The sequence below is a fragment of the Eptesicus fuscus genome, chromosome 4 (assembly GCF_027574615.1).
Source record: "Eptesicus fuscus isolate TK198812 chromosome 4, DD_ASM_mEF_20220401, whole genome shotgun sequence".
NCBI lineage: Eukaryota > Metazoa > Chordata > Mammalia > Chiroptera > Vespertilionidae > Eptesicus > Eptesicus fuscus.
In genome coordinates this window covers 7,627,604-7,695,714 of record NC_072476.1, presented here as the reverse complement: position 1 = coordinate 7,695,714, position 68,111 = coordinate 7,627,604, and the positions used below count along the sequence as shown (strand labels likewise).

The following is a 68,111-nucleotide window of genomic DNA, read 5'->3' as shown; positions in this document are numbered from 1 at the left end:
GGCTGGGTCCCAGGCCCGGGTGAGACCACGCGCCCCTTGGGTAGGGGTGAGGCCACGTGCCCCTTAGTCTGGGTGACGCCGTGCCCCTGGGTTCGGCCGAGACCAAACCAGAGGGAGTCGGACCTCCATTACCACCATTTGTCCACCATCCAGAGCTGAGGGGTCAGTGCTGACATGTACACATAAGGAACTACTGGACATTGAAATTGGGTCTCAAAAGAACTGTTGGTCCAGGGGGAAGCTCGCTACAGATTGATTCATTTGCCTGTCAGCATAACTATTATTGCTCGTCTCACATTCAGTTCTTATTAGTATATATCTAGTGACATATGATCTCGCTCATCTAGGGGAAATGATGAACAACATAGACTGAGGAACAAGAACAGAACCAGAAGCAAGGAGGCATCGATCGGACTATCGGGCCTCAGAGGGAGGATAGGGGAGGGTAGGGGGAGGGTGGGGGGAGGGGGAGAGTTCAACCAAAGGACCTGTATGCATGCATATAAGCCTATCCAACGGTTAAGTTCAACAGGGGATTGGGGCATGCATGGGGAGAGGGGTGGGATGGGAATGGGGGGAAGAGGACAAATATGTGACACCTTAATCAATAAAGAAATTAAAAAAAAATAATAAAAAAAAAAATAAATATCCTACAATGCACAGCCCCCACAACAAAGAATTATCCAGCCCCAAATGCCACCAGTGCCAAAGCTGAGAAACTCTGCCAGAGAGTAATTATCAAAATTAAGAAATCAACATGGGGGGTGGCAGCAGTGTGGAAGGGGTTAATGGGGGAATAAAAAGGGCATCTGTAATACTTTCAACAATAAAGATACATTAAAAAAAAGAAAAAAGAAAAAAAAAATAAAATAAAATATATATATATGTATAGCTTGGGGAGTTCCCTCTGGCAAAGCGGGGACACTGTATGCATCAAAATGAGTATGGGCGGTGCTCACTGAAGGAAGGACGGACCCACGAGCTCACACCAGTTCTGGAAATACTAGAGCTGCAGAGCGAAGGACGAGGGGAGCCGAAGGGAGGAAGGTGAGCAGGGAAGGTCTTTTGCAGTAGGAAAGCCAACTAATCATTAAAGAAGGAATGTAGAGTTTAAAGCGACCAAGTTACAGCAACCGTGATATTGATTCAGGTAAGGACGGGTGTTAAACCATTGGGTGAAATTGGGGGGCAAGGGGTGTTGCATACAGGGTAGTATTAGCCCTAAAGTATCTCCTCACAAGATACGTGTTCACTACCGAGGAAGAGAATCAACTTCAGGTGGAGAAATCGTAACCAGGGGACAAAGCTAACATCACCAGGAATGAGGCCAACCAGCAGGCGGCGGCTCCAGATGTGAGGGGGAGGGCAGCGCGCCTCTGTGGTAGCCCCAGCAAAAACGCATAACCCGAGCCTAATTGTGAGGAAATATCAAGCCGCCCTGGCCGGCTCAGTTGGTTAAGACTGTCATCCGGCCCTGGCTGGTGTGGCTCAGTGGATAGAGCATGGCCTGTGGGCTGAAGGGTCCCAGGTTCGGTTCTGGTCAGGGGCACGTGCACAGGTTGCAGGCTCGATCCCTAGTGTGGGGTGTGCAAGAGGCAGCCGGTCAATGATTCTCTCTCATCATTGATGTTTCTCTCTCTCTCCCTCTCCCTTCCTCTCTGAAATCAATAAAATATATTTTTTTAAAAAAAGAAAGAATGGCATCTGGTACACCAAGGGTCAGGGCACATACAAGGACCAACCAATGAATGCACAGCTAAGTGGAACAACAAAACAATGCCTCTCTCTCTCCTTCTCTCTCTCAAAATCAATCAATCAATCAATCAATCAATTTAAAAGAAATATCAAGCCAATCCAAATTATGGGTTATTTTAGAAAATAACCGCCCTGTACTCTTCAAAAACGTCAGTGTCAGGAAGAAAAAGAAACCCTGAGACGGTCTCCCAGACCTTAAAGAGGAGAGCTGTGTGACACCAAGTGCCGCGTGGCGTCCGAAACAGAGCTGGGCTGGGGGAGGGGCAGAATGCATGGGGATAACGGCAAAATCCGAGTGCAGGCTAAAGTAGACAAGAGTGTGAATCAGCATTAACGTTCCTTATTTAACCAGCATGTTATGGTTATGGAAAAGCATGTCCCAGTTCACAGGAAATGTGTATTTGAAGGATGTAGGAGTGAAGGTGCACCATGCGGCAACTTGCTCTTAAATAGTCCCACAAAATCGTAATAACAACAACACAAATAATAATACCGGAGGGAAAGCAGAGCCCTGTGGCAAACGTTAGCAGGCGGTGCGGGAGCTCCTGCTGGTGACCGGTGGCGATGTGGGGAGGGTGGCGCCCTCGGAGAGGGGCGCTCTGCACCCTGTCCCCGTGCCCTGCCCTACGAATCTCTCCCAACGGGCTGTCGCTGAGTTCTTCCCTTTGATAGCAAACGGGTCATCCCACATCTCCTAACACTTTCCTGAGCCGCCGTCCGGAGCCTCCAGGTCGGACCCAGGGCTACAGGTTTGGCGTTTGTTTCAAAGCCTGGGCCCTTTCTCCCACCCACCACCCTCTCCAGAGAGAGGACCGGCAAGGCCAATGTATTCGCTGAACATCATTATTTCTTAACTTTTGTCAAAGTGACGCATATGATAAGCACAAGGGTTTATCGTGAATGGTAACACTCTTCCCCTTCCCCTCCCAAGCCGTGGTCCTGGAAAGAAACCGCGTTTTAAAATCCTTTTGACCTATTCTAGCCAGGACCGGTTTGGCTCAGTGGATAGAGCGTCAGCCTGCGGACTGAAAGGTCCCAGGTTCGATTCTGGTCAAGGGCATGTGCCTTGGTTGCGGGCACATCCCCGGTGGAGGGGTGCAGGAGGCAGCTGGTCGATGTTTCTCTCTCGTTGATGTTTCTAACTCTCTATCCCTCTACCTTCCTCTCTGTAAAAAATCAATAAAATATATAAAATCCTTTTAACCTATTCTAGTCTCAGTTCTCCTGGAGCATCCATATGCTTAAACCAGAATATGCTTGTTCTGCTGTTTCTTTTCTTTTCTTTTTTAAATCCTCATCCAAGGATATGCTTATTAGTATTTAGAGAGAGAGAGAGAGAAACATCGATCGGTTGCCCCCTGGACACTACCAGGGATCAAACCTGCAACCTAGGTATGTGCCATGACTGGGGACTCAACCCTGCAACTCTTTGGACGATGCTCCGACCAACTGAGCCACCCAGCCAACGCTGCTATTTCTTGATAGATCCATTTTGCCTGCCATCGCCTACTGGATCCCAGCTCAATCGATGAGCATTTGACTCACTGACACCAACCCACCGTCCAGGTCAGCTACATCCCTCTCTTTAGGCCCTTGGTAACGAAAGTGCTTTTGTTGCTTTAAAATCACAGCCCTCGATGGTCATTTTCCGAATCCGCCGTCAGGCACAGCAGTGGTCGAGCGGGTAGACGCTGGAGCCAGACTTCCTGGTCCAGACAAGGCTCAGCCACTGACTGGGTGACCCTGGGCCACAGCGTGAGCGTTGCCTCAGGTTGCTCATTCTCGAGGACAGGTTAACTAACAGTCCCTGCCCAGCAGCCTTGCTCTGAGGTTTAATGAGCTGGGACATGCCAGCTCTCGGGACAGTGCGGCATCCCAGCCCCGCAAAGGTGGCTCTTACAAATTCGTGGTTGTCTCCTTGTGGCTCCCCTTCCTCTATCTCCCTTGTGCCCGCTTTCTGCTATGTGCACACTGACCCTTCTGACGCTCAGGGTAGGTGGTACTGCATTCTCTGTCGCCTAGAGGTGCACTGTCCCGTACAGCAGCCACCCACCACCTGGGGCTCCTTTAATTTAAATGAGCTGAAATTAAGTAAGATTTGACATTCATTTCCTCCGCTACAACCAGCCAGCCACGTTTCAAGTGCTCAAAAGCCACGGGTGGCCAGTGGCTGCCGCACTGGACAGCACAGAATTGCATCAGCTCAGAAATTCAAGATGAGCGCTGTTTGGTCAGATGGAAAAAGACAAGAAGCAAAGATGTCATTCCCGTGTGGGGTATAAAACGAGAAAACAACAAACAGGCAAACAAACCCATAACTACAGACAACAGGACTGAGGTTACGGAGGGGAAGTGTGGGAGGATGAAGAAGGGAAAGATACATGGTGGTGGAAGGAGACTAGACTGGGTAGTGAACACACAACAGAGTAAGGAGATGTTGTGCGATAAGGTTGTAGACCTGAAATTTATGTTATTAACTAGTATTACCCCTGATGAATTTAATTTTAAAAAAGGATAAAATATCTAGGAATAAATTTAACAAAGGAGGTGAAAGACCTATTCACTGAAAACTATGAGATATTGATGACACAAATTGAACATAACACAAATAAATGGGAAGATATTCCAAAAATTAATGTTGTTAAAATGTCCATACTACTCAATGCAATCTACAGATTCAATTTAAAAATCCAGTGTTTATAGCATAGTCCTGTGCACTAAAGGGTCACGGGTTCTATTCTGGTCAGGACACATACACAGGTTGTGGGTTCGATTCCCAGGTGACCCCCTGTGGAGGAGCATACTGGAGGCAACTGATCAATGTTTCTCTTTCACATTGATGTTTCCCCCTCTCTCTCTCACTTGCACTTGCTCTCTTTCTGAAATAAATAAAAAATATATCATTGGGTGACGATTTTTAAAAAAGCCTATGATATTTTTCATAGAAATAGAACAAGCAATCCTAAAAGTATATGGTAGTATAAGAGATCCCAAATAGCCAAAATAATCTTCCAAAAGAACAAGGATGAAGCCATCATGCTTCCTGATTTTAAACTATATTACAAAGCTGTAGTAATCAAAGCAGTATAGTATAGACATAAAGTCAGACACTAGAACAATGGAACAGCAGAGAGAGCCTAGAAGTAAACCCACACATAAACAGTCTATTAACTTATGACAAAGAAGCCAGAATATACAAATGGGTAAATGATAGTCTCTTCAATGAATGATTCTGTGAAAACTAAAGAGTCACATGAAAAAGAATGAAAACAGACCTCTATCTTACACCATACACAAAACCAACTCAATATGGATAAAATACTTAAATATAAAAATCTTAGAAGAAAACATAGGGGTAAGCTCTTTGACATCAGTCTTGGTGGTTTTCAGATTTAGCACCAAAAGCAAAGGCAACAACCCTGGCCAGTTTGGCTCTGTGGTTAGAGGGTCGGCCCATGGATGGAAGGGTCTTGGGTTCGATTCCCGGTCAAGGAGGTCAAGGACATGTACCTCAATTGCAGGTTCCCCAGCTCCAGTTGGTTGTGGAAAACAACCAATCAATGTGTCTCTCTCAAGTGATGTTTCTCTCTCTCTCTCTCTCTCTCTCTCTCTCTCTCTCTCTCTCTCTCTCTTCCCCCCTCTAGAAATCAGTGGAAAAAATATCCTTGTTTGAGTATTAACAACAATAAAAAAAAAAAAAAGCAAAGGCAACAAAACCAAAAATAAACAAATGGAACTACATCAAACTAAAAAGCTTCTGCATGGCAAAGGAAGCAATCAAAATGAAAAAGCAACCTAAAAAATGTAAGAAAAAAATTCAATCATTTATCTGATAAGGGGTTAATACCCAAAATACATGAACAACTCCTACAACTTAATAACAAAGAAACAAACAATTTCAAAATGGGCACAGGATCTGAATAGATATTTTCCCAAAGAAGACATACAGATAACCAACAGATACATGAAAAAAAAGTGCTCAATATCACTAATCATCAGGGAAATACAAATCAAAACCATCATAAGATATCACCTGACACGTATTGGAATGGCTATTATCAAAAGGACAAGAAATAACAAGTGTTGGTGAGGATGTGAGGAAAATGAAACCCTTGTGCCCTGTTCGTGGGAATGTAAATTGGTGCAACCTTTATGAAAAGCAGGACGGAAGTTCCTCAAAATTTAAAAACTACCATCTGATTCAGCACTTCTACTTCTGGGTATTTATCTAAAGGAACTGAAAACACTAATTCAAAAAGATACCCGTACCCTACGTTTATTGCAGCATTGTTTACAATAGGCAAGATATGAGAGCAACAAAGGTGTCTATCAATGGATCAACGAATAAAGAAAACGTGGTGCGTATGTGTACAATGAATATTATTTGGCCAAATAAAGGAAGGCAGTCTTGTCTTCACAACATCATGGATGGACTTGAGGGCGTTACGCTAAGTGATATATGTCAGACAGAGAGAGACACATACTGTCTGATCTCACTTATATGTGGCATCCAAAAAGCAAACAAAACGAAAAACCAACCGCAGATACAGAGAACAGATTGGTGGTTGCCAAAGGGGGGGTGGACGAAATGGGCGAAGGGGGTCAAAGGGTACAAACTTCTAGTTATAAAATAAACAAGTCCTGGTGATGTAATGCACAGCATGCTGACTATAGTTAACAATACTGTATTGTATATTTATTTGAAAGTTGCTAAGAGTGTAGATCCTAAAATTTCTCATCACAAGAAAAAAAATTGTAACTGTGTGGCAATGGATGTTAACTAGATGTATGTGGTGATCATTTCACAATATATGCAAACATCAAATCATTATGTTGTGCAAATGAAACTAATATACTGTTATATGTCAACTAGAGGCCCAGTGCATGAAATCGTGCACGGGTGAGGTCCGGCCAGCCCGCCCCAATCGGGGAGGATCAGGCCGTGCTGGCGGGGGGGGGGGGGGGATAGAAGGGGAGAAAGAGGGTCCGCTGGAGGTTGGCCAGTCAGCCCCACCCCTGATCGGGGTGGTGGGTGATTGGGGATGGGGCCAACTGGGGGGAGGGGCCGGGGTGGTTGGCGAGCTGGCCCTGCCCCCTGGTCAAACTCCCAGTCGAGCTCCTGGTCAAGGGGACAATTTGCATAATTAGCCTTATATTATATAGGATTATATCTCAATTAAAAATGACACAAAGAACAGCCTTGGCCAGGTAGCTCACTTGGTTAGAGCATCGTCCTGATACGCCAATCAACCAATGAATGCATAAATAAATGCAACAACAAATTGATGTTTCTCTCTTTCTCTCTCAAATCAATCAGTCAATTAAAAAATTTTAATTAAAAATGTAGACTATCCTATCTAATAAAAGGGTAATATGCAAATTGACCATACCTCCACCACTATACCCTCAAGCCATGCCCACCAGCCAATCAGGAGCGAGTATGCAAATTAACCCAACCAAGATGATGCGGCCACAGAGAGAGCAGGAGGGAGGCTTGGGTTTCCCCGGCAATGGAGGAAGCCAAGCTTCCTGCACACCCTGGCCGGCCGAGGCCTCCACTCCAGGCTACAAAGTTTCAATTATAGAAGATAAATAAATCCCAACAGAAATGGCTGCCACCACAGAGCGAGCAGAAGGCTTGACTCCGCTCCAGGCTACAAAGTTTCAATTGTAGAAGATAAATAAATCCCAGATACTAGGGCCTCTGCTTGGGTCGCCGGGGGACATGCCTGGCCTTCAAATCACCACAGGCCCCTCACCCAGGCCACCCCACGCCCCGAGGGAACCCCCACCCTGATCCAGGACACCCTTCAGGGCAAACCAGCTGGCCCCCACGCATGCACCAGGCCTCTATCCTATCTAATAAAAGAGTAATATGCAGATTGACCATCACTCCAACACACAAGATGGCTGCCCCCATGTGGTCAAAGATCCTGCCCCCATGTGGACACAAGATGGCCACCATAAGATGGCCAGCAGGGGAGGGCCGTTGGGAGGGACCAGGCCTGCAAGGGAGGGCAGTTGTGGGAGATCAGGCCAGCAGGGGAGGGCAATTAGGGGTGACCAGGCTGGTAGGGGAGGGCAGTTAGGGGCAAACAGGCTGGCAGGGGAGCAGTTAGGCATCAATCAGACTGGCAGGGGAGAGGTTAGGGGGTGATCAGGCTGGCAGGCAGAAGCGGTTAGGGGCAATCAGGAAGGCAGGCAGGCAAGCAGTTGGGAGCCAGCAGTCCTGGATTGTGAGAGGGGTCCCAGATTGGAGAGGGTTCAGGCTGGGCTGAAGGACACACACACCCCATGCACGAATTTCGTGCACTGGGCCTCTAGTAAGTTTAATAAAAATGAGAGAGAAAAAATCAAGTGGAAGAAAGGGCTAATAGAGTGACCAACTTCACATTTGGCTGAGCTTCCTGGGTTAACCACAATTTGCATGATGAGTTCTCTTGGTCAAAAAGGAGTCAGCGTTCTCTTGGCACTCACTTCTAAAATTGATTTTTATATAAGAACAGACTTTATACCACTTGATGTCATGTATGTAATGGCCAATGGGCAAGGCATCAGTCATGAGCAAGAGCCTGGGCCTTGGAGTCTGACCGGCTAGCCTGACCGTGACTCTACCAGTCCTTACCTGTGTGCACTTGGGCACCTTTCTGGGTCTCAGTTTTCCTGACCTGAGTGGTTCGGTTGGTTGGGCATCATCCAGTGCACCAAAAGGTTGCCAGTTCAATTCCCGGTCAAGGCACATGCCTGGGTTTCCAGGTCAATCCCTGGTGGGGGGCATGCAGGAGGTAGCCAATCAATGTACCACTCTCACATCCATGTTTCTCTCTCTCTCTCTCTCTCTCTCTCTCTCTCTCTCTCCCTTCTTCTTTCTATAAAAATATTTTAAAAAGTGAAATAAAATGAGAATAACAGATTTACCTCACAATGTTATTTAACTTGTTCATTTATTCCACAAAATTTGTTGAGCACTATGTGTCAGGCATATGACACAGAATGAAGCAAATAAAATGCCAGTCATCTGTCCTCCTGCAGGTGACCGTCTCTCAAGAGGAGACGGAGACTCTGCACAAATAGGTAATGTTAAGTGTGATGGAGGAACATAGCGCAGAAGCCTGAGCATTACATAGGAGGACAAAGCCAGGTCAAAGGCCCTAAAATCAGATCATGCCTGGCATGTTCTAGAAACCCCCAAGGAGGCCCTGGGGCTGGAACAGGGCACAGGACCGGGAGAAGATGGGAAAAGGAGGCCACAGCCGAAACAGAACCAGCTTCGTTGAGGTGATCCTGAGGACCTTTGCTCTGAGGCCAGGGGAGCTGTTGGAGGGCTTTGCCTTTGAAAAGGTCCCTTCTGGATGCTGCAGGTAAGACAGACTGTGGGGACGAAGGAGGGGCAGAGAGACCAGTGAGGAGGCTCCTGCGCAGGCCCTGCTGAGGGATGATGGGGTCTGAACCAGGATGATAAGAGCTGTGGAGAGAAGTGGTCGGTTGCCGAATACTTTTGAGGTAGAACCAACAGGTTTTTTTTTAACATATGGGAGAGAGAGATTAAGAGACAACACCAAGGTCTTTGGTTTGACCAACTGTGAGGAAAGAACTGTTGTTTTCTAACATGGGAAGGCCGGGGCGGACCGGGTTTGGGGGAGAAGATAAAGAGTTCATCGGGGGACATGCTAAGTTTGAGATGCCTATTAGACACTCAAGAGATTTTGAAATGTAAATTTGGGGGACATCGGCCTTTGGACGGTGTTTAAAGCCATGCATCCAGGGGGGTTCACCTCAAGAGTGAGTGCTGATTAAGACAAGAGGACCACACGGATGTGGGTGCTACTCCAATCACACAGCGAGCCCTGGTGGCTCGGGGACTTTACGTGACTTACCTAAGATCGCCCAGCTGGTGAGAGGCAGCGTCAGGAATCAAAGCCAGGCCCCAGGGTGCTCTCCTCGGAGCATGCCTTCGCCTTCCCCTTCTTCCTTCATAGGCCGGCATCTCCTAAACTCTAAGGGTTCCCACGAGACTTGCAACCAGGGGAGCCGTGGGCAGGGGCAGCTCCGCCCAGGCTACCCCCTGCCCCTGCCCCCAAGGCCTCCTTTTCTCTGACTCTCCACTGAGCGGGCGGCAGCTGCGTTGGCTCGCTTCTTTTTTGCAGCATTTCTGGAGCCAAAGCAGCCCCACCGAGTCCCTCTCCTGCTGCTCCTTCTGCCCTAAGCCCTTCCTTGCTGCAGTATGCCTGGCTTTAATGAACTACTCTCAAAATAAAATCCTATCTAATAATAGAGTAACATGTAAATTACCATCACTCCGCTATGCCCACGATTGGGCAGCGGGAGGCTGAGGGGCGGGACTCGGGGTGGCCTATCCAGCCTTTGAGAGGCACGGATCCGCTGCCACTGAGGGGGGCTACTCTGCTGTTGAGTGGCGCAGGGGGCGGGACTCTGCCCCCTGTGCCTCTCAATGGCCAGATCCGCAGCCGCTGAGGGGGCCTACCATGGACACCCAGCTGCGTCTCTCAACGGCAGGGTAGCCAGGTGTCCGCGGCAGCCCCCCTCCGCGGCCGCGGACCATCAAAAGTGGGGGAGCTGGGTGCCTGTCTGCTCCGGCACCAGGCCTTTCAGAAGCCTCTGCCGAGCCGGAGGCTTCTGAAAGGCCTGGTGCACCAGCGGACTTGCACCCAGCTCCACCGTGAAAAGCGAAAACATGTAGGGGACCCTGCACGTGCATGATTCAATCATGCACTGGGCCTCTAGTAAAAATATAAAATAAAGTAAAAACCAGGTCCTAGTCCAGATCCCGTACTCCTCCACAGTGGTCCAGGTGGCTTCTGTCAGTCTAATTGGACCCATGGCTACAATCTGGACTACTGAGAGGATTTAACTGCAGATCTGAAAACTGCAGTCATTACTGAAGGATCTGTTGGACAGCACTGCCCTGGAGCCACCTGAGTGGGATTCTGTTTCTTGCTGGAATTAACTGGCACATACCCACACCCATCAGAGCCAAGGCGCTTCCATCTGGTTTACATGTTTGGGAATCCAGTTTAAACTGTCATTGGCCCTCACCTATTCTAACGGGCATTCAAGACACCGTGTTTAGGAAGTGGCCTGGGAGCTGCCCCTGCAGGCTTTCTGTGGTCGGAGGAAAGGGATCCAGAGCCCCTGGGAGGATGGTGCGGATCTTGGCCAATGGGCAAATCAAGCAGGACAATGACCTCGCATGAGGACCCCTACCCTGCCGCGGAGTAGCATTCCTCAACAGAGCTTTCTCAATAGGGGCCATTGTGCCCCTGGGGGTCCTGGCCTTTTGAAGCTGGGAGGTGGGGGGGCCAGGCTGGGTGCTGCTTAGTTCCCCTTTAATGACCTCAACCGGCAACTGGTGAACATGGGCTTTCCCCAGTGGCATCTTGGCAACCACACCATGGAGCCGGTGACCCCTCCTGCTCCTCTTCCTGCTCGTGATGCTCAGTGTGCGTGGACTTCCGCTGGTCGGCTCATCTACCTGAGTCAGCAGCGATCGCTGATGTGTGTTTAGGGGGGGCAGGCAGAGGGGAGAGGGAGCTGCTAGGCCTTGGTGTGAGCAGGCGCATGGGGAGGGGACCCTAGCAGTGCCTTGAAGGTGTGCTCAGAGAACTTGGTTTCCACGTTGTGTTAACAGGATGCAGAGCGAGTCTCTAGTCCAGCATTCCCAAAGTATCAGGTGGCTACCCTCATTCTCTTGAGATGTTTTTAGGTAGTACGGGCCTGCATTAAGCACAAAGTAAATAGGGATTCCCTTTCCATTCTCAGCGTGGTGCCAGGATGTTCTCACGCCTCTGGGACACGTGCTGATCTCCTGCTTCTAGGGAGCAGGCCTTGGGCTTCGGGCAGGTGGACAAAGTTCCCAGACTTTCAAAGGTGTACTTTTATCAGCTTCCTTTTACTTATGACAGGTGGCACTGGTACTCTATCGTGGTGGTGCTTTCAATAAATAAATTTAAATTTTTAAATATATTTTATTGATTTTTTACAAAGAGGAAGGGAGAGGGATAAGAGTTAGAAACATCGATGAGAGCGAAACATCTGATCAGCTGCCTCCTGCACACCCTCTACTGGGGATGAGCCCGCAACCAAGTACATGCCCTGACCGTAATCGAACCTGGGACCCTTCAGTCCACAGGCCGACGCTGTATCCACTGAGCCAAACCGATCAGAGCTAAATTTAAATTTTTTAAAAAACACCTTGTTCACTGTGAATTGAAACAGGTAATGGTGCAGCCACTTTGGAGAAGTTTGCAGTTCCTCAAAATACTAAATGTTTTTAATCATATGGGCATAACCACATGACCCAACAATTCTACTCTTAGGTATATACTCAAAATAAATGAAAACTTATACACAGACCAGATCCAAGATGGCGGCCAGCAGGAGGCTGATGAAGGAGCTTGAAGAAACCTGAGAATTTGGAATGAAAACCTTCCGTAACATCCAGGTTGATGAAGCTAATTTGTTGTCTTGGCAAAGGCTTATTGTTCCTGACAACCTCCGTGCGATTAGGGGGGCTTCAGAATGGAAATCAACTTTCCAGCAGAATACCCATTCAACCACCGAAGACCACGTTTAAAACAAAGATCCATCAGCCCAACATCGATGAAAAGGGACAGGTCTGTCTGCCAGGAATTAGTGCTCAAAACTGGAAGCCAGCAACGAGACCCGACCAGGTAAGTAAGCCAGTCTCTCACAGCGCTGGGGAACTACCCCGAGCCTGAGCACCCGCTTCGGGCTGACCTCGCTGAAGAATACTCACTCCAAGGACCTTACAAACTTCTGTAGGAATGCTGGAGTTTACAAAGAAATATGGGGGAAAGCGACCCGTGGATCAAAACCTGCCGCTATGGATTCCAGCGAGTGTTGAGCAGAGACACTGAGCAGTGCACTCAGACACCCGCAAAGCAGGGCTCTGGGAAATCGACACCGGCCACCGCCTGGCGTTTGCTTGTGGCAGTTACTAGCTTTCTACAGTTTTCTTTCTTTTTTTCCTTTTTTAAAGATACTCTTTCTTTTTTTTTTTTTTTTTTTTTTTTTTTTTAATTTCTTTATTGATTAAGGTGTCACATATTTGTCCTCATCCCCCCATTCCCATCCCACCCCTCTCCCCACGCATGCCCCAATCCCCTGTTGAACTTAACCGTTGGATAGGCTTATATGCATGCATACAGGTCCTTTGGTTGAACTCTCCCCCTCCCCCCCACCCTCCCCCTCCCCTCCCCTCTCCTCCCTCTGAGGCCCGATAGTCCGATCGATGCCTCCTTGCTTCTGGTTCTGTTCTTGTTCCTCAGTCTATGTTGATCATCATTTCCCCTAGATGAGCGAGATCATATGTCACTAGATATATACTAATAAGAACTGAATGTGAGACGAGCAATAATAGTTATGCTGACAGGCAAATGAATCAATCTGTAGCGAGCTTCCCCCTGGACCAACAGTTCTTTTGAGACCCAATTTCAATGTCCAGTAGTTCCTTATGTGTACATGTCAGCACTGACCCCTCAGCTCTGGATGGTGGACAAATGGTGGTAATGGAGGTCCGACTCCCTCTGGTTTGGTCTCGGCCGAACCCAGGGGCACGGCGTCACCCAGACTAAGGGGCACGTGGCCTCACCCTTACCCAAGGGGCGCGTGGTCACACCCGGGCCTGGGACCCAGCCTCACCTGGATGGATCCAGGGGCGCACGGCCTCACCCGGACCCAGGATCTGGCTTCACCCGTACCCAGGGACGCTTGGCCTCTCCCAGACCCAGGGCCACTTGGGCTCACCCGGGCCTAGGTGCACGCGGCCTCACCCGGATCCAGGGACACATGGTCTCACCCGGACCCAGGGACGCTTGGCCTCTCCCAGACCCAGGGCCACTTGGGCTCACCCGGGCCTAGGTTCACGAGGCCTCACCCGGATCCAGGGACACATGGTCTCACCCGGACCGAGGGACGCTTGGCCTCTCCCAGACCCAGGGCCACTTGGGCTCACCCGGGCCTAGGTGCACGAGGCCTCATCCGGATCCAGGGACACATGGTCGCACCCGGACCCAGGGACGCTTGGCCTCTCCCAGACCCAGGGCCACTTGGGCTCACCCGGGCCTAGGTGCACGAGGCCTCACCCGGATCCAGGGACACATGGTCGCACCCGGACCCAGGGACGCTTGGCCTCTCCCAGACCCAGGGCCACTTGGGCTCACCCGGGCCTAGGTGCACGAGGCCTCATCCGGATCCAGGGACACATGGTCGCACCCGGACCCAGGGACGCTTGGCCTCTCCCAGACCCAGGGCCACTTGGGCTCACCCGGGCCTAGGTGCACGCGGCCTCACCCGGATCCAGGGACACATGGTCTCACCCGGACCCAGGGACGCTTGGCCTCTCCCAGACCCAGGGCCACTTGGGCTCACCCGGGCCTAGGTGCACGAGGCCTCACCCGGATCCAGGGACACATGGTCGCACCCGGACCCAGGGACGCTTGGCCTCTCCCAGACCCAGGGCCACTTGGGCTCACCCGGGCCTAGGTGCACGAGGCCTCATCCGGATCCAGGGACACATGGTCGCACCCGGACCCAGGGACGCTTGGCCTCTCCCAGACCCAGGGCCACTTGGGCTCACCCGGGCCTAGGTGCACGAGGCCTCATCCGGATCCAGGGACACATGGTCGCACCCGGACCCAGGGACGCTTGGCCTCTCCCAGACCCAGGGCCACTTGGGCTCACCCGGGCCTAGGTGCACGAGGCCTCACCCGGATCCAGGGACACATGGTCGCACCCGGACCCAGGGACGCTTGGCCTCTCCCAGACCCAGGGCCACTTGGGCTCACCCGGGCCTAGGTGCACGAGGCCTCACCCGGATCCAGGGACACATGGTCGCACCCGGACCCAGGGACGCTTGGCCTCTCCCAGACCCAGGGCCACTTGGGCTCACCCGGGCCTAGGTGCACGCGGCCTCACCCGGATCCAGGGACACATGGTCTCACCCGGACCGAGGGACGCTTGGCCTCTCCCAGACCCAGGGCCACTTGGGCTCACCCGGGCCTAGGTGCACGAGGCCTCACCCGGATCCAGGGACACATGGTCTTACCCGGACCGAGGGACGCTTGGCCTCTCCCAGACCCAGGGCCACTTGGGCTCACCCGGGCCTAGGTGCACGAGGCCTCATCCGGATCCAGGGACACATGGTCGCACCCGGACCCAGGGACGCTTGGCCTCTCCCAGACCCAGGGCCACTTGGGCTCACCCGGGCCTAGGTGCACGAGGCCTCACCCGGATCCAGGGACACATGGTCTCACCCGGACCCAGGGACGCTTGGCCTCTCCCAGACCCAGGGCCACTTGGGCTCACCCGGGCCTAGGTGCACGAGGCCTCACCCGGATCCAGGGACACATGGTCTCACCCGGACCGAGGGATGCTTGGCCTCTCCCAGACCCAGGGCCACTTGGGCTCACCCGGGCCTAGGTGCACGAGGCCTCATCCGGATCCAGGGACACATGGTCGCACCCGGACCCAGGGACGCTTGGCCTCTCCCAGACCCAGGGCCACTTGGGCTCACCCGGGCCTAGGTGCACACGGCCTCACCCAGATCCAGGGACACATGGTCTCACCCGGACCCAGGGACGCTTGGCCTCTCCCAGACCCAGGGCCACTTGGGCTCACCCGGGCCTAGGTGCACGAGGCCTCACCCGGATCCAGGGACACATGGTCGCACCCGGACCCAGGGACGCTTGGCCTCTCCCAGACCCAGGGCCACTTGGGCTCACCCGGGCCTAGGTGCACGAGGCCTCATCCGGATCCAGGGACACATGGTCGCACCCGGACCCAGGGACGCTTGGCCTCTCCCAGACCCAGGGCCACTTGGGCTCACCCGGGCCTAGGTGCACGCGGCCTCACCCGGATCCAGGGACACATGGTCTCACCCGGACCCAGGGATGCTTGGCCTCTCCCAGACCCAGGGCCACTTGGGCTCACCCGGGCCTAGGTGCACGAGGCCTCACCCGGATCCAGGGACACATGGTCTTACCCGGACCGAGGGACGCTTGGCCTCTCCCAGACCCAGGGCCACTTGGGCTCACCCGGGCCTAGGTGCACGAGGCCTCATCCGGATCCTGGGACACATGGTCTCACCCGGACCCAGGGACGCTTGGCCTCTCCCAGACCCAGGGCCACTTGGGCTCACCCGGGCCTAGGTGCATGCGGCCTCACCCGGATCCAGGGACACATGGTCGCACCCGGACCCAGGGACGCTTGGCCTCTCAGACCCCGGGGCACGTGACCTCACCCATGCCTAGGTGCACGAGGTCTCACCCGGATCCAGGGACACACGGTCTCACCCGGACCCAGGGACACCTGGCCTCCCCCAGACCCAGGGGCACGTGGCCTCACCCGGGCCTAGGCGCACGAGGCCTCACCCGGATCCAGGGACACACGGTCTCACCCGGACCCAGGGACACCTGGCCTCCCCCAGATCCAGGGGCACGCGGCCCCACGCGGACCTAGGTGCACGAGGCCCCACCCGGATCCAGGGACACATGGTCTCGCCCGGACCTAGGGGAGCGTGGCCTCTCTCAGACCCAGGGGCACGTGGCCTCACCTGGACCTAGGTGCACGAAGCCACCCGGACCCAGGGGCGCGTTACCTCTCTCAGACCCCTGGTCGCGTGGTCTCACCCGGATCCAGGGGCTCACGGCCTCACCTGTACTCGGGACCCAGCCTTACCCGGATCCAGGGGCCCACGGCCTCACCCGGACCCAGGGTTCAGATTCGCCCGGACCCAGGGGCACATGGCCTCACCCGAACCCGGAATCCAGCTTCACCTGGACCCAGGGGCGCGTGGCCTCACCCAAACCCAGGGGCGTGAGGCCTCACCTAGACCCAGAGGCGTGTGACCACATCTGAGCCCAGAGGCTCGCAGGTTCGCCTGGACTCGGGTCTCAGCGGGGTTTCGTCTTCTTGATCCCAATTCCTGTTGGTTAATTCCCTCTCAGCAATTCCTTCGGTCATTTTCTCAGAGCTCCAGGGCGGCTGCCGCAGAACTCGTTGGGCGGCGGGCTCGGCAAGGCTCCAGTGTGCCCGGTGCCCGGCGGTAGGCTGGTCCGGTGTCGCTGCGTCGGCCCTTGGGTCTGCTACGGTGGCCATTCGCTGAGCGTGCACACCTGGCCACTTCGGGGCATTGAGATTCTTGAAGGACTCGGAGGTCAGCAAGCACGGAGTCTCCCACCCCATGTCTCCCAGGGGCTCGTCTGTCCGTGCTCGGCAGCGAGTGGAGCCGTCCCCTCAGCCGGAGACCGCCGGGGGAACTGCACCGAGCACGTTCCTGGCCGCCATTGTGTCGCCTGAGCCATAGTTCTTAAAGTGTGGACTTTGGGTCACCGGCATCAGCATCATCCTGCGTACCCCTCTCTTTTATTCTAGTTGTAGAGCATCTGCTCAGCCAGCCCCCCGGTCTTTCTGGCTGGTGTCTGCTCTGCTCTCCCGTCGTAGTCTCAATATTGTTGTGGTAGGCAACGATCAGGCTGCCGCCCTATGTCTCCATCTTGGTCCTCCTTTGTACAGTTAAGTCTTGATTGTTGTTGGTGTCACTGGGAGGAATTGTCCTCCAGGCCAATTGGCCGTGAGGACCCTCTTTGTCCATATAGGAAGAGTTGCTGTGCAGGAGACATGTTTGTGGGCCGGGTCTTGATGCAGCAATGCCTTGGCGCTCACTGAGTCTGCCTCTAGAATGCCTCCCTTATGCAAGTGATTGAAATCTGGTGTCATCTCCCACCAACCACTAGATGCCCTCGTTTCTGGGTCTCCAATGCAGTGTGGGTCAGCCACTACCTGAGGCACTCAGCAGGAAAAAGCTTCTGCTCAGCTTGGCTGGGGCGGAGCTACAGGGTGGAGCCTACAACCTTGGCTTCCTGTCAGCCCCGCCCTATGAGGCTCCTGTGTCTGTGTCCCTCTGTATTCCTTGCAAACACCTCTGAGAGAAACGCGCCCTGGAGTTTCGCCCACTGCCAAACAGTCCAGTCCCTCCCCTAATGAATCTGGACTCCCAGATTCTCGCCTGGAACTGGGCTTCAGTGCAGTTGGAACTGGGTCTCAGCACAGTCTGGCGTCCCTGTCTCCTTCCCAGCAGGGCACCCAGTGGCGCAGGCAAAAGTTCGTCCTCTGCGCACCTTCCAGTGCGCGCGTCTGGAGCCGCCGCTTCTCTGTGCCTCCGCCACCACAGCCCAAATTCATTCCCCCAGCGTGCGCCTGGCTTCCCAGGGATTCGCCCGGAACTGGGGTTCAGTGCAGTCGGAACTGGGGTTCAGCACGGTCCTGAGCTTATGTCTCCTTCCCGCTAGGGCAGTTCAGTGGCGCAGGCAACAGTCCGTCCTTTGCGCCCCTTCCCGTGCGCGCCTCTGGAGCTCTGCCTTCCCCCGCTCCTCTGTGCCTGCGCCCCACAGCCCAGATTCATTCCCCCAGCCTGCGCCTGGCTTCCCAGGGTTTCGCCCGGAACTGGCGCTCAGTGCAGTCGGAGCCGGCGCTTAGCACACTCCAGATCCTTTATCTCCTTCCTGCCAGTGAACGCCGGCCAGGCCGTCAGCCGCCCCTTCCTCTCCGGCTCCATCCTCCCCGCAGGCGCGCGTGCTCGTGTCTCCGCCAGTTTCTCCATACCTCAGGCTTTTACGGCTCCCCCGATTGTCCCCGTGGCCTTCTCCTTCCCCCCAGCTGTGGGCATTTCAGTCCGCCAGCTCTCCTGTGGTTCTGGATGATGTCCGTTCTGACCTCTAGTTGTGCCTTTGAAATTGTTGTGCCCGGCTGCAGGTTAGGTGTTTCACCTATGCCGCCATCTTGGTTTCTCTCAAGATACTCTTTCTTTTTTAAAAAAATATATTTTATTGATTTCAGAGAGGAAGGGAAGGGATAGAGAGATAAAAGCATCAATGATGAGAATCATTGATCGTCTGACTCCTGCACGGCCCCCACTGGAGATCGAGCCCACAACCCAGGCATGTGCCCTTGACCAGAATTGAACTCGGGACTCTTTAGTCCACAGGCCAATGCTCTATACACTGAGCAAAACCGGCTAGGGCTAGACTTTAAGGTTTAAAATAAAAGGTTGTGGCTCTAACCAGTTTGGCTCAGTGGATAGAGTGTTAGCCTGTGGACTGAAGGGTCCCAGGTTCAATTCAGGTCAAGGGCATGTACCTTGGTTGCAGGCACATCTCCATTGGGGGGAGGGGGAGTGTGCAGGAGGCAGCTGATCGATGTTTCTCTCTCATCGATGTTTCTAACTCTCTATCCCTCTCCCTTCCTCTCTGTAAAAAATCAATAAAATGTATTTTTAAAAATAAAATAAAAAATGAAAGATTGTGGCTCCCTTTCTTCCCATGCCCTTTCAACTCCCACTTTCTTGCATTCAGTTTATTTTTCACTCTTTCACTTTCCCAGACCGAGACCCCATCTCCTCCACAAAGGAGAGGAGACAGCTCTGTTCGGTCTGGTGGCTTCTCTTCTCCCATGCTGCACTGCCCAGTGTGGGAGTTCGTTCAAGTTGTTCTGATTCCAATTTATAACATTTTAAAATAAATAATAATAATAATAATATAATAATATAACATTTTATAATAATATAAAATAATAATATAACATTTAAAAATTTTAAAAACAAGCAAACCACCACCAAAAACAAACAAACAAACAAACAAGCAAAAACTGTGAAAAGGGAGGCCCACCTCTTATGCAAAAATCTGGCCAATGTTACCACAATAACATTGCTTAAATGGCAACCCTGATGTCTGTGTGTGGCCCGCCTGCCTGGGGAGACCCTGCAATATCAGGTCTGTGGCCACCCAGGGGGGCCAGCCAGCCGGAGGACACTGCACTTGTTTGAGACACTTCCCATCAGACAGAGGCCCCTGAGGTCAAAGGTTTACGCCGTTCCCTGCAGCCATTTTAGAAGATGTGCTGGCCGTTACAGACAACACTAAACCCAGAACGTCCCTTGGAAATTCCACGCTCACCGGTCAGCAAGCTCCATCCGAATGTGCTCGCTCTCCACCTCCTCCGTGCAGCAGCCCCACCCCGGCCCTCCATCAGCACGGTGGGACCCTTTGCAGGGTTGGTATTGGCAGGACTCAGCTGGAGCCTGAACCAGTCCAGGGTCACCGATGCCCTGCTGGCCTCTTCCTTCGAAGCAGCCAGCCAAGCCAGCTCAGGAACAAGTGGCCTTTCTCCCCCTGGACACACAGCCTTTGCAGAGTCACGCTCCACTTGGAGCTCACTCAGTAACATCCTTTACCTGTGTTTTACATTGTTTTGACTGCCTTTTTTTGTAGAAATAAAAATTGACCTTAGAATTAAAAAAAACACCACAAGCTTATACATATGCAAAAGCTTGTTCACAAAGCATCTATCCTATATAATAAAGAGGTAATATGCAAATTGACCATCACTCCAACACACAAGATGGCCGCCCCCATGTGGTCAAAGATGGCCACCACAAGATGGCCAGCAGGGGAGGGCAGCTGTTGGGTGATCAGGCCAGCAGGCAAGGGCAGTTGGGAGGGACCAGGCCTGAAAGAGAGGGCAGTTGGGGGTGATCAGGCCTGCAGAAAGGATAGTTGGAGGGGACCAGGCCTGCAGGGGAGGGCAGTTGGGGGCGACCAGGTCAGCAGGGGAGGGCAGTTAGGGGTGACCAGGCCTGCAGGGGAGGGAAGTTGGGGGTAACCAGGCTGGCAGGGGAAGGCAGTTAGGGGCAATTAGGCCAGCAGGGGAGGGCCAGTTAGGGGTGACCGGGACAGCAGGGGAGGGAAGTTGGGGGTGACCAGGCCTGCAGGGGAGGACAGGCTGGCAGGGGCAACCAGGCCAGCAGTTAGGGGTGACCTGGCCCACAGGGGAGGGCAGTTAGGGGCAATCGGGCCGGCAGGGGAGCAATTAGGCATCGATCAGGCTGGCAGGAAAGTGGTTAGAGGGTGATCAGGCTGGCAGGCAGAAGTGGTTAGGGGCAATCAGACAGGCAGGCAGGCTAGCGGTTGGGAGCCAGCAGTCCTGGATTGTGAAAGGGATGTCCGACTGCCTGTTTAGGCCCGAACCACTGGGATCGGGCCTAAACGGGCAGTTGGACATCCCTCGAGGGATCCCAGATTGGAGAGGGTGCAGGCTGGGCTGAGGGACACCCCCCACACACACACTGCATGAATTTCATGCACTAGGCCTCTAGTATATATGTAAAAGCCTAAACGACTGTTATGGTTGAACAACCAGAACAACCGGACAACTGGTTGCTATGACGCACACTGACCATCAGGGGGCAGACGCTCAATGCAGGAGCTGCCCCTGGTGGTCAGTGCACACCCACAGAGGAAGCACCACTCAGCCAGAAGTCAGGCTCATGGCTGGCGAGTGCAGCTGTGGTGGTGGCGGAAGCCTCTCCCACCTCCATGGCAGTGCCAACAGCAGCAGCTTCGGCAGGCGCAGCAGGCCTGGATGAGGGCAGCGGAGCTGCACCCAGCCCGGCTCCTCCCGGCTGCCTGCCCTTTCGGCACTGCTACGTCCCTCGGGGATCAGTCCGAAACCCAGCAGTCCGACATCCCCCAAGGGGGTCCCAGATTGCGAGAGGGCACAGGCCAGGCTGAGGGACCCCACCTGTGCACGAATCCGTACACTGGACCACTCGTTATTTATAATTGCCCAAAAGCAGAAACAACCCACATGTCCATCAACTGATGAATGGAATATTATCAGCTTTAATAAGAAATGAGTAGTGACAGATGCTATAACATGGGTGAACCTTGAAAACATTTTGGCAAGTGAAAGTAGCCGGTCATACAGGACCACATATTGTATGTATGATTCTATTCATTTGAAATGTTCAAAAAAGGAAAATCCATAAAAACAGAAATAGATTGGTGATTGTCAGGGCCTGGGAAGTAGAAAAGAAATGGGATTCGGGATTTCTTTTTGAGGTGATACAGATGTCCTAAAATTAAGTGTGGTAATGCTGTAGAACTCTGTGAATTTAAAAATTCATTGAGCCCTGGCCAGTGTGGCTCAGTTGGTTGGTTGGTTGGGCATGGTCCCGTGCACCAAAAGGTTGCCAGCTCAATCCCCAGAAGGGAGTGTGCAGGAGGCAGCCAAACCAAGTTCATTCTTGCATCAATGTTTCTCTCTCCCTCTCCTTCCTCTCTCTAAAAATCAATAAAAAAAATCTCACTGAGCCCTGGGCAGTGTGGCTCCATTGTTTGGAGCATCATCCCGTACACCAAAAGGTGTGGGTTCCATTCCCAGTCAGGGCACGTGCCCAGGTTGCCAGTTCGATCTCTGGTTGCAGCATGTGCAAGAGGCAACCAATCAATGTTTTTCTCTCACATTGATGTTTCTCTCTCTCTCTCCCTCTCCCTTCTTCTCTCTCTAAAATCAAAAAAACGTATTTTTAAAAATAATGAAAATTTTAAAAAGTGGTATGTTATTAGAAATATGGAGGTAAATAGCAGTAGAAGCAGCTAAAAGGAGTCAGAACAGTTGTACAGGAGTCAGATTCGTGAGGGAGAGTGCAGGGCATTGCTATTTTTCATTTGCTTATACCATGGGATGCTATCTGAATTTTTAAAACTATGTGCACTATTATTTTGAAAGAAAAATAAAAAATAAACTTTAAAAAAGACTTTTGCTCCTGAAAACAATTACTTTAAGAAGTTTTTTAGGCCCGGCTAGTATTGCTCAGTGGTTGAGCATCTTTGAATCAGCAAGTCACAGTTTGATTTCCAGTCAGGCACATGCCCAGGTTTCGGGCTCAATCTCCAGTATGGAGCATGTAGGAGGCAGCCCATCAATGATTCTCTCTCATCATTGATGTTTCTATCTCTCTCTCCCTCTCCCTTCTTCTCTCTGAAATCAACAAAAAAAAAAAAAACATTTTAAAAAGAAGTTATTTAATATCAGCCCTCTGCGTTTGGAGGCCTGTGCACTCAGGCCATCCACTTTCACATAAATAATCTGGCAAGCGTCAGTCGTCTGCCCTGTTTTGACTGGGGGACAAAAACATTGTTCCATGAGCCTAGGACAGGGTGAAATAAATTCTCACAGGAGGAGGAAATGTGAGAGTGTTACCGTAGACGGTCAGTCAGAGCGTCAGGGAGTCTCCCCCACGGGCCAAAAGCTAGAAATATGAATGGACAGACCCCTCCCCAACACTCCAAAAGCTAGCAAGATAGAAAAAGAAGCCCTCCCTGTCCCTGTAAGAACAGCAGGCTTGAACAGGAAGAGGAGTGATCTTTGAGCAGGAAGGGGAGATTGGTTTCTGAGATGGGAGTCCACCATTCTCCCAGGTCCTATGGCTCCTGGATAAAACTCTTTCTTGCTCTGGCCGGTGTTTCTCAGTGGTTAGAGCATCAAACTGTGCACCAAAGCGTCTCTGGTTCAATTCCTGGTCAAGGGCAGGTACCTAGGTTGCAGGTTCACCCCGATCGAGCTGCGTGCAGGAGACAACCAACTGATGTGTCTCTCTCACATAAATGTTTCTCCTTCTCTCCCCCTCCCTTTCTTCCACTCTCTCTGAAAAGCAATAGAAAAAATATCCTTGGGTGAGGATTAACAACAACAAAACCTCTTTCCTTTTTCACCAGCACCTACCTCACAAGTTTGACTTCCATTGCAGGAGGCAGCCGAACCTCCATTTTTTGTTTGGTTTACAAGAGGGCTCTGTGGAGGAGTCCAGAGTGGGTGTCCCAGGAAGAGGGAACACCTTAAACAAAAGAGAGGCAGAAAGGGACAGGCTGGCTGGGCTGAGCCTGGGATAAGAAGGGGTATAAAGAAGACAAAGTTGGCCCCGGCTGGTTTGGCTCAGTGGATAGAGCGTTGACCTGTGGGCTGAAGGGTCCCAGGTTCGATTCCGGTCGGGGCACATGTCCGGGTTGCAGGCTCGATCTCCAGTCAGGGGCATGCAGGAGGCAGCGGATTAATGATTCTCTCTCATCATTGATGTTTCTATCCCTCTCATTCTCCCTTCCTCTCTGAAATGAATTAAAAAATATATATTAAAAAACAAACAGGAGACAAAGTTTGAAACTTGGGCTGGGCTCAGAGTTCATGACATCTGGAACAAGAGGAGCCTTGTTGAGCCCCCTTGTATCCCAACTAAATTCGTTGTGATTCCTTTGTACTCCAGTTTCGATTTCCTCCCTTGGGCCATTATCTGCTGAGACTGGAGAGCTCTCAATAGCCCTTCTAAACCCTTTCCCACAAACACTTACGGAACATCTGCTATGTACTGGGGTATGACACTCAGTGCTGGGGATGTATGGGTTCCCCATGGTTCCAGCTCTCAGAGAACAGACTGCAGTCCTCGAGAAGGACTACAACGGAAAGTACCAGGACCGATGGGACCACAGAACAGGAGGCCTGGCTCAAACCTCGGGGTCAAGAAAAGCTTCCTGGAGGAAGTGACAGAGAAACTCCTCCCGGCCTCGGCATCAGGAACAGCTGGGTTCTTGCTGGAGCAGAAGAGAAGACAAGCTGCTCAGTCTCAGGCCTCCACCCTGCCTGGGAGGGGAGGGTTCAGTGACTGTGCAATGAGGCATCAAGCCAGCCGGGTGGGTCTGGAAGGGGTGGCAGATGTGTCAAAGGCATTAAGACTTCCCCCAACGCCTCCGGCTTTGTGGCCTCTGATCCTTTGTTAATTTTAGCCCCTTTGGGGGCTCCTCCACAGTGCTTGTCTCCCCGGGACCCACCAGATGCCCAGGGCAGTGTGACACCCAGACGCTCAGCCAGGAGTACCCAGATTGCCTCCCCCCGCTCCGGCTACTCCCCTGGAGAATGGCCTGCCAAAGGCTAGCAGCTGCATTTCAGAGGGTCTGGTGTCCCAGATGCAGTGATGACATCAGCAGTTCTGACCTTGAACCCCTCTATGAACTTGTCCATGGCTCAGTGACGCTCCCAGAGGCTAGGATGTCCCCAATGACTCCTCTGTCCTGCCCTTTGAGAGGCTCTTAGGTCTAGACCTGTACACCGCCCACCCAGATCACTCCTCATCTTTTCTGGAGCAGCAAAGACAAACAGCCCCAGAGGCCTCCACTCTCTAGCCTGGCTCAGGCGGGGGTGTCCCCCTGGCACACAGAACCAGGAAAGAATTGGCTCCTTCCCTATTCCTTCATCACCACTGACCCGGTCTCAGGCTAACTGGGGGAGACAGACCAGGAGAAAATGCTCTGAGTGCGATGGCAGACATCTGTGCTTCTGGGCAGTGGAAGAAATAAAGAGCCACCTGGGAAGTGGGGAGGAGCTATGGAGCCTTTAGGAAAAGGAGGCCTAGAGCTCAGTCACAACAGATGCCTTAACTGGCCGCCCCCAGGTGGTCAGAAAGAGACAGGCAGCACCGGCCCAGCCTGGAGAAGTGAAAGGAGCTGCCCAGCTCTGGGAACCGGCTGGAGCCTGGAGTGGGGGTAGATCAGGGAGAAAGGAAACAAAGGCAGATGTGGAACTGGAGGGGCTCTCAGCCAGCTTCAAGCCTGGGAACTTCAGTCTGAGGGCAATGAGGAGCCACGAGAGGCTTCCAGTAAAAGACAAGGAACTTCACCTCCAGGATCTCCTTCCTTCCCCAAGCCCATAACCCAGATCTAATCATGAGAAAAATACCAGACAAGCCCAAATTTTAGGAATATTTTACAAAATACCTAACCAGTGCTTCCAAAACTTTCAAGGCCAGCAAAAACAAGTCTGAGAAGCTGTCACACCAGAGGAAGCTAAAGAGGTATGACAACTAAACACAATGTGGTATCCTAGAAGGGATTCTGAAACAGGTAAAGGACATTAGAGAAAACTTATAAAACCCATTTTAAGTGTGGATAGTTAATAGTAAAATATCATAGATCCATACAATAGAACATTATTCAACAACAAAAAGATAAAATACTGTTACATGTTAGAATCTTGAAAACATGCCAAGTGCAAGCAGCAGACACAAAAGACCACATATTGTACGACTCCATTTGTATGAAAGCCCAGAATATGCAAATCTACACAAGAAAATTAGTGGTTGCCAGAGACTGCAGGGCGAGGGGGGGAATGGGGAGTGATGGGAACTGCTAATGGGTGGGGTTGCTCTTAGGGTAGGCAAGAATGTTCCAAAATTAGATTGTAGTGATGATTGCACAACACTGTGAATATACTAAAAACCACAGAATTGTTCACTTTAAATGGGTGGATAGCTCAATAACTCGTAAAAATAGTAACGCTGTTTGTTTGTTAGCTGTAACAGATGTGCCACTGACAGATGTTAATAAGGGAAACAGTGAACTCTCTGTACTACTCTTGTAAAAGTTTTGTAAATATACAGAACTACTGTAAAATACAAAAAGCTTACTTAGCCGAAACCGGTTTGGCTCAGTGGATAGAGCGTCAGCCTGCGGACTCAAGGGTCCTGGGTTCGATTCCGGTCAAGGGCATGTACCTTGGTTGCGGGCACGTCCCCAGAGGGGGGTGTGCAGGAGGCGGCGGATCGATGTTTCTCTCTCATCGATCTTTCTGGCTCTCTGTCCCTCTCTGTGGAAAATCAATAAAATATATTAAAAAAAAAAAAAAAAAGCTTACTTAATAAAAAATTTACACAGCCCAGTGTGGCTCAGTGGTTGAGCGTCGACCTATGAACCAGGTCAGTTTGATTCCCAGTCCTGGTTGCAGGGTCAGCTCCCAGTAGGGGGTGTGGGGGAGGCAGCCGGATCAATGATTCTTTCATCATTGCTATCTCTCCCTTCCTCTCTAAAATCAATAAAAATATATTTTTTTAAAATTGACACATATACAAGTTTGTGTTTTTTTTTAAGCAAGTGAGTTAAGTGCTGATAGGAGCTTGAAAGAGACATGGCCACAGAAGACTTCGGGATATTCATGAGGCGGAGAGGCATTCAGCTGGATGGGGTGGGGCTGGTTTCCTATTGGGGCTATAACTAATGACCACAAACTCAATGGTTTAAAACAACACATTTTATTATCTTAGAGGTCTAGCGGTCAGAAATCCAAAAGTACTTTCACTGGGCTAAGTCCGTCAATAGAGCTGCATTTCTGTTTTCTTGCCTTTTCCAGCTACTAAGGCCCCTGCATTCCTGACACACGGCCCTTCCATCTTCAAAGCCAGCAGCAGTGCAACATCCTCACCTCCCTCACATGACCCTCCTGACTCCCTTTCACTTCATAGGACCCTTGATTACATTGGGCCCATCTCAATTATCCACGATAATCTCATCTCAAAGTCAAACATTTCTGCAAAGTCCCTTTTGCTACATAAGGTCACATATGCACAGGTCCTGAGATCGAGGATGTGGACATCTTTGGGGGCAATTATCCTGCCCACACAGGGTGTCATCAGGGAGGTGAACAACGGAGCAGGCAGTGAGGGGAAGGGAGGTCAGGTCTGAGTAGGTGGAGCCTAAGTGCCTGTGGGACAACCTGGGCAGCTGTCCGTCAGCTTCCTTCCGTCTAGTCACCAAACACTAAGCACCTCCCAGGAGTTAGGCATCGGGGATATAAAGGTGAACAGTTATTTCATTGGTCTTAAGAGACCCACTTTTCACTCCTGAACATTTCTGAAATCACGATGCACTTTTTAATCGATGACACCTTACAACTGTAATTAGGAGGGTTTCCTTTTTAATGACACGAAGTAAGCCATTTTACAACCAAAGGCATCTTGGAGTCAATGAAAACGAGGTCTGGTTTAGCACTAGAGTGGGTCTGATTATTACAGAAACTGGAGGCCTCACTAGAACATCAGGTATCCCCTCGTTCTGGCCTGGCCCCTCTACCCCCGAGGTGTCCCATGCCTCTGGTGCTCAGCTCTCCAGTAACTAACAAACTCCACCAGAGCCCTGGCCACACACATGATCAGCTAGGGCCTACTGCTAGGCTACCACAGAGGCCCAGGAACTGCCCTCCCCAGGTGTAACCTGCCTTGGGAGTCAGGCCGTTGTTCTCCACCTGGCCACACATTGGAAACACCCAGGAGCTTTTAAAAGACCCAGCCTCCAGGCCATTACCTAGAATCTAGGTCCTAGATCAACTCATTCAATTAATTCTCTGAGAAGTAATTTGACAGCTCCCCATGAGATCCCAATGGCCAGCCAAGGTGAAAAGTGGAGAAATCAGCCTAACTTGGTGCAAGTGAGGAGACCTAAGGCAGCACTAAAGGGCTTGGCGGGGGGAGGGGAGCAGTCAGGTCTCACTATAGAATTATACCTGTCTGAGACATGGTATAGTTCCACCCCACTCCCTCACCCAACTCTGAATTCCTGGAAGGGGACCAGCTCAGTTATCTTAGTCCCCTCAAGGCATTAGTCCTGTGCTAGGCACACTGTGGGAGCCCAGAAAATATAAGCTTCAGGGCCTCAAATGCCAGGCAGAAAAGACCTGGTACCAAGAAAGGTCTGGGAAAGGAGCCCTTTGGGTCTGTGCCAACCCTGATTCACTGTCACCTCCAGTGAGGCACAGCCCCCTCAGTGCTTGGTCAATGGGCAGTTGTCCCAGGTGACCTTCAAGGGTCCTTCAAGTGCCAACACTGAGTCTGCACTTCACCTAAGGAGCTTGAGACAGTGAATACCAGGCTTCCTGCTCACACCCAACAGATGTTCCAGCCCTTCACGGCCTGCAATCTCCACTTCTGGGGCTCTATCCTACACTGGCTGCAAGGACAGAGACTCTGAGGTCCTAAAAGCAATGACCTAAGAACAGCGAAACAGGAATCCCAATACTGGAGAATGACAGGGAGTGAAGGGATTTTCAGATGGTGGGCAGTCCAGGCGGGGAGGCCACAGGACACCTGGCAGCCCTGGCTCTGCCCCTAGGAGTGGTAAACAAAAACCAGAAACTCTCCAAGAGAAACGTCATGAGGAAATACTCAGGGACAGAGGCAAAGCCAAAGGGGCTGTGGAGGTCCCTGGCTTCTGGCCATCAGGCAGTCAAGGACCTAATACACAACTATAGGCTTTTATTGGGAAAGGAATTGACTGAAAACTGGCCCCCAATATTCTCACTGCCTGAGGCAACTGGGGCCTCCTCCAGAGTCCAGGAAAGAAAGAGCCACTAAACTGGCCCTCAGAAGGCTCAGGTGTAGAGGTCAAAGTCAATTCGTTTTGAGTTGTAGAACTGTCCACCAGGGGGGTCCAGCTTCCGGCAATACACACCATCAGGGAAGTAGCCTTCATTCACCCACGTCTGCAGGAAGAGAGGGCAGAACTGGAGGAGGACTGAGGGGAGGGTTGGGAGGGGAGAGAAGAGGCAGAGGGGGCTTACCTGCATCTGGCTGCTGGTGAAGGGCCCGTATAGCTCAGCATCACCTGTATTCTCCCACTTATACTCCCACATCACATCCAGCAGACCAGCTCCTGGTGACTCTGCTTCTAAAATAGCAAGCAAAGCCATTTGGGCTTCCAGTGTTCTGCCCCTGCCCGCAACACCGCCCCTCCTCCCCCCCGCCCTCTGCCCTTAAATCTCACCTCCTCTCTGGACAGGGGTTGGGGTCTCCAGCTCCCCTTCTGCTACTTCCTCAGCAAACATGTCCAGAGAAGGTTGGGGCATGGGGTCAGGGGGTCCCTGGGTCCGGCATCCCAACCCCTTCAACTGCATGGCCAAGCGTTCTCTTGTCTCCTGATAAACACCAAGGTTGCCTCGAGCCACCATCTGGTCGGCCAAACCGCACAGCCGGTCCAAGCGCTGGGGGGAGCTGGGCCGCCCGGGCCCCTTGCTACCCCCTTTGCCTCCTCCTCTGGCCCCCAGACGCCTCAGTGCCCCAGCCACTGTCTCTCTTGGCAGCAGGAGCTCCAGAAGGCCCTCCAGGAGGGCTTGGGCACTCATTGGTGTCTGGCCCAGGCTGTCCTCCTCCTCTGAGTCTGTCGGTGAGCGCTGACCAGGTGGCCGCTCCCTGATCTTCACCTGTAATGTGAAAATGGGGGTGGGGGGGGTTATTTCCTACAAACTGCCAGCAGGGCCCAAGCACTTGCTGCCTCCAGGCCCCAGCCATGCCAGCCCCTGAGCCACACCCAGTCAATGTTGTCCAGCCAGCTGTCTCGGATCTGAGCATCCTGGTTCAGGAAGTAGTTGCCATCAGCATCAAAATGACCTTCTTCCATCTCTTCCTGTAGGTTGAAGGGTGTGATCCGCACACCCCCCTCACTGGGGAGTGTGGCTGCTTCCTGACCTGCACCAAAGACACAGGTGTCCATGCTGGCATGCAAAAGGGACAGGAGCCTCCTGTGTCCACATTCCCAGAAGCCCATTTGTCCCCCCGGCAGAGTCAGTTCTTGGGTATAACTCACCTTCCACATCCTCTGAGGCCAGGATGTCATATTTGCTGGACCCCTCCTCCTCCTCATCCTCCTCATCGCTGTCCAAAGAGTGTTTGCCTTTGAAGCGGCTCCCAGGACCTCCTGCCCCAGCCACAGGGTCCACTAGCTGTGAGCAGGAGCCAGACAGTCCACAGATGCAGGTTACTGGTTATTGGAGGGAACCAAAGCTTGCCAACCTGAAACTGCCTTTTTGGAATATTAATTTTAAGCTATTAAGAAACAAGACTCAGAAAGAACCTTTGGCCCGCCCCGCTTTCCTACCCAATAGATTCAGACAAGAGAAACCTGTTATAGGAAGGAAATCTTAGGATGTTCACCTCAGTCTAATTTGAATTAAGAATGGTAAACAAGACAGCTTTTAGCTAGGGTCCCTGTGACTCATTGTTCCTTGAGTTGCCTAGCAAGAATTTGCCTGCCATGTGTATTCTGCTCTTCCTCAACTACCTGTAAATTGCCCAAGTCTCACTTCTAAAAACTAAGAGTTGCTGAAACCGGTTTGGCTCAGTGGATAGAGCGTCGGCCTGCAGACTGAAAGGTCCCAGGTTCGATGCCCAGTCAGGGCACATGCCCAGGTTGTGGGCTCAGTCCCCAGTGTGGGGCGTGCAGGAGGCAGCCGATCAATTCTCTCATATCATTGACTAGAGGCCTGGTGCACAAAATCCGTGCACGGGTAGGGTCCCTAGGCCTGGCTGGCGACCAGGGCTGATCAGCAGGGTGACTGGTGGGGCAATTGGGAGGCCCCTGCTGGCACCCACCTTGGCTGGCCTGGTACCACTTGCTCGCTGGCCCAGCCCCTTGCTGCCACCGCCAGTCACCTCCCTCTGCGGGGCGATAGGGGGGGTGGGGGAGGAGCTCCTGCAGGCACCCACCTTGGCTGGCCTGGTGCCGCCCACTTGCTGCCCCCGCCCCCTGCCACCACCACTGGGGGCAGCTCCTGTGTTGAGCATCTGCCCCCTGGTGTCAGTACGCATCATAGCAACCGGTTGTTCTGCCCATCATTCTGCTGGTCATTTGCATATTAGGCTTTTATTATATAGGATGTTTCTATCTCCCTCTACCTCTCCCTTCCTGCTCTGAAATCAATTTAAAAAATTGTTTTAAATAAAAACTAAGAACCCATTTTACTCCTTTGTCCAAAATGTCATATATACCTAATGTTGCCTCACTGTCTGGGATTTTCATGCCTATGTGAATTTCCCATGTGCATGTATTAAAATTTGAGTTTCCCCTGTTAATTTGATTATTGGCCCAGCTACAAGAACTTGAAGGTGGGAGGAAAAGTATTAATTTTTTTTTTCTTAGCACCCGCACTATTCCTCAAAATGCTCTAGGATCTGGACTCAACCTGAAAATCCTCCAAACCCATTTCTCTGAGAACATGAAAAAGCTTGCCCTTTCCTTCTCCCCCAAACGTTTCCCCGCTTCTGGCTTCCGGTTCCTTTTCCTCCCCCTCACTCCTCCCCAGGACATAGGAGTCTGGCCTCCTCACCTTCTTCTTGGGAACACTGATCTCATCCTCCTCATCCTCATTTCCCACGCCTTGGAAGGTCACTTTCCTCTTTGGCATGGCTGGACCGAGGGGTCTTCCCCAAACTGAGCTGAGGGGAAAGGTGCAGGTTAAGGGAACTGGGCGAGGAGGACACTCGCCGCGAGAGGGCCCTCCGCTCAACAAACGTTCCCCCGGTACCTACTAGACCCAGTTTGAGGGCAGGGAGCACAGAAGCAGGGGCCGAAAGGGGAGTTGGCAGCCAAGAGGCCCCCGGGACCTGGACCGGCATCCAAAAGATGTGCTGGAGCAGGGTCCGAGAGGTGAACACACGGCGGGGATCCCACCGGCACCCCAACCCTAGACGCAAGGAGACCGGCTTCCTCACGTGCCCACCCCATCCGACTCCCGCAGTCCTACCGCGGCGCGGGTCCGCGGGCTGACACCCGCTCCTCCACCCCAGCTCCCTCGGATCCCTGAGGCCCGAGAGGACCTAGCGCCCTGGTCTCCCCGCTCCTCCCTGCGCCGAACTCCCAACTCCGCCGCGGGCTGACCCCCAAGTGCCGCGGGCTACGTGCACACAGGGGAGAAGCGGCAGAGCCGCAGGGACTCCACAGTCCGCCGGCGCGCTCACCTAAGGGCCCGGGCAGGCTGGCAAAGGAAAGGGGAGCTGCTCGCGCCAGGGCTACATCCGGGGCACCGGCCTTCACCCGGAAGAGAACTGTGGAAAGCGCCCGGGGAGACCGGAAGTGGCTTCGCTCTAGTGTGCGGACCAACTGACGGAGCGAGCGAGAGTTCGTGTGGAGCGGGGAGGACACCCCCCCCTCTCAGAAGTGACGTAAGCTGTTTGGGGCAATACAACGGGAAGACGGGGCCTGTGGACTGCTAGACCCTCATCGAACGAGAGGGATGGCCCCCAGCAGGGTTCATCCCCTCCCACAGCAGTAGAGGCTCTGGGGAGAAGGGGGGCGCCCCGGGTCACGGTGGAGAGCAAATCCGAGTAGGGCCAATGGGTTCCTGCCCTAGTTACTCTTTCTAAGGTTGCGACACCTTTCCTCAGGGCTGGCCAAGGGCTCTGCGCCCCGCACCATCCCATTGGAAACCCTTCTTTCCCACTCTCGGCGTCCAGTCACCTGCCCTCTCCTAGTCCGAGGTACAGTCCTGCTCCTCTCCCTGGGGGTAAGCCCGGCTCTCCTGCTGGCCCGCCTTGAGGCCCACGGCCGCTGTGGGGCACTTTCCGGACTCGGCTCCCTTTAGGACCCAGGGGGAGTAATTTACCCACCCTACCCCCTGGGCTAATTCCAGGTTCTGAAGTGGAAAGGGCCCCACTACAGGAGAGGTGGCCGTGGCACCGGTTCCCAGCACCTAGGCCAGAGCCCCCTGTGCCGTGATCTCAGGTAGACCAGAGCCTCTCTCTCCAACCACAGCCGCAGAGTAAAGACCCCGTCTTAGCAAACGGCCCCAGCCCAGTGGCCCTTCCCAGGTTCTGTAACCTGGCCCAAGAGGCAGAGCTGGGGTGGGGAAGTGGGTCTCCGTGCTGCGGGGACAAGGCCTCTAGTTTTTGAGGACACTCAGAGTCTGAATCCCACTAAGCTAAGGCTGTGCCCAAAGAGCCTACCGGAGCCACAGGAGGGCAGCATGGGCGTCCCCAGGGTAACAAGATGAACCACCCCTCCTCCTGCCATGAAACTGCACCAAAGGTCTGTGCTCAGTTTCTCCCACAGGTACAGAATACAGGTTCCAGACGGGGAGGGCGTCATGCTAACGAAGGGGGACCAAAATACCAGCTACCAGCGTCTCTGGTTCATCTTCCGGGGAAACCTCCTCTTCTCCCAGGAGCACCAGGCAGACAGCATACCCCTGGGCTTCATCCTGTTGGAGAACTGCCAGGTGGAGCCATGCCTTGGGGCCACAGAACCCTATGCCTTTACCATCCTGACCCCTGGGGTAGAGGGCACAGAAGTTGGGCAGGCCAACAAGTTGGAAGCAGAAAACCAGGAGCTGGGAACCTGGCTGTGGGTTCAGGCTGGGGTGAGCTGGAGGCAACTGGCTGTGCTACTTCCCCCACCCCCTAGAGGCTCAGTACCAAAGCCGTACCAAGCAGCTGGCCAAGAACCCAGCTCACCCCCACATCCCCCATCCCCCCCAGGACTGTGGCCTTCTAGCCACCTTCAGTCCCCACTCCAGGTTCCAGGAGTTGCATGAGCGCTTTGGGAAGGAGATCCGGGCGCTGCAGGTGATACGTAGAGGGCTTCAGGAGGCCAGCGACAATGGAGACAGCCAATCCCAGGCAAAGATGGAGCAGGAGCTCAACCGTTGTTTGTTGATGAATGACTGAGAGATGGACCAAAGGCCAAGGGGTTCCTACCTGCCAAGAACAGCCAACTGCTTTAATAGATCCTGGCTCACTCATCACTTGCTCCCTCCCTCTCTAGTCCTTATTCTAACCCCTTCATCAAATAACAAGGCAGAAGACATGCCCAGGTATAATAGCAGGTTCTTTTCTGGTTCCTCAAAGCGCCACATGGGGTGGGGGCAGATACAGAAGAGAATGTAAACATTGGGTTCCACCCCCTGGAGCTCAAGAAAAGACCCCTTTCCCAAATAGGGGCTGGAGAGTTAGAAGGAAATAAGGTGGGGGTCCTGGTGAGGCAAAGCAGGGGAGGCATGAGAATACAGAGAAAGGTGGGTGAATGGAAGGAGAGCAGGAGGATGGTGGGTGAGGAAGTGGGGGACATTTCCTGTTCCAGTGCATGTCCCCTTAAATAGAGTGCAAGAACATTGTGGAAAGAGAACCAAAGGACAGAAGATTAAGCGAACACCCCCACCCCTGAGCCAACCAGGTCCTTTATACATAATTACAACACAGAGATGTCCAGAAGTCAAGGAGGCCCCCGGCCAGGAAATGGGGGAGGCAGGCAGGACTGAAGAGAAAAAGGAACCTAGCTCCACTTCATGGGTAAGGGGAGCAACTGGAGTGTAAGAATCTGAAAACTTCTGACTCCCCCATTGCCAAGAGTCACCCCTTTGGTGACAAAAGGCCAATCAGGACAGCACCTGGAAAGGGACCCCAAAGGGAACTGGGACAGGAGACCCCAGCTAGACCTAACTGGAGGTGAGGGGCTCCCGACTTGTTCAACAGCTGCCTCGGAGAAATGCAGCTGCCCCATGCACTCTGACTGTCCTGGCTGTGTAGGGATCAGCAGCTGGCAAGGAGACGGGGAATCAAGCCACTTTCCTCAGAAAGAGGGACAGCCTACTGAGGGGTCTGCTCTTGGCTGAGGGAAAAAGAGGGGGCCATGCAGTCCAGCCCCAGGGCAGAGATCAGAAGTAAGCGTCCTGCCGGGTCTCAGAGGCTGAGGACCTGTCCCCGCCATCCTGGGGGGCTGAAGGCCCATCTGCCTTTCGACGCAGCGAAAGCTTCCTGCCTTGGGCCTTCTTCTCCTGCTTCTGCCGTTCCTTCTCTTGCTTCTGCTGTTCCTTCTCCAGCTCTTTTTCCCACTTCTGCCGCTCCTTCTCCTGCTTCTCCCGCTCTTTCTCTTGTTTCTGTCGCTCTTTCTCACGTTCCTTTTCCTGTTTCTGCCGTTCCTTCTCCTGCCTCCGGTCCTTCTGCCTCCGGGTCTCCTTGCTGGGACCCAGAGGGGTGCTGTTACCAGTGGGCGAAGGAAGGGATGGGTGCAGTCCCTCAGCGGTGACCACAGGCCCTGGGGCAGGCCCAGCACTGGCCCTGTGGGAAGGAAGGGGTGGAGATGGGACGCCTCCAGCTGCCAGGGAGCCCCGGCTCTTGAGGCCAGGGAGGCTGAGGAGGCTAGAGGAGGGGCCCAGGGGTGGCTGCTGCCTCCGGCGTTCCTCATGGATGGCCCGGGTGCCATGCAGTCGCCGTGAGGGCCGATACTGTAGTTCCCCCCGGGTTTCCCGCCACTTCTTGAGCTGGGCTGTGTTTTCTCGCTCAATCAGTGCTTCTGTCACTGGGAGGTTAGTCACCTAGATGGAGAAGAAATGCAGATGAGGTGGGGATGGCCTGAAGCAGATGGGGGCTTTGCCAAAGCCTCTCATGCCTACCTCATGCACCAGAAAGTCCTCCTGCATGCACTGCTGGGGCAGGTTGCGCAGCTGCTCCATGGTTTCATACATGCCCTGGCAGGAGCGCAGCTTCTCCACTGAGCCCAGCGTGTGCCGCAGCAACACCAGGGCCACCCGGAAAATGATCTTTACGCCTGCAGAGTAAGACAGCACGGTGATCATGCCTGGGGTCTCAGCATGTCCCATGTAGGAGGGACTCACAGCTCCCATCCCTATCTACTGTAAACCTCACATATGAGGAAACTGAGGTCCCAAGATGGGAAATGAGCTGCCCTGGGTTTCAGGTTCCTGGGAGGGAGAGTAGGCTCTGCGCTGGTGGCAGAGCCAAGACCAGGCCTCAGTTTCCAACCCCCAGACCCAACAAGCACCTTCTATCAGCGGACCACCACCTGGCACCCACCATGAAAACCCCTACAAATGTACCTTCACAGAAGAACATATCCCAGACACGCAGCACTGAAGCCCAGGGCAGAGTGCGGGCAAAGATGCACATGAACCATTCTGTCATGTAGAGCACGGGGTCAATGCGCTGCCGCCGCAGGTGTCTGTGTGCCAGTGGGGAGGCACGGCGCAAGAGTGCAAAAAAGATTTCTCCGTCCAGCTGAATGGCCTCCTAAAAGTGAGATGAGCCATGAGAAGGGGCCTACTGTGGCCCCCTTGAGCAGGGGTCCTCACCTCAGTGGGAAAGGCCCAGAGCAGAGGGGACAGAAGGGCAGAGGGTGGGGCAGGACAAGGACCCCCTGCAGCCTTGGGGAAAAGTCACAGGCTGTTGTACCAAGCCCTCAGATACTCACCAGCCCTGCACTGTAGTAACCCGGGAGGTACTTATCGCAGATCTGTACCAGGCACCAAAAGGCTTGCTGAAGAACAAAAACGGAGGGAGGGGGCCTGAGAAATGGAGAGAGAGCTCCCCCATCACCACTGTAGGCCAAGATCCTCCCCACCCACTCCCCAACCAGGACCAGAGTATGCTGACCTCAGCAGGCATGTGCATGAGCAGCACTGCGGCCACTGGGGCCTGGGCCTGGCAGTAGCCCTCGTCGGGCCGGTAGATAGTGTAGGCCTTAAGGATTCGATACAGGTCCTGTTGCCTGTGGGTATGGGAAAGACCATGAGGGCAATCACAAGAGTTGGGAGCTCTCTGCCCCAAACTAAACCTGCCCAGCCTCCAGCCCCAGCCCAGACCCCTCCTAAATCTAATTCCAGATTAACTTCTGAGCTTTACTACCACACACCTCAACCCCCTTCCTAGTCCTGCCTATCAAGCTTAAACCAAAGACTCAGACCACACAAAACATTCCAGGCTGCAGACTTCCACCCTTGCCTGCACACCCCACGTGCTCCCTACCATTCCCAGCAGTCTCTGTTCACTCTCTCCATCTGCTAGCATCTAATAAACCTTCAAGGTCATCTTCTTGCAGAAGCTTTCAATAGCCACAGCTTCAGTCCTCCTCTAGCACAGTCTGAATGTTTGTATCACGCCCCCCTCCCAAACCACCCCCCCAATGGGCCCTGGTTCTTGGTGAAGGCTTGGGAAGCCAGGTGTGCCTTAGACCTTTCTCTTGTCTCTGCATCCAAAAGGATAAAATCTCTCCCCTAGACTTGCTCCTCTTCCTTGAGGGTGCCGCAACGCTGTGTCTGGGAATTCCATCCACTCAACCCCACATCAGGAAACAGAAGCCTTCCTTTACTCCCCATGGCTAATCACCAGTCTTTGCAACACTACGACCTAAATTTATTCCGTCTGTTCCTGCACAGCCACTTCACAGCTCACACCCTCATCACTTACCCAGGAAAAAGTAATGACCTTCCAGATCACCTCCCTGCATCCAGTCACACACATACTCCTGACCACTGCTTACAATCGTGTTCCCAAAATTCAGTCACTGAAGTGTGATCTTCATTTGTGCTTTATCTGCATTCCACCCCTACTATTACTCTCCACTTTGCAATGGCATCATGAAATGACAGGTTTGATATACTAGTTAGTTACCTAATACCTGTCTGCTTTTATGCCCTGCCTTCTCCCCTGCTGCTATGGGTGAACTGTCTGTGATCCTGGACAAGCGCAGCCTTTCCACTTGGGACTGGGTCCCATCCCCTTGCCTACACAGGCCATCTCCAGTAACCTTCCCATCTCTCCTGCATCATCAATTTTCCTCCCTCCTACTGTATCATTCCCATTGGCAAACTACATCTGTTATTTCCTTTAGTTTAAAGTAAGTCTCTTGACCCCACTTTCCTCTCCAAATACCACACTGTTTCCTTCCTTACCCATTAAGTGAAACTCCACCAGAGTATAGACTCACTGTCTTCTATTTCTTTCCTCCCTTTCTCCAGTGAGGCTTTAATGCACTGTTCCCACAAAGCTGTTTTTATCAGTCACCAATGACCTCCCACAGTTTTAGTCCAGAGGTCAATTTGCAACTTGACTTTACTTGACCCATCAGAAGCATTTCATACAGCCGATCCTGAAACCCCTCTTCACTTTGCTTCCAGGAATCACATACTCCTGGTTTTCCTTCTACCTCTCCAGCTTCTTCTTCCAGTCCACTTCCTGGTTCATTCTCAATAGTTACTATTCTTGAAATGTTGGAGCTGCAGGGCTCAATCTCTGAGCTTCCTTTCATTTATACACTTGCTGCCTTGACAACCTCATCCAGTCCCACGGGTGAGATTTAATCCCATCTAGATAGTGACAGGTCTTCACTTTCCAATTTATTTCCAATTTAAACCTCTCCCCGAAATCCCTACTTATATTTACCTCCAACCTACTTGACATCTCCATCTTGATGTCCAATAAGCATTTCAAACTACACATTCCAAAACTGAACTCCTGATATACCTCCCAAACTTACTTTCCCCCGTTTTCCCACCCATATCAGTATATGGTAACTCCATTCTCCCAGTTTCTCAGGCCCAAAACCTTAAGAGTCATTGATAACTTCTCCATGTCCCTCTCTCTCACACTCCACATCTAATCAACTGGCAAATCCTTTTGGCTCTACCTTCAAAATACAACCAGAATCCAACCATTTCTCCCAGTAGGTCCACTGCTACCATCCTTATCTATCAGTATCTCTCCTGAATTATGGAAAGAGTCTCCTCACTGTTCTCTCTGCTTCTGTTCTTGTCTCCTTATAGGCTATCCTCAGCACAGCAGCCAGGATGAACCTTTTAAAATATACAAGTCAGCCCTAGCCGGTTGTTCAGTGGTTAGAGCATTGGCCTGTAGACTTGAGGGGTCTCAGGTTCAATTCCAATCAAGGACACATACCTGGGTCGCAGGCTCAATCCTAGACCCCGTGCAGGAGGCAACCAATTGTCACTCATACATCGATTTTTCTCTCTCTCTGCCTCTCCCCATCCCTTCTACTCTATCTAAAAATCAATGGAAAAAATATCCTCAGGTGAGGATTAACCAAAAAAGTAAAATAAAATACAAGTCAGATCTGCTCAGCTGGTGTTGCTCAGTGGTTGACCAAAGACCCATGAACCAAGATGTCACCAGTTCTTCCTGGTCAGGGCACATGCCCGGGTTGCTGGCCCGATCCCCAATCGATGATGTTTCTCTCTCATCAATGTTTCTATCTATCCCTTTCCCTTCCTCTCTCTCTAAAAATCAATAAAAACATATTTTAAAAAAATAAATGTAAGTCAGATCCAATCACTTATAACCCCAATTTCCATTCACATTCTCTATTACCTTCTTACTTTAAACTCCTCTTTATTACTTACCATCATTTATTTCACATACAATATACTTTCATCTTATTGTCTATCCCCACTAAAATATAATAAGCCCCATGAGGGCAAGAGTTTTTGCCTCTTGTTCACTGCTGTCATCTGTGACTAGAAGAGTGCCTAGCAGATAGTAGATGCTCAATAAATATTTGCTGAAAGGATGAACTTGTTGATGAAAAATGTCCATTCGAGAACCACCTAAGATCAACTTGCATATTACTGGGGAGCAGTAAAAATACATCTTGAAAAAGCCTGGGAAAAAGAACAAAAATTCAAGTGCCTTGGCACAGTATTTAAGGGCCCTTGGTGATTAGGCCCTAAATTACTTTTCCAGCCTCAACTACCCAACCTCACTGCCCAAACATAGCTTACATAACCCCCAGGCAGGAAAACCTTGTCCCCTGCTCTGCTCCCATCTAGCCTTCAAAGCCCAGCTCAAATGCCATGAGCCCTTGCTGTGCCTCCCTTTCTTGCCCCTACAACAGCCCCCCAACCCCACCCACCAAGTCAGAGTCTTCTGAGAGCACTTTCCTCAATATGGCTTGACACTCAATCCATGAAGGATCAGCCTTCTAGAAGTCCTGGAGAGCATGAACTGCTTTCAACTGTCTTGTATCTACCTGGAGCCATCAACAAATGTTTGCTACCTAACCCACATGGCCAGGCCACCTTACCCATGCCCCCCTCGAGCAGCAAACATCTCATGGAAAGGGAACTGGCGGTGCAGGTCCTTCTCGATCACATCCAGCCACTTGGGGTCCCCAGGAGCCCGTTCCAGCTCCTGCAGTGGGAAAGCAACAATTACCTCAGGATCTGGAGGGAGCTGATGATATCCTTCAGCCAGTGTCACATGTCCCCACACCCTGGACACACCTCAAACTTGCCCGGGTTCTGCTCCAGGAGTTCCTTGCTATTGGACAGATACTGCCAGGCCTTGGCTCTGAGGGAGGAGGGTATTCCCTTCCGGCAGCGCAGCTTCACCTAAGGCAGAATGGCAGGCAGGGGAACAGCTTCAGGGACTGGCCCAGCCTCCGAGTTTTCCCCGGCAATCCTCAGGCTCCCTGGGGCACCGCTCCCACATCCATAGGCTTAACTCCACTCCACTAGACCTTGCCTGGCTTATCTTGAAAGTTACTCCTTCCCCCAGGCCCAAGTCCCACTTCTCCCCAGGGTGCTCCATAGAGCAGATACTATCATGTTCCTGGGCTTCCCCAGAGCACGAGGGCCCACCCTGCCCCTGCCCCTTGTGCATTGCCCTGCCCACCACTGAGCCTTCTCAAACCTTCTGGAAACGTCGTGACAGCCACTTATCCCAGTTACTGAACATCTCCAGCCACTTGAGCTCCCGCTGCCGAGCCACATCCACGGGAATGGAGCTCTCTCTGCAGGAGGGGGAGCATGGAAAGGGTCAGTAGCAGTCGTATAATACCAGGATTGCCGAGGGAACTGAGGCAAGCCACCTCTCCAGGCTCAAGTGAGAGATTGGCCATAACAACACTTTGTGAGCTGCCAAACATCAGATGTCTGGCCATTTAACTATCCTAGGCCCTAGTTAACCAACTGAAAGGACTTCTTCCCTTTGGAAGGAATCTCTGCAGAGATTGTGTTCTCTCTCATGCTGGATTTCTATACAGAGGTGTGTTTAAATCCTACTTCTGGTATACATAAGTTCGGGGGAGAGTACAGAATATTTAAAACCATAGTTTGCATTAGACCTCAATTCAAGTTCTAGCTTTTAATAGTGATTTATTGTATAACCCTGGGTAAGTCACTTAACCCTTTGCACTCACTTGCTTTTTTCTCGATTCCTTTATTCTACTCGGGATTTAATGTTAACCGTGTCGAGTCACACTCGACATCCGAGTGCAAAAGGTTAATTCCTCAAAGCCTCAATTTCCTCATGTATAAGATGGAGAGATAAACACTATCTACCTGACAGTTTATATGAGACAATACATATAGGGTTGCAGGAAATAATAACAATTATTATCCATAAAATAAAATATAGAATATACTTCTCTGTCTCCTTAGAAGAAACTGTCTGAGTTTCCTCCTATTAGACTCTTGAGATTCCCTTGGGCCATCTGCAATTCTCTTTACCTCCTCCTCTCTGAAATCACTCCAGATTCCCAGGCAAATGAAGCTTTCTTTACACTGTTTGCTCACTGTCTATCAGAGCTACACATCAAGATGCCCCATCAGTCTTTGTTTTTAATAGACTTTTCAAAAATATTTTTGTTGATTTGAGAGAGACAGAGAGAGAAAGAGAGAGAGAGAGAGAGAGAGAGAGAGAGAGAGAGAGAAAGAGAAAAAAAGAAGAAAGAAAGAAAGAAAGAAAGAAAGAAAGAAAGAAAGAAAGAAAGAAAGATTTGTTGTTCCACTTATTTATGCATTCATTGGTTGATTCCTGTATGTGCCCTGATTGGGGATCAAATCCGCAACCTTGGCATATAGAGATGATGCTCTAACCGCGTGAACTACCCAGCCAGGGTCCTCATCAGTCTTGAAATAGTTACTTTTAGAAGCCAATGCCAGGAGGTGAGTGGAATGGAAGAGCGAGCTTGGGTTTCCAGACAGACCTGAGCTCAAATCCCATTTCTGTCCTTAGAAGTTGGGGTGTCTTGATAAGTGATAACCTGAATCTCTTCCTCATCTGTAAAACAGGGATGTCACAACCTACATCACAAAGTTATGAGAGCCCTAGCTGGTATGGCTCAGTGGATAGAGCATCAGCCTGTAGACTGAAGGGTCCCAGGTTCGATTCCAGTCAAGGGCACATGCCTGGGTTGCAAGCTCGATCTCCAGTGGGGGGCATGCAGGAGGCAGCCAATCAATGACTCTCTCTCATCATTGATGTTTCTATCTCTTTCTCCCTCTCCCTACCCCTCTGAAATCAATAAAAATATAGTTAAAAATTACAAAAACACACACAAAGAGATGAGAAGTCTATTGAGAAACTGTATATAAAGGACTATTAAAAGAGAGGGCTCACTCAGCCAGCAAGGCTCAGTGATTGAGCGTCAACCTATGAACCAGGTCACAGTTTGATTCCCAGTCAAGGCATATGCCCAGGTTTCGGGCTCGATCCCCAATGTGGGGCTTGCAGGAGGCAGTCGATCAATGATTCTCTCATCATTGATGGTTCTATTTTTCTCTCCCTTCCTCTGTGAAATTAATAAAAAATATATGTTTTTAAAAATGCACAGAAGAGCCTGGCCAGTGTGACTTAGTGGTTGAGCGGCAACCTATGAACCAAGATCTTGGTCACGGTTAGATTCCTGGTCAGGGCACATGCCCGGGTTGTGGGCTTGATCCCCACTGTGGGGCGTGCAGGAAGCAGCTGATCAAGGATTCTCTCTCAGCATCGATGTTTCTTTTTTGTTTTTCTTTTAACATATTTTTATTGATTTCAGAGAGGGAGAGAGAGAGATAGAAACATCAATGATGAGAGGGAATCGTGATTGGCTGCCTCTTGCATGCCCCACTCTGGGGATGGAGTCCGCAACCCGGGCATGTGCCCTGACTGGGAATCGAACTATGACCTCTTGGTTCATAGGTCGATGCTCAACCGCTGAGCCACGCTGGCCAGGCTCATCGTTGATGTTTCTATCTCTCTCTCCCTCCCCCTTCCTCTCTGAAATCAATAAAAAAATATTTAAAAATAAATAAAAATAAGCCCTAGCCGGTTTTGCTCAGTGGACAGAGTGTCGGACTTTGGACTGAAGAATCCCTGGTTTGATTCGGGTCAAGGGCACATACTTCAGTTGCAGGTTCGATCCCTGGCCCTGGTTAGAGTGTTCGGGAGGCAATCAATTGATGTGTCTCTCTTACATCAATGTTTCTCTGTGTTCCTCTCCCTTCCTCCTCTCTAAAAATCAATGGAAAAAATATCCTCCAGTGAGGATTAACAAAAATTAAAAAATGCACAGAAGAGGCATCTAATTGAAGTGGATATCAGGAAAGGCTCCTGGAGAAGGAGTCGTGAGGTAAGCCACAAAAGCCACAAAAGTCGTGAGGGTAGAACTTAGCAGGAAAAGGGGGAGAAAGTATGAATCAGTTCAACAGGACCACAGCACTACGTGATGGTGAGGAGCAGCAGGAGAGAAGACCAGAGGGGCTGCCAGGGCCAGGCTGAAGCACTTGGACTTTATCCTGTGGCCAGTGGGGAGCCACTAAAAGTTTTTAAGGTACATATGGCCCAGTCAGCCTTTCGCCTCAGTAGATTCCTCCAGCACAGAAGATGGATTTCAGAGGGCCAAAACTACAAAGCAGAGAAACAGCACTCAGCACAGTGCCTGGCATACAAGTGGGGCTCACTAAAATCCAACTCAATCCAAGAGTTCCTTAGGATAACATGGTATTCAGGAGAGAGCCATTGATTACAGAGATCCAGATTGAGCAGAGCAATTCATTCAATTGCTGCTTCATCTGTAAATTGGGTACAACACATCCCTCAAGCATGGGAAAGCATCAGGGTCAAATTTCAGTTGCCTTCCCCTTACAGGACCAAGAATGTTGGTGCGCAAAGGTTTTCTGATTTATTTATTTTTGGTGGCTAATAATCCCTGACTAGAATACTCTCACCACCAGGCAGGTACTCCACCAACCCCAACAGGCCCAGCCATGACTGAATCCTACATATTAAGATTCAGATTAGCTTCAGCAGGATTCCCAGACTGGGCAAAACATCCCTTCCCCAGGTGCTCACAAAATCCTGTGATCATCTCTAAGCGAAGCCTAACATACACTGGAACCAAGTATTTAGGTTTATTTCTCCCTCTAAATGATGAGCAACTTGAAATGACTGTTTTGTCCTTAATATCCTGCACAGGGCCTGCAACCTGGGTACTCAGGTGATGCTGAACTGACCAGCAGGTCAGAGGGGTAGAGGAACAATGTGCAGGATCCAGAGAGAGAGAAGGAAGAAGTCAGAGGTGATCACACCCCCACCTCAGGAGTGACTCAGGCCCCTGGAGGGAACTAGGAAAGAGTAAGCTGGGCTGGGGAGATGAGAAAATGGGGAAGAGACCTTCCCCACCCCCTTTCCCTCAGTGAAAACACAAGACTGTCCTCTGTTCCGCAGAGACGCCCTGTTTCCAGGGTCTCCCTCCATCAACCAGATTTCTCCGCCTCCCCACCCCATCAGACCTAGGGCTGTGAGGAAGGTGAGATGCCTGCTTCGCTCACAGACTCTCCCACTAGGGGACCAAAGATCTCTACCAGAATCCCTGCCCAGCCAACACTGTGGAATATCTGGCTCAAAGCTAGAGTTTCATATTAAGGAGCTGGGATGATCTTAGATATCATCTCATTCAGCCTTTCATTTCATAGAGGAAACTGAGCACGGAAACGGGGAAGACACCAGCTCAAGGGCACACAACACACCAAAGGCAAAGCTTAGGCTCAAACCCAGAACTCCTGACACCTGCTCTGAAACACAAACATGTGCAGAACTTCCGGATGAGGATGCTCTAGGCTAGGGCATGACAGGAATCGCCAGGTATCCCACACCCACTCATCACCCCTGCATCCTCAGAGGAGGCTGGGCTGCCGGAGTCTCCCCCTCCCCAAACCTGCTTCACTGAAGCAGTCCCACTGGGTGCCCACTGGGTACTCACAGGCTGCCCGAATATTGGCTGCCCCCAAGGAAGCCATACTTGTCCGTCTTCCGCAGGGCCAGCCCATTTATCTCTGAGTCTGAGCCCATGGAGCTCACATCATCCGCCAAGGACTCCAAGGTCCCAGACATGAGGCTCACGGAGTCCAAGTAGCTCAGGGTGTCTGGGGCCTGCCCTCGAGGCCCAGAGATGCCAGGTCCCAGGCTGGACATGGAGCCTAGATCCTGCGAGTTTTCTGCAGGCTCTGGAGCAGGGGTCACCATCACAACCGCCACCAGAGGCTCACTAGCCCCTGAAGGCCCTGTGCCAGGCCCTGAGGGGTCCTCTGGAACCTGTCCTGTTGATGCTGATGTTGCAGCTCCATGTCCACTTGTCACCTGTCCTGCTGTCACTGCTGCAATCCGTGCAGTCACTCCTGAGGCCACTGTGGTTCCCGGCTTGGGGGCAAGCGGGGGTTTGGCGGTCAGCGCTCCAGGAGCCGTTCTGGAAGACGTTCTGGTGGAGGTCCCGGTGGAAGTTCCTGGTCCAGAGGCGGGTGAGGTTCTAGTCTCCTCCGTCTTTGGAGAGTCTGCCCCTAGGGCCTGTGCCATTGACGTCTGGTCCCCTACTGACGTCGGGACTGCCGCGGGCACCAGGACCTCTGGACCGGGGGAGACCTGCGCTTCGGGTGAGGCCTCCAGTGTTAGCACCACCACTGTGCTGCCCGTGACCGTCGGTGCTGGGGCTGAAGCCGGGACCGGAGCTGAAGCCGTGGCCGGGGCTGAAGCCGGGATCGGAGCTGAAGCCGGAATCGGAGCTGAAGCCGTGGCCGGGGCTGAAGCCGGGACCGGAGCTGAAGCCGGGACCGGAGCTGAAGCCGGGACCGGGGCTGAAGCCGGGACCGGGGCTGAAGCCGGGGCCGGAGCTGAAGCCGGGACCGGGGCTGAAGCCGAGATCGAAGCTGAAGCCGGGGCCGAGGTCGGCCCCGGTAACCAGGTGGGCCGCGCCTCCCCGGGGGCCACCAGGGTGACCGGGGCTGAAGTGGCCGTGGTCACTGGCGGCCCCGGAGCCACCACCAGGACGGGCCCGGCCCGGGAGCCGCGGGGCGGCGGCGAGGGGGCCGCGGGGGCGCCATGACGGCGTGGCGGGGCCACAAGGGGCGCCGGGCCCGTCTCCATGGCCGCGGGCCGCCCCTCACATCCCCCTCCCGGCCAGGACGGCCGCAGAAGGCGCCGCCCTCAGGCCGCTCCGCGCCGCCCGTCGAGGAAGGGGAGGTGAAGGGCGCGGCCCGGCGCGCGCTGGGGGCGGGGACGGCGCGCGGGCGGCCGCGGGCCCGCGGAGGCGGCGCTCGGGTCCGGGGGCTCCGGGTGCCGGGGTCTCTCCCGCGCCCTCTCACCCCTATCGCTCTCTCGCCGCCGCCCCCTCCCTCCTGCTTTGGGCAAGCAACCGACCTCGCGCCTGCGCACACGACCGGGTGCCGGCTAAGCGGCCAGCGTTTCGGCGTTTCACGCCTGCGCACGGGCCGTCCCATCGCGCTTCTTTTTGCTCCCGCCTCGTTAGAGGGTTTGGGCGAATAATAGGAGAAAGGGAACTGGGTTTCTGCCAATCGTTGTACGGGTGGGTGAGGTTGGAGGTGGGAAGAGGAAATGGAGAAAAGGTATAAGACCAATGAGAGGGCGGGTGAAGGTAGGAGGAGGCGGGACGAAAGGAGTAACTAATAGAAAATCAGGAAGCTGAACCTCCTGGCCAATAAAAATGGCGGGAGAGTGAATGACCGCGGAAGGAGGCGGGTACTATGCGAGAAGAGGCGGGCTTGGCTACTATAAACGATAGAAAGGCAGCCAATGAAAAGGAGTAGGCGGAGGTCAAATTGACAGACAGTCACATCTATTTGGGCGGTGACAGACAGCATCCGCAGTCAATAGGAAGAGCTGAGACATTCTTTACGTCTCTCAAGAAGGTCAGAAGGAATGACAGCTGGGGGGCGGGCAAAATTTGCAATTAACTTGCCTCGTCAGCCAATGAGCGCATTCTCTCACTTTAGCAACCGGCCAAAGGGGAGGGGTGCTGCCAGCAGGCGGTGCCAGCCCAGGGATATCAGTAACAGCCGGAGACTAGCGCAGGAGGGAGGTGACAGTTGGGGACAGCGCGGAGTAGAGACGGGGGGCCGGGGGCATTAGCGGAAACCCTTAGCCAATAAGAATGCCGCTGCCCTGCCCGAGTCCTTTCTGGGCCCCCAGTCTCCATCCAGCTACCGATCTTCCCTCACACTCCCCACTCTGGTGGCATGTGAGACCCTGAGCTCTGACACAGATCCAGCGCTCTCCACCTCCACTCTGTCTCTCACCCCGGCTCGCAACCAATTCCTACACTCAAGCCCAGGCGACTGTAACCAAAACCTCCAATGGCCAACTTCTCTGAATCCTCCATTTCCTGTGGGAATCCTAAGCCCCACGTCCTCACACCTCATCCTTTCAATTTGCCCCATTCTAGTGCGGATCCCAGACCCCAAACCATGAAATCTTACATCTATGTTCTTATTCTTTTGGTAATTAAAGACCCTTCAATCAACTACTATCCCCTCATTGCCACACTTCTCTGTGCTCATTTTCTGCTAAGAAACCGGACCCCAATCTTATGAGCGCCCCAGGCTATCCTAGACCACAAACACAAAGTCCTGACTTTCTGAGCCTTTTCTCTCTCTGACCCTCATTACCGAGTTCCCGGATTATAGGCTGCTGATTTCCAGAGTCCACCATCTTGAAACTTCAATCAGGCCTAACTCCCCTGTTTCTCCTTGGTTTCTGAGTTCCGGAACTCCCTCCCATTCAGTGTCTGAAATATATTGCTCCTGATCTCCTTCTCAACTTCCCCACTTTCCAGTTGACCCAAGCTTCCCCCATTCCTGTCTTTGGAGTTCTCCTCCCCTCCCAGAACCCAGTAATAAGTGGGTTTCCCCTTGGCCTGGACCCCCATAGTAACCTTATAAGGCGAGGCAGCTGTCAAACGAGGCAGGGAGGGGCCAGTTCAGAAGGCCAAGAGCAGCTGCTAAGTTTAGGGTGGTTTCTTCTCTCTTCTTAGAGACAACAGGTGGCTGGGCCCCAGTGCCCAGAAAAGAAAATGTCTTAGAGGCATTGGCATGAAGCTGGAGGAGGGAAAGGGAAGGAGGCACCTTGCTCAGGACATTGGGTCCTAGAGGGAGCAAGAAGAGGAGATGTCATTGCCAACCATGGGCCTCCGGGAGCTTCCTCAGCCAATATTGCCCCAGACCTCCACTGTATGGAGGGGACTGGGACACTGAGGCCTAGAGGGGTGGGAGAGAATACTTCAAAGTCGCACAGTCAGCCAAGCTGGTTTTTGTCCAGAATGGATTGAGAAGCCACTTACCATTCCAGTCAACCAAGAGGAGGTGACCAACTAATTTCTCTTTTCGTGTCTCTGACTCCCTTCCTCTGGGTTCTAACTTTCAAACTAGTATCCAAAGAAATGGTTCTAGACTCACATTAGACTATGTCCTTCTCCTCTTTCAAACCTTTTCAAGGCTCCCAAGGCCTCAGGTCTCAGCCTGGCGTTGAAGGCCCTCCAGTTCCAGTATCAGAGGTTTCTAGCCCCTCTGTTCATGCCCCATCACGATTCTGGCAACCTGACCACTTCTGATCTTGCGCTTCTCCAGGCCTTTGCCCATCCATGCCCTCTGCTTGGCACACCTGCTCCTCCATGTTCACCTGACTCACCTCTACTGATCTTCATAAACTCATTTTTATGCTCCTAGACAGGGCTGCTCTGTATTTATCCTGTCTTCATGACTGGACTGTAAGTTCTACTAAGGCAGGGCCTAAGTAATAATATGATTACATTTCACTAAACTGTTTCCAAATAGTGTTCAGATCCACAAGTTCTGTGGATGAGCATTAAATTCCATTTTACAGAAAGGGAAACCAAGGCCCAGGGAGTTGGAGCACAAAGCCCAAGATGACAGAGCAGGCTCTCTGCCCTAGGCTGTCTAGTCTCCTCATCCCTAGTGATTCCACGTTCTATATCTTTCCTCACAAATTCCTCCTTCTCCTTGGAGGGAATGTAGACAACTTTCCTGTCCTTCAGGTTCCCCAGACGGCTCTCTCCCACCTCTAAACTCTGCCACTATCCCTACACATACTCTCACTGACTGTGAACTCCAAATGGGAGTGGGTTGTGTTTGTCAAAGTGCACCCATAAAGCACAGCACGACACCTGGCACCCTATAGGCTCAATAAACTTACTGGGTTTAAATCTAGGCACACCCCACTCAGGGGTACAGGAGTGTGGTTCATCTCTCCAAGCACTGTGGCCCGGCTTGGGCCTTCTCTGAACTCTGGCACATTCTAGCCCCCGTTTGAGAGAAAGAACAACCCTTCCTGCCCAGGTCCTAATGAGACATGCATCCCAAGACTCATTCCCTCCTCCCTCTCTCCCTGGACTCCAGCTGCTGCGGGCCCTCCAAGAAAGGAAAGGCCCTGAGCCAGGCTATTTTGGTCCCTGGGGTGGGCACCCGCAGGGCTAAGGTTACCCTGGTATGTTAAGGGCTCCCTGGGGCAAGACTATATAACCCCAGAGAGACTGCGGCAAGCTTGCTCTCTGCTCCTTTCCAGCCTCGCCCCCAGGAAACTGAAGACATGGTAAGAATCCCCCAGCCCCTGCCCAGATCCCTCAGACCTCAGAGCAGCCTCACCCTTTGAAAGAAGGTAGCTGGTTCCCAGTCCATCAAGAGGAAGAAAGATGAGTCCTTCTTTCCTCGGTATCACTAATGGGGTGCATAGGATAATCCACTCAGACACTCTTTTCACTGGAGCCCAATCCCCCTCAAAGCATGCTCCATACTTTCCTGCTCTCCATCTTCCTAAAACCCTCTGGGGCCAAGCTGGCAAGGATTCCCATTCCCATGTTTTTTTTTTTAAATCTTTATTGTTGAAAGTATTACAAATGTCCCCTTTTCCCCCATTGATCCCTTCTGCCCCCGCCCCCACCTTCCCCACTCCCATTTTATAAATGAGAAAGTAGAGGTTCATACAGAATGAATGAGTGGATCAGGGTCACACAGGAAGTCTGGGACTCAGGAGGCAGGCTCAGGACACTAAGAAGAGGAAACTTCCACTTGGGTAGGATGGAGGGATGGGACTCAAGGGCTACAGAGAGGAACTTGGGGATGCAGCTGAAACAAGCACCCACAGCAAAGCAGTCACAGAGAGGAGGAAGCCTAGGGCCAGATGAGTTGCTTTACAAGAAGGGACTCAAAGAACCCTGAGTCTAATCCATTGCCTCCAGAGAATAGTAGGATCTGGCCCATGGATGTCTTTGTCCAACCCTCACCCCCCAGGCACCCAAGAAGGCCAAGAGAAGGGCAGCAGCAGAGGGTGGGAGCTCCAATGTCTTCTCAATGTTCGACCAGACTCAGATCCAGGAGTTCAAGGAGGTGAGTGAAGGGGAGGGAAGACGGAAGGCTGACCAAAGGCACCCTTGCTGCCCTCCCCCACCCTCCCACCCCGGAATGTGCACCTGTTTCAGTGGGAGGGGAAGGGTTTAGAATTCCTTGCTCCCCTCTCTTCTTGGCACGAAAGAGGACAGCTGGCTGGGAGCCACAATCTGATCTGCCTGGAGTAAGGATGCTAAAGCCTGGCCATGGGGGACCTAACCCCTCCCTGCCCTTGCCCTCCACAGGCCTTCACAGTCATTGACCAGAACCGTGATGGCATTATTGACAAGGAAGACCTGCGGGACACCTTTGCAGCCATGGGTGAGCCCCCCACCCAATCCCCTTAAAGATCCAAGGCCGTAGAGTCCTGGGAATTCAGCAGCCTTGGGGGCCAGCCCTGCTGACTCCACCTCAGTCTACCCAGATGAAAAATGGGCGGGATGACCTGAATTTATGAGAAATACCACCCCCTGGTCCCAGGACCCCACTCCAGCCCATGCTTCCCCTGCCCCATTCCAGGGCGCCTCAATGTGAAGAATGAGGAGCTAGATGAAATGATGAAGGAAGCCAGCGGTCCCATCAACTTCACCGTCTTCCTGACCATGTTCGGAGAGAAGCTCAAAGGTGAATGAAGTATCCTGGGTCCAAGCTCCCAGCTGCCCCTTCCCAGATCTTTCAGAGACAGACCCTTCAGGGACCCTTATGCCCTCTGACTCCAGGTGCCGACCCTGAGGATGTGATCACTGGAGCCTTCAAGGTCCTGGACCCTGAAGGGAAGGGTTTTATCAAGAAGCAGTTGTAAGTGATCCCTCCAGCGGCTCACCCACAGAAAGCCTCCTTAAATTCCTGCCAAGGGTTAGGCATTGCCAGGGATAAGGGAGAAATGAAGACTATGATTAGGATTAAATTTTCACATCACGTGTGGGGAGAAGGGCTAAAGCCTTTTGTGTTCGTGTTTGTGAGATCACTGGAATGATTCTAGAATAACCCTGGTTTTCAGGTGAAATTGGGAATAGCAACAAGGATGAGGTGGGAGTGGAAAGAATTCACAGGCCCCATCTCAACTCCCCTTATGTCACCTCTCTCCAGCTTGGAGGAGCTACTTACCACCCAGTGTGACCGCTTCTCCCAGGAAGAGGTGAGTGGGGCAGGGGCCTGGGAAAGGCAGAGGGGTGGGGCAGGGGAGCCCAAGGAACCCGCAGGAAACGCGATCTGGCCATCTTTCCCAGATCAAGAACATGTGGGCGGCCTTCCCTCCCGACGTGACCGGCATGGTAGACTACAAGAATATCTGCTACGTCATCACGCATGGCGACGCCAAGGACCAGGAGTAGAGGGCCCTTTTAGGCCTCCTCTAGCCAACGCCTCCTGACAGCTGACCCCTACCCCGAGTCCTAATAAAATTGAGCTGGTCTTTGTTTCTTACCCGCGGCCCGGCAGCGTGTTATTGCGAGGGCGCCGGCGGGAGAGTGGGCTGAGTCACTGCACAAGGCCAGTGCCCGACAAATGAATGAATGAAGGCCTGGGCCCGCTAAGCGCGCCGCTTATTCCCGCAGGGAAAGAGAAGGCGCGTGGCCTCAGGAAACTTAGCTTTGTTTTTTAATTTTTAAAAATATATTTTATTGATATTTTACAGAGGAAGGGAGAGGGAGAGAGAGTTAGAAACATCGATCAGCTGCCTCCTGCACACCCCCCACTGGGTATGTGCCCACAACCAAGGTACATGCCCTTGACCGGAATCGAACCTGGGACCCTTGAGTCCACAGGCTGACGCTCTATCCACTGAGCCAAACCGGTTAGAGCTGTTTTTTAATTTTTTAATTGATCTTAGAGAGAAAATGACATCTATTTGAGAGAGAAACATCGATGTGAGAAACATGGAACATGGATCGGTTGCAGTTGCCTCCCGAACGCACCCCAGCCGGAGTCCAACCAGTGACCTTTCGGTGCAGAGGACAACGGCCAACCAATTGAGCCACACTGGTCAGGGCTGAAACAGTTTTTATGGAAGACACTGCTGGGTTTAGCGGGGCTGGGCTGAAGCTCCGGCTCCGGGAGGGGCGGAGGGCGGGGTGGGGCGGGACCAAAGGCAGGACTCCCCGCTCTGGGATTGGGAGAACCTGTTTGCCCCGAGCCCAGTGCACCAGCGGGCTCCGGGGTTAGGCGCCGGGCTCCGGGGTTAGGCGCCGGGCTCCGGGGTTAGGCGCCGGGCTCCGGGGTTAGGCGCCGGGCAGCCTGGGGCTCGGGGATTGGACAAGAGACGGAGGAAGGCGGAGCTGAGGTAAAGCTGCACCCGGGCGGGGTCCTCAGAGAGCGTCCGACTGCTCGCCCTGGGCCTGGCTCTGCTGCACCTGGGCCTGCATCTGCTCCAGCATCTCTTGCATGCGACGCAGCTGTGCGGGGCAAGATTGCAGGCGGTGGGGCCGGGCGTGGCCAGAGAGGGACTTCTGCGCAGAGGACCGGGGCTTTGGTCAGGGGGGAGGCGAGGTGCTTGCTCACCTCTTCGTCTTTCTCGCGGATCAACTTCTCCGTCTCGGCCAGGGGCAGCATGGGCAGCATGGGCAGCGGGATCTCAGCGGTGCTCCGGCGGGAAAGCTTACTAGGGGGGGAGGAAAAGGAATAGGAACCAAGGGCGGGACCGTGGTTGTGTGGGTCACGACCCCGAGGCCGGGCCTGGAAGGGGGTTGGACTCTAGGAGGGGGGCTCTTGTCCTTGAGGTTAGGGCCGGAAGCAAGCTGGGTGGGGAAAGACTTTGCGGAAAAGATCTGGAGTCATGGAAGCACCTATGAGTCAACTCCTATGGCTCTCACCTGCGGCTGGCCCGATCACGAGCCCCGGGCCGGGCCAGGCTCTGTAGACAGCGGGCCCGGTAGCCCTCATAGAGCAGATCGTGTGTCACCTCCTTCAGGTCCTGCAGGTGTGTCTGCACCAGCATCCGTCGCAGGTTCAGGAAATCGCAGTGATGTGGGTTCTCCACTGGGGGACGGACCGCGTGCATCAGGAAGCTTCCGGTCCAGTCCCACCCTCTGGGTAAGGTCTTCCCGAAATCCTACCCCGCTGTAGGGGAGGGTCCACGCTCTGCAGCTCAAAGACCTCTCATTTGGCTCCTAGGACCTCCAAGACCAGAGCTCACCCACCATCACATGTTGGGTGCGGTTGACTTGGAGGTGGCCTGGGCTCCTGCTGGCCACAGAATGCATGCGCAGCCTTACTCACCCTCCACGGTACCCCAGGAGTAGCGGCGACCCCTCACTGGTCGGGAGCCGATGTCCCTCACTACCTCGCATGAACCGACAACTGCGAAAGGGATGCTTTCCTATAGGGCAGGAATCAGGGATCACCACTGCCCCTCAAGGGCAGAAACTTCTTTCTCGGCTTCCGCCTCCACCTCTGCCTCCCCTGCTTCCCTGCCCCTTCCTCCCTTGCCTCTGCACCTTCATCTCTGCATCCTGCCTCTTGAAGTCTTCATCTTCATCTGAGTCACAATCGGGGAACTGGTAGATGTTGATCTCCTCCTCCTTCAACTGGTCCCGTATCTCAGAGGAAACAGATGCAGAGACAGTGAGAATCACAGAGGCTGTGAACAGATATTGCATGGCTGAGACAGATTCAGATACTGACACTTGCCCTAGCCGGTTTGGCTCAGTGGACAGAGCATCAGCCTGTGGACTGAATGGTCCTAGGTTCGATTCCAGTCAAGGGCACGTAACTAGGTTGCAGTTTGATCCCTGGCCCTGGTTGGGGCACGTGCAGGAGGCAACCAATTGATGTTTCTCTGTCTCTCCCCCTCCCACTCTAAAAGTCAATGGAAAAGTCCTGACGGGTTTGGCTCAGTGGATAGAGCGTCAGCCTGCGGACTGAAGGGTCCCGGGTTCGATTCCGGTCAAGGGCATGTACCTTGGTTGCGGGCACATCCCCAGTGGGGGGTGTGCAGGAGGCAGCTGATCGATGGATGTTTCTCATCGATGTTTCTGACTCTCTCTCCCACTCCCTTCCTCTCTGTGAAAAATCAATAAAATATATTTTAAAAATTAAAAAAAAATAAGTCAATGGAAAAATATCCTCAAGTGAGGATTAACAAACAAACAAAAAAAAAGTGCTTAGATACAGACACTGGGTGGTCAAGACAGGAAAGACAGATGGTGAGAAATGCACTGAAAGTGCAGCCCTGCGCTGTGTGGCTCAGTTGGTTGGGCATCATCCTGGGCACCGAAAGGCTGAAGGTTTGATTCCTGTCAGGGCACATGCCCAGGTTTCAGGTTCTGTCCCTGGTCAGGGTGTGTGGAGGAGGCAATTCATGTTTCTCATGTCAATGTTTCTCTCCCTCTCTCTTCTCTCTCTAAAATCAATAAAAAAGAAAAGAGCTCTAGCCAGTTGGGCTCAGTGGATAGAGTGTTGGCCCTCGGACTGAAGGGTCCCAAGTTCAATTCTGGTCAAGGGCACGTACCTCAGTTACAGGCTCAATCCCCAGCCCTGGCAGGGGACTGTGTGGGAGGCAACCAATTGATGTGTCTCTCTCACATCGGTGTTTCTCTCTGTGTCTCTCCCTGTTTATTCCACTCTCTAAAAATCAATGGAGCCCTAGCTGGTTTGGCTCAGTGGATAGAGCGTCGGCCTGCAAACTGAAAGGTCCCAGGTTTGATTCCAGTCAAGGGCACATGCCCAGGTTGTGGGCTCGATCCCCAGTGGGGGGCTTGTAGGAGGCAGCCGATCAATGATTCTCTCTCATCATTGATGTTTCTATCTCCCTCTTCTTTCCTCTATGAAATCAATAAAAATATATTTTAAAAAAACACACAAATCTCACACAAGGGAGGGGCATCACTGAATTTAATTTAAAATTTAAAAAAAAAAAACATCAATGGAAAAAATATCCACGGGTGAGGATTAACAAAAAACAAACAAAAGAAATGAACATAAAATCTCAGAGATAATGAGAGAGTCATAGGGTGAAAAGACTCGGACAAAGACACCCTAACAGCCAAGGCAGAGTCCTGGAAAGATTCTAAGATGAGGCAGATACCAAAATACCAGGAGAGAGAAATATAAGCAGGAACAGTGGGAGAGGGCTCTGCAGACACTGGAGGGCGGGGGCCATCAGGGGTCATCATGTCTATGTTCCTGCCCTCAGACAGGCTAAGCATCCAGCCCAGGGATTCCATCCCGAGCTTCCGGAGACATGGCTCTTTCAGGCCGCTTACTACCTGCCTTCCTCAGAAACTTTCTCTAATAGCATTACCCATCATGCTCCAAGAAGTCTACCCCAAGATCAAAGGAGTCAAAGCTGAGTTCAGGTTTGATCATGACTTTTGGCTTCATGTGGGGCCAAAGGTCGGAAGTCACCACACCCACCTTCTGCTTGAGAGCCTGGGCTTCCCTAGGCATCAGGGCATCTGCTTTGCCGATGACCGGGATGATGTTGACCTTCTCGTGCACCGCCCGGAGGAAGGCCACGTCTAGGGGCCGGAGCCTGCACCAAGGATTGGGCAGGGCTTGGTCTCAGGATACAGAGTCACCTCCCAAGCCCTCCCCAAATGCCCAACCCCCAGGGCGACCCCCAGACCCCCGGCCAAAGGGCGAGATGAAGTAGAGGCAGCAGTGGACACGGGAATCCTGGATGTTCTTCCGGTTCAGGCCACTCTCATCCCTAAGATACTGCTCAAATTGCTCCTCAATGAAGCGCACCACGGGCAGCCAGCTGGGATGTGGGAGGGGAGAGAGCATGTGGTGGGCGATGGGGTCACATGGCAGGGAAGGGGGCAAGACTAGCCGGACTGTGGGGGTGGGAAGTAGTTTCTTTGTCTCCAACCAAAGAAATCAGGAAACTGGCAGGGTCATAAGTGAGATGTCGGGAAGCACAGGGCACTTTGGGGCACACAGCCACCAGAAATGCCCCCCACCTTTCAGTCGGGATGGGTGGGAGGCCAGGGCAGACCAGCCCTGTAACTGACCCCTCCGTTTCCACCAAGTAGCCAGCCATATTGGGAGACTATCCCTCATTCCCTCCCCCACTCCTCACCAGTCTGAGCAATCCACTGAGTCCCCAAAGCCAGGTGTGTCCACCAAGGTCAGCTTCACCTTAATACCCCCCTCCTCGATCTCCACGCCCCGACGCTCAATCGTCAGTGTCTGTGTCAAGCGAGCTATGGGCACGGGAAGAGATCAGGGAACTGGGTAGGGTCTGAGGCAGCACATTTCCTCTCTCAGTATCACAATTGCCCCCACCTATTTTTTTCGGGGAAGAAGCAGTAAGCTGCCTGAGTCCCCCAGAAAGTCATGGGAGACGCAGATGGAAAGGAAGACAGTGTAGCCTAGGGATATAGGAGAGGGTGGAATGCCTAGAGAGGATGGGGAGGGTCTTACCACTGGCCTCTGGCAGTTGCCGATCCTCATAGAGGTTGGTGAGAAACAGGCTGTTGATGAGGGTGGATTTCCCCAGGCCCGACTCCCCTGTAGACAGGACAGGCCCAGTTGGTCGGGTCAGAGGACAGCCAGGGTCTCTTGAGGACCCACCCCCTCCAAAGCCCCCAGACCTGCCACCATGAGCGTGAAGTCAAACCCCTTCTTGATGGACTTGCGGTGCAGCTGGTTGGGAAGGGCTGCGAAACCCACATACTCCTTGTCCTGTTGGTGGGGGGAGACAATACAAGGCTGCTGGGAGCAGCAGTCAGGGCATCAGTATAACCTGATCTCCGGGGCTAGAAGTCAGCCTCCTGTGGGTTGACCTGAGCCTGGCTGCCCTTGCGGTTGAGGCCTAGGGACCTGGATTCGTAGGCAGAAGGACTCACCATGGCCCCCGTAGCTGTTGCTGTACCTGCTGTCTCTCCCCACTTCCTCTGGTTGGGCAGGAAGTTGAGTGCAGCAAACAAGGGGGCGGGCAATGTAGAAAGCTGAGATGCTTAACTGACCCAGAGAGGCGGGGAAAGCCAAGACCAAGAACACCTGGGGTCCTCACCATCTGGATCCCTTTGCCCATCATCCCTATAGGAAGCCTGAACCCCTCTGTTCTTTGCACACCTTTCTCCCGAGTCCCATTGTCTGGTGCATCACCCTGGTGGGAGGTGGAGTGTGGGCAGAGAGGAAGGAAGCAGGTCAGTCTAGCAGTGAGATGAAGGCTTTGACAGGGATGGTTAAAAAAAAAAAAAAAATCCTAGGTCTAAGTGATAAAACCCATAAAAGGATTGGAGGTGGGAGGGGCCATCATTTTTTCTCACCAACTCATACAATGGATTTCTTTTTCTTTAAATGCAATGGATTCTAAAAAAGACTACAGGTCATTGGACAACTGCCAGAGAGACCTTCCTTAGAATCCTGGCCGAGGCATCCCCTGCTTGAGACTCTTCCAGGGTTCCCCAGTGATCTCAGAATCAAGTCAGATTTCTGACCCGCAGCCAAAGCCTTCCCCACCTGGCCTCTCCCTTAGCGAGTGCCCACATCCTTGGCTCCGCCCATTCTGAGCTTTCCCCCTTTTTGCACCAGGTGAACTCTTCCTCCTCCGGAATCTTCCTCAGCTGACCCTAGGCTCCTCTGGACTTCCCAGCACCTTTAGCAGGGCCCTCCGATGACCACATTTGCTTACCTGGGTGTCTCTTCTATTCTGGCTGAGCTTTTTAAGGGCAGGGACCATGTTTTTAATTTCTATATCCTCAGTGTTTTACACAAAGACTGGCACAGAGAAAGTGCCAATAAAACTCAGAAAGAGCCCTAACCGGTTTGGCTCAGTGGATAGAGTGTTGGCCTGCGGACTGAAGGGTCCCAGGTTCGATTCCGGTCAAGGGCATGTACCTTGGTTGCAGGCACATCCCCAATAGGGGGTGTGCAGGAGGCAGCTGATCGATGTTTCTCTCTCATCAATGTTTCTAACTCTCTATCCCTCTCCCTTCCTCTCTGTAAAAAAAATCAATAAAATATATATATATTTTAAAAACCTCAGAATTTCTTCTATGTGACCTTAGGCAAGTCATATGGCCTCTCTGAACTCCATTTTCCTGATGTAAAATGAAATACACACATTTCCACTTTGTTATCAGGACTCAGTGGTTTCAGATGACATAAACTTGGGAGTCAATCAGTTATATACCAATTGATCTTAGCATTTATGAACTGAGTGACTTTTCTGAGCCTTTTTAAAAAATTTATTTTTATTTATTTGTTTGTTTTTAAAATATATCTTTATTGATTTCAGAGAGGAAGGGAGAGGGAGATAGAAACATCAATGATGAGAATCATTGATTGGCTACCTCCTGCACACCCCTTACTGGGGCTTGAGCCAGCAACCCACCCATGTGCCCTTGACCAGAATTAAACCCAGGACTCTCAGTCCACAGGCCTACGCTCTATCCACTGAGCCAAACCAGGTAGGGTTCTGAGCCTTTTTTTTTTTTTAAGATTTTTTTCTTGAGTTTTATTTTTTAAAAGACTTTTAGAGTGAGAGGATTGGAGAGGGAGAGAGTGAAACATCCATGTGAAACATTGATCAACTGCCTCCTGCACAACCTCCCCTCCCCCTATCAAGTCGAAACCCAAAACCTGGGCATGTGCCCTGACCTGGAATCGAACCAGCAACCTTTAAGTGCACAGGAGGATGCTCAACCAACTAAGCCACACAGACCAGGGCCTCTCTGAGCCTTTGAAGCCAGTCTCCTTGCCTTGGCCAGTGTGGCAAAGTGGGTTCTTGTAGATTAGGGCCTGCACACTGAAGGATCGCAGGTTTGATTCCCAGTCAAGGGCAGGCACATACTTGGGCTCTCCACCCGCTGGACAGGGCACGTTGGGAAGGTAGCCAGTCCATGGGCTCTCTCACATCGATGTTTCGCTCTCTCCCCATCCCTCCCTCCCTTCTATTTTCTCTGAAAAAGCAATGGGAAAAATATCCTCAGGTGAGGATTAACAACAACAATAAAAAAGCAAGCAGTTAAAAAAAAGCTAGCCCAGCCAGCATGGCTCAGTGTGAGCATCGACCTAGGAACCAGGAGGTCATGGTTCGATTCCCAGTCCAGGCGTACGCCTGGTTGCTGGCTGGATCCATCATTGATATTTCTCTCTCTCCCTCTCTGAAATCAATAAAAATAAATTTAAAAAAATAAAAAAGCTAGTCTCCTTATTATGCCTTATAAGGGCCTGCTTGATCTGGATCCTGCCCATTTTCTTTCTCTACTTCTTGTGGTTTTATTATGTCCCTTTTAGCCCATGTTACGGACTGACTTGTGTTTCTCAAAAATTCATGTGTGGAACCCTTACCCACAAAGTGACTATATTTGGAGATAGGGCCTTTAAGGAGGTAATTAAGATGAAAGGAGGTCATAAGTGTGGGGCCCTGACCTGGTAGGTCTGGGGTCATAAGAAGAGATACCACTGATCTCTCTGCAGAGAGGAAGGACATGTAAGGACACAGTGAGGAGACAGCTATCGACAACCTCTGCAGAGAGGCCTCACCAGAAACCAACCCTACTGGCACCTTGAGTTTGGACTTCCAATCTCTAGAACTGTGAGGAAATAGTGTCTAGTTAAGATTGTGGCATTCTGTTACGGCAGCCTGAGCAGATTAACACAGCCTATAGCTCAATCCTTCCTCCTCTTCACTCTGATGAGTTTAATGTGTCATTTTTGTATTTGTATACATTTTGAAATATGTGTACAATACAGTACATTTTTTATTTTATTATTATTGATTTTAGAGAAAGAAACATCGATGTGAGAGAGAAACATCTATCAGTTGCTTCCTGCACACACCCCAACCCACAACCTGGTAAATGCCCAGATGGGGAATCAAATTCTCCTTTTGGTGTACAGAATGATGCTCCAACCGAGCCACACCAGGCAGGGCTAGTATACAGTATATGTTTATACAAATGGTTTTATATATATGAATATATATGTATATATATATGATATATTTCTGTGAATTTTTTCATTCAGCACTATTATTTTTAAATATATTTTATTGATTTTTTACAGAGGGGAAGGGGAAGGGATAGAGTGTTCGAAACATTGATGAGAGAGAAATATCGATCAGCTGCCTCCTGCACACCCCTCACTGGGGATGTGCCCGAAACCAAGGTACATGCCCTTGACCGGAATCGAACCTGGGACCCTTCAGTCCGCAGGCCAACGCTCTATCCACTGAACCAAACTGGCCAGGCCTCAGCACTATTTTTTAAAATATATTTTTATTGATTTCAGAGAGGAAGAGAGAAGGAGAGATAGAAACATCAATGATGAGACTCATTGATCGGCTGCCTCCTGCACACCCCACACTGGGGATCGAGCCCACAACCCGGGCATGTGCCCTGACCAGGAATCGAACAGCAATCTCCTGGTTCATAGGTCAATGTTCAACCACTGAGCCACGCTGGCTGGGCAATTCAGCACTATTTTTAAGATTTATCCATGTTGCCATATGTATATCTTATCCTTACTTCAACTTCATTTCTAGTACTGTTCCCTTCATGTAACCTTGGGAAAAATCCCCCGAGTCTTACTTTCCTCATCTATCAAATGGGATTGGAAGCTCCTGCCACACTGAAGTCACGGTTGTGCAAACTCCGTATGATTATACAGACATTAAGAGTGTCTAGTTGTGTGACCATGGGCATTTTACTTTAACCTCTCTGTGACTTAGTTTCTTTTTCTATTTTTTTTTCTTTTTTTTTGAAGATGGTATAGCAAAGGTGGAGATTTATTGAAGAACAAGTACAGACTCCCAAGTGGGTAGGAGGAAAGAGTCCCCTGACTTAGTTTCTGTATCTGTTAAATGGCACCATCAATAAATTCTACCTGATAGGGTCATGATGATTATATTAGATTAGTTGCTGAGGATCCAAAGAGTGGATCAGTCAGGGTTACTTACGGTCCTCTGGGGAGACAGAAATAGCCAGAAGTTGTGACAGCATCGATGCTAAAGGAGTGTAAGGGGATAAACAGTCCTTCCAGAAGCCAAGGGAAGGGATAGTGCTCCTCCCCCTTCACCACAGCCCTTCCTCCTGGCTCTCAGGCTGAGCAGCCCTAGTCAGTTAAAACGGAACTCCTCCCATCCCTGCTCTCCACAGGATATATCCCATTGGCATCCAAGTGCTCCCTAACAATCAGAAAAATTGGTCCCCTTCTTTCTCTACCCTCTTGCTCCTGCCCTAGGTTCAGACTCTGATCAGCTCTTCCCTGAGTTATTCAGCAACTTTTAAGACAATAACATGGGCCTGGCTGGCGTGGCTCAGTGTTTGAGTGTCGACCTATGAATCACGAGGTCACGGTTCAATTCCCAGTCAGGGCACATACCTGGGTTGCGGGCTCGATCCCCAGTGTGGGGCGTGCAGGAGGGAGCTGATCAATGATTCTCTCTCATCATAGATGTTTCTATCTTTCTCTCCCTCTCCCTCTCTGAAATCAATAAAATATATTTAAAATAACATGTAAAATAAATGAACATGTATATTCATTTATTATATAACCAACACATATTCTCATAGAAAAATTTTAAAAATGCAAATAGATTAGAAAAATTTACATCTAATATCACTACTATTAAGCCTTTTTTAAAAAAATATATTTTTTTTATTGTTTTTTTACAGAGAGGAAGGGAGAGGGACAGAGAGCCAAAAACATCGATGAGAGAGAAACACCGATCAGCTGCCTCCTGCACACCCCCTACTGGGGATGTGCCTGCAACCAAGGTACATGCCCTTGACCGGAATCGAACCTGGGACCCTTCAGTCCACAGGCCGACGCTCTATCCACTGAGCCAAACGGGTTAGGGCCATTTTTTCTTTTTCTATGATAATAAATGCACGTCTACATTGTTATTTTTATAGATGCTCAGTATTTAGGTTTATTCCCATTCTTCACTGTGATAAACAATGTTGAGCAGGGGTGAACATCTTTGTGGTAATATCATTGTGTACTTGTCCAGCCATTTCCTTGGGCCTAATTCCTATAAAAGGAATTGCTGAGTCAAAGGAAGTAACATAGCTCTAGCCAGTGTGGCTCAGTTGGTTGGGCATCGTCCTGTGCACTGAAAGGTTGCCAGTTCAATTCCCAGTCTGGGCACTTGCCTGGGTTGCTGGTTCTATCCCAGGTTGGGATGCGTGCAGAAGGCGACTGATTGATGTCCATGTTTCTCTTTTCTCTCTCTCTCTCTCTCTCCCTTTCTCTCTGAAATCAATAAAAACATTTAAAAAATAGTAAGTGGAACAACAAATCAATGTTTCTGTCTCCCTTCTTCACTCGCTAAAAAAATCAATAAATATATTTTTAAAATGTGCTCTGCAGAAAAGGTGCTTGGCTGGTCTTTGTGTTAAGTTTAGAGATGATGTGAATTAACAGTGACACAATATTCTATTTATATACTTTTTAACTCCAACAAATCATGCAGTCATTCATATGATAAGGTCTGGGGCTTGTTTAGAGAAAGATCCCACCTTGAGCTTCCTATGGGCAATGCACGGTGTACAGTAGTTTTTCCATTTAATAATCTGGATTAGTTATTTTTATTTTTAATATATTTTTGGCCAGGCCGATGTGGTTCAGTGGCTGAGCATCAACCCATAAACAGGAGGTCACCAGTTTGATTCTGGTCAGGCACATGCCCAGGTTGCGGGCTTGATCCCCAGTAGGGGGGCATGTAGGAGGCAGCCGATCAATGATTCTCTCTCATCATTGATGTTTCCTCTCTCCTCCCTTATTCTCTGAAATCAATAAAAACATATTTTTAAAAATATATAGATATGTATCCACATAGCTATCTATATATTTTTTATTTGGGTTAGTTTTTTATCTTGCTATGTTTTCATAGCTACTTATGGCCCCACCATGCATTTCCTGGAGGGGCTTCTGTATCTTTAAAACCAAGTTCAGACCTAGTAACTCCAGGCTTTGTCTTCTCAGTCAAAGCTAGCTCTGCAAAAGGGTATGATGTGTGGGCTGCTCAGCTTTTGGGGGGAAGGTTCTTTCAAAAGGAGCTGGCGGCCATTTTTTAACCTCTTCTTACCTGTTTGCTGGCACAGATACCTGGCACATGTTGGACCCCCAAGAAATGTTTGTGGCATAAATTAATAAACTTACCATACACGCGTTCACTGTTTTCCTATTATATAACCTCATGACACATTAAAATGGGAATGTTCTCAATTGTCCTCTTTGAGGATAGGTATTAATCATCTTTGGATCTCAATCTGCTAGCACATTCTAGGTTTTTAGTTAGTATGTGGGCCATTGTTCATTTCATTCCCTCCGTATGGAGTTCTTCATTCAACCCCCACTTCAGCCAGGCTCTGGACTTTGAAATCTTAACTGTCCTTGAAGTACCAGCTCAAAAATGCCACACCTTCCTTGGTTACTCTAGCCAAAAAACCAATAGCTGATATTTTTTGCAAAGTGTTTTTACACATACTAATCTTCAACCATTCAGATTAGGTATTAATGTTCCCATTTCACAGTTCAGGAAACAGAAGTAATTTCCCCAAGGTCAAACAGTAGTAAATGACAGAGCCAGAAATCAAACAAATGACCTTAAAGACATGTCCAAAGCCACCAAACTCTACAAGAAAAGTATCTCACTCTCTCTGCCCTACTCTCCTTTCAGTGTAGGATCTGTCATGTCATCTGCACATTTCCACACTCTAGTGGGCCAAGAGCTTCCTAATAAGCTTCCTTGTAATTTCTAGACTTAAACAGTGTCTAGACATTGGTTGGTGACCCATAAGCATGTGTTAATTGACTTGTGGTCCTTGTTTCTGTGTCTAACATCCATGCATACCAGACACACAGAGTCCAGAAGACTCATTCCCCAATTAGAACTCTTCCTGCTCTCCCACTATGGGTGCACGTAACACAGGCCTTATAGTTCATTTTTCACGATCTGTGTGCTTGTCCCTATAAATTGGCAGCACCCCAAGGACAAATCTTACATGTGTTCCATCGCTTTATACCAAATTCTTGGGCTTAGCAATGAGTTGCTAATAAATGTGAATTAACAGTTACCCCTCCCCATCATCAGATGGGCTGCAGAAAGTTCCAGGCACTCCTCCCCAAAGACAAGCCGACCCTAAGTACAGATATTGGGGCTCAGGCCCTGGTCCGCGGGAACACAGCCCCGGCCAGGGCCCTCCAAGCTGGGAAACAGGGTTTAATGGTTCAGCCTCTCCCGGCTTGGCCTTCGGGAGGGCTGTCGACCTGTCCCCTAGGCTCCCCTCGGCCTCTATGTCCCTGCCTCTTTGTCTCCGTTTCATTGTCTTTGTTCCTCTGCCTCTGGACCTGTTTCTCTCCAGGACCCTGGCCTCCTCTTGCAGCTCCTCCGCCTCTGCTTCAATGACTTTACATCCCTCCCTGATTCTACATCTCGGCCTCTCTCCGCCTCGGCGTCTTCTCTGACTCGGTGCCCTGAGGTTACGACTGTGTGAGTCTCTGGCTCCGGGGCTCCGCTCCGGGCGCAGGTCCGATCCCATCTGCCCGCCTCTCCCCGGAGGCGTCCCCGGAGGCATCCGGCCCCAGGCCCCGCCGCCGCCGCCCCCGCCCCCGCCCCCACCCACCCCCACGCGGCCCTCGGCTCTCCAGACCGGCCCCGCTTTGTTTCTCGGGCCTCCGACCGGCCGGCTTTGTTTCCAGCGTCTCGGAGCCACGCCCCCGCCCGTCGGAGGTCTCCGCCGCCCTTTGTGTGCCGGGTCGCCCCCCACCCTCCGCCGGCCGGCAGTTCCATCTCTTTGTCTCTCCGGCCCGGGTGCGCGCCGGCCGGCCCAGCGACCACCAGGAAGAGCCTCGGCTCGGCGCCGGCGCTGCCCAGGAGGCACACGGTTAATACCACCGAGTTCGGGCCCGTCCTCGGCTCAGAGCAGCCCGCTCCGCCGCACGCGGCCGCCCGCCGCCGCCACCGAGCTCGGGCCGACCGCGCGGCCGCCGCAGGCGCGCGGCTCCTCCGGGTCCTAGAGCGGCTCCGCGCGGCCCCTCTTCCGCTTCCCGTCCCCGCCCCCGGCGGCCGCCCCGGGGCGCCGGGGCCGAGTCCCCTCCCGCTTGGCCGCGGAGCCCGCATCCCAGAGCTGTCGGGGGCTCGAGCCCCATCCAGAGGCTCCGGGGAGCGCGGGGTGGCGGAGCCGGAGGCGCCCAGAGGTGCGGGCGGCGGCGAGCCGGAAGGAGCAGCAGGTGCAGGGGCGCCGGCGGGGGCGGGGGTGCCGGGCGGGCACCGGGAGCCGCGCCCCGCACCTGGGACCCAGATGTCGCCCGGTGCCCGCGCCAGCCGGCAGAGGCCACGGCAGGGCGCGGGCCGCGCAGGCGGTGTGACCGTGGACTGTGCTTGTCCCCTTGCCCAGGCGGCGTGCCTGCGATGGAGCGCGCGGCGGAGCCCTGGGGTCCGGACCCGCGCGGCCCGGAGGAGAGGGAGCAGCCGAGAGGCGCCCGGACAGGTGAGGGCCGCAGCGGTGCGCCGCCATGTACAGGTAATAGCTGGGTTGAGGACTGCGATGCCGGGCTCTGCCTGGCCAAGACCCAGAAAAATCGGTAATGAACTGTGTTTCCAGGGAGAGAGGGGGAGCAGGAGCAAAAACAGTGGGGAGTCCGTGTATCTCTGCACCTACTGTGCGCCAGGCCGGCCGGGACTCATCTCAAGGACTCGCCCCCGCCCCAACGGTCCTCCCGGTCCTGGCCGCCTTTGCCCTCCTTGGGGTCCCAGGCTGCCGCATCAGGCAGTTGCAACAACCTCCCCGCAGCCCTCTCTTCTCCAGTGATGCACTCTGCGCCCACATTGATCCAAGACTACATCTAACCTGGTCTCCTCCTCTAAAACCTCCCCTCGCTCCCTTCTGCCTACTAATTAACTGTCTTAGCCTAGTGTTCCATTCAGCCCCTAGTCCCAACATCCCTTTCCAGCTTTATCTCCAGTCTTCTCCATGGTTTCTTTTTTTCTCGAAGTGAAAGCCCATTCCTCTCTCTCTCTCTCTCTCTCTCTCTCTCTCTCTCTCTCTCTCTCTCTCTCTCTCTCTCTCTCCATATTTGCTACTTTTGTGACAGTGCAGTTATTCTGAACCCACAAGTATAATTATTTTTGCTTTGTCTTATTTCTCCTACCAACCCTAAGCATCTTGAGGGATAGGTGTGTGTCTGGGGCATCTCAGGTAAACACAGATGACTGAGGTAATAAATTACAGAATGGGCTAATACCAAAAAGGTATCATTAAAATAGCCAGTACCAGGTTTTCTAAACAGGGACAATATAATGTAGTGGTAACACAGGCTTGGGGGTCAGACAGACCTGGGTTAGAAACTGGCTTTGCTACTTTCTAATCTTTATAACCTTGAGCAGGTGACTTAAATTCTCTGAGTCTGAAAACGGGCATGGTAATAGTATTACCTCATAGGATCGTTTGCAAGTGCTCAGTAATGCTTAGTTCGGTGATTGGCACGTATTAAAGGCGTGGTTAAAAGGGAAATACTGTTATTAATGAGAGGCACAGACAATAGTAAGTTCTTTAGAAGTTCATAGGGGGGAGAGAGAGAGATCCTTGTGACAACAGATTGTGAAGGAACACTTTCTGGGCCGAGCGAAAGGGCAGGTCTACAAATCACTTTTCTTTCCTCAGGTCTCGGGGGTGAGAATGTGGAGATGTCTCAGGCGGATGAGTTTGAACATACCCCACAGGAGGATGACTTGGGGTTCAAGGAAGAGGAAGATCTGGCCCCAGGTCATGAAGTAGGAAATGCCTCTCTCAAACCTGAAGGCATCCAGACCTGGGATGACTTGTGGGTCCAGAGAGAGGGACCAGGAAAACCTCCGGCTCGAGACAGAGGCCCCCGGCTCCTGGGAGAACCACGCTGGGGCCAGGCTAGCGATCGGGCTGCTGTATGTGGCGAGTGTGGCAAGAGCTTTCGGCAGATGTCGGATCTGGTGAAGCATCAGCGGACACACACAGGGGAGAAACCCTACAAGTGTGGGGTCTGCGGCAAGGGCTTTGGGGATAGCTCTGCCCGGATCAAACACCAGCGAACTCATAGCGGTGAAAAGCCCTACAGAGCCAGACCGCCGGCCCAGGGCCCTCCAAAGATTCCTAGGTCCAGGGTCCCTGCTGGCGAGCGCCCCACTATCTGCGGGGAATGTGGCAAGAGCTTCCGGCAGAGTTCAGACTTGGTGAAGCACCAGCGGACACACACGGGTGAGAAGCCCTACAAGTGTGGCATCTGTGGCAAGGGCTTTGGTGACAGTTCTGCTCGCATCAAGCACCAGCGAACACACCGTGGGGAGCAGCCCCCCCGGCCCGTGGTGCCCCGGCGGCAGCCATCTCGAGCAGCCACAGCCGCCGCACAGGGACCCAAAGCCCAGGACAAGCCATATATCTGCACCGATTGTGGCAAAAGATTTGTGCTCAGCTGCAGTCTTCTGAGCCACCAGCGCAGTCACCTGGGGCCCAAACCTTTTGGCTGCGATGTGTGTGGAAAGGAATTTGCCCGGGGCTCAGACCTGGTGAAGCACCTTCGGGTGCACACGGGAGAGAAGCCCTACCTCTGCCCTGAGTGTGGCAAGGGCTTCGCTGACAGCTCTGCCAGGGTCAAGCACCTCCGCACCCACACCGGCGAGAGGCCTCACGCCTGCCCTGAGTGTGACTGCACCTTCAGCCTCAGCTCCACTCTGCTCCGCCACCGCCTGACGCACATGGAGCCGCAGGACTTCAGCTTCCCGGGCTACCCCCTGGTCCCCAGCCCACCCCCCAGCTCAA

The 68,111-nt window shown here is 52.2% G+C and overlaps 5 protein-coding genes and 1 pseudogene across 9 annotated transcripts in view; 3 read left to right on the top strand and 3 right to left on the bottom strand.

Annotated features, from left to right (window-relative positions):
• The first annotated feature begins 12,139 nt into the window (after positions 1-12,139).
• On the top strand, positions 12,140-12,653 carry LOC103296331 (ubiquitin-conjugating enzyme E2 L3-like; annotated as a pseudogene).
• Positions 12,654-27,352: 14,699 nt separating this feature from the next.
• CD2BP2 (CD2 cytoplasmic tail binding protein 2) lies at positions 27,353-32,258 on the bottom strand. Of its 3 annotated transcripts, none has more exons than XM_054714493.1 (7): positions 32,180-32,258; positions 31,549-31,657; positions 30,030-30,165; positions 29,754-29,911; positions 29,211-29,646; positions 29,008-29,114; positions 27,353-28,929 (listed from the first exon to the last, which is right to left on the bottom strand). In XM_054714493.1, exons 2-7 carry the CDS (start codon positions 31,624-31,626, stop codon positions 28,819-28,821), a joined length of 1,026 nt encoding a protein of 341 aa, XP_054570468.1. In that variant the 5' UTR covers positions 31,627-31,657; positions 32,180-32,258; the 3' UTR covers positions 27,353-28,818. The 3 variants fall into 3 exon arrangements, with proteins under 3 accessions (XP_054570468.1, XP_008151048.1, XP_054570469.1); XM_008152826.3 differs by having other exon boundaries at positions 31,549-31,652; positions 32,180-32,241; XM_054714494.1 differs by lacking the exon at positions 32,180-32,258 and adding an exon at positions 32,100-32,166.
• Positions 32,259-34,025: 1,767 nt separating this feature from the next.
• On the bottom strand, positions 34,026-46,452 carry TBC1D10B (TBC1 domain family member 10B). Its single transcript, XM_054714492.1, has 9 exons — positions 44,991-46,452; positions 40,655-40,754; positions 40,246-40,353; positions 40,047-40,153; positions 36,605-36,719; positions 36,423-36,488; positions 36,052-36,241; positions 35,608-35,762; positions 34,026-35,529 (listed from the first exon to the last, which is right to left on the bottom strand). Exons 1-9 carry the CDS (start codon positions 46,145-46,147, stop codon positions 34,870-34,872), a joined length of 2,658 nt encoding a protein of 885 aa, XP_054570467.1. The 5' UTR covers positions 46,148-46,452; the 3' UTR covers positions 34,026-34,869.
• Positions 45,907-51,843, top strand: MYL11 (myosin light chain 11). Of its 2 annotated transcripts, XM_028127506.2 has the most exons (8): positions 47,063-47,099; positions 49,598-49,624; positions 50,323-50,418; positions 50,664-50,739; positions 50,938-51,042; positions 51,138-51,216; positions 51,508-51,556; positions 51,648-51,843. In XM_028127506.2, exons 2-8 carry the CDS (start codon positions 49,622-49,624, stop codon positions 51,750-51,752), a joined length of 513 nt encoding a protein of 170 aa, XP_027983307.1. In that variant the 5' UTR covers positions 47,063-47,099; positions 49,598-49,621; the 3' UTR covers positions 51,753-51,843. The 2 variants fall into 2 exon arrangements, with proteins under 2 accessions (XP_054570471.1, XP_027983307.1); XM_054714496.1 differs by lacking the exons at positions 47,063-47,099; positions 49,598-49,624 and adding an exon at positions 45,907-45,965.
• Positions 51,844-52,628: 785 nt separating this feature from the next.
• SEPTIN1 (septin 1) lies at positions 52,629-57,394 on the bottom strand. The gene is made up of 12 exons (XM_028127498.2): positions 57,374-57,394; positions 57,207-57,308; positions 56,952-57,042; positions 56,782-56,868; positions 56,438-56,561; positions 55,982-56,116; positions 55,771-55,888; positions 53,853-53,954; positions 53,635-53,734; positions 53,229-53,394; positions 52,918-53,017; positions 52,629-52,811 (listed from the first exon to the last, which is right to left on the bottom strand). Exons 1-12 carry the CDS (start codon positions 57,392-57,394, stop codon positions 52,725-52,727), a joined length of 1,233 nt encoding a protein of 410 aa, XP_027983299.2. The 3' UTR covers positions 52,629-52,724.
• Positions 57,395-65,336: 7,942 nt separating this feature from the next.
• ZNF48 (zinc finger protein 48) overlaps positions 65,337-68,111 on the top strand; it is a 4,048-nt gene continuing 1,273 nt past the window's right edge. Inside the window, exons 1-3 of one of the 2 annotated variants that reach the window (XM_054714491.1) lie at positions 65,337-65,547; positions 65,715-65,807; positions 66,981-68,111. The exon at positions 66,981-68,111 is cut by the window's right edge and continues 1,273 nt beyond it. In XM_054714491.1, the coding sequence (XP_054570466.1) occupies positions 65,729-65,807; positions 66,981-68,111 (1,210 nt within the window). In that variant the 5' untranslated portion in view covers positions 65,337-65,547; positions 65,715-65,728. Of the gene's footprint in view, positions 65,548-65,612; positions 65,841-66,980 lie in introns of those variants that run through there. The other variant, XM_054714490.1, reaches the window with a different exon arrangement.

Bases quoted from the DNA above. Each gene is read 5' to 3' on its own strand.
- MYL11 (XM_028127506.2), top strand. The intron at 50,419-50,663 runs GTGAGTGAAGGG...TGCCCTCCACAG, and splicing joins AGATCCAGGAGTTCAAGGAG to GCCTTCACAGTCATTGACCA. The intron at 50,740-50,937 runs GTGAGCCCCCCA...GCCCCATTCCAG, and splicing joins GGACACCTTTGCAGCCATGG to GGCGCCTCAATGTGAAGAAT.
- CD2BP2 (XM_054714493.1), bottom strand. From the start codon at position 31,626: ATGCCAAAGAGGAAAGTGACCTTCCAAGGCGTGGGAAATGAGGATGAG. The intron at 30,166-31,548 runs GTGAGGAGGCCA...TCCTGCTCACAG, and splicing joins TCAGTGTTCCCAAGAAGAAG to CTAGTGGACCCTGTGGCTGG. The intron at 28,930-29,007 runs GTAAGCCCCCTC...CTCTTCCTGCAG, and splicing joins TCACCAGCAGCCAGATGCAG to ACGTGGGTGAATGAAGGCTA.
- TBC1D10B (XM_054714492.1), bottom strand. From the start codon at position 46,147: ATGGAGACGGGCCCGGCGCCCCTTGTGGCCCCGCCACGCCGTCATGGC. The intron at 40,354-40,654 runs GTTTGAGAAGGC...ATTCTGCCTTAG, and splicing joins TGTCACGACGTTTCCAGAAG to GTGAAGCTGCGCTGCCGGAA. The intron at 36,242-36,422 runs GTGAGTATCTGA...TCTCACTTTTAG, and splicing joins GTTACTACAGTGCAGGGCTG to GAGGCCATTCAGCTGGACGG.
- SEPTIN1 (XM_028127498.2), bottom strand. From the start codon at position 57,394: ATGGGCAAAGGGATCCAGATG. The intron at 57,309-57,373 runs GTGAGGACCCCA...TAAGCATCTCAG, and splicing joins TGGGCAAAGGGATCCAGATG to CTTTCTACATTGCCCGCCCC. The intron at 56,117-56,437 runs GTGAGGAGTGGG...CCCACATCCCAG, and splicing joins TCAGTGGATTGCTCAGACTG to CTGGCTGCCCGTGGTGCGCT.